This window comes from Saimiri boliviensis, chromosome 17, assembly GCF_048565385.1.
Source record: "Saimiri boliviensis isolate mSaiBol1 chromosome 17, mSaiBol1.pri, whole genome shotgun sequence".
Taxonomy (NCBI): Eukaryota; Metazoa; Chordata; class Mammalia; order Primates; family Cebidae; genus Saimiri; species Saimiri boliviensis.
The window spans coordinates 48,681,767-48,752,286 of record NC_133465.1 but is presented as its reverse complement, the minus strand read 5'-3'; the positions used below and the strand labels follow the sequence as shown (position 1 = coordinate 48,752,286).

The window sequence follows — 70,520 nt, the reverse complement described above, 5'->3', positions numbered from 1 at the left end:
AGGAGGCTGAGCAGAAGAATGCCTTGAACCCAGGAGGCAGAGGTTGCCGTGAGCCGAGATCGTGCCACTGCACTCCAGCCTGGGCAACAAGAGAGAAACTGCATCTCAAAAAAAAAAAAAAGAAAAAAGAAAAGAGGAAGAGAGAATGAGTGTTGAATTGGCAACCAACAGCATCTGCCACTCTTGGAGGGAGCAAAGAGAATAGGAAAAGAACTGAAACAGAACTGGGAACATGTCAACATTTTCAGGGTGGGGGAGGAAGTTGGAGATGGAGAAGAAAAGATCAGAAAAGTGAGAGGAAGGACTCCCACGTGACAAGGAAAGAGATTCCAGAAGGAAAAAGTGGCCAACTGCTTCAAACATTACAGAGAGGTCAAATAGATGAGGACCAACCTGGTAAACATAATTCTTGATGAGTAGGAGGTCACTCTTGTCCTTGGTAAGGGTTGCCAAGAACAAAAAAAACATATTGAAAAGGATGTGTGGGAGGTGAAGAAGTGAAGTATGCAGGAAAAGGGGGGAAACAAAATATGCAGCCAGAGGGAGAAGACTTGGAGGGAAGAGCCGTATTGAACACAGAGCCTGCCAGAATCAGAAGTTATTGCTGGACCTGGCTGAGGCTAAGCAGGAAGACAAACCAGCTTCCTCTACTGCATATTTATCAGGGAACCTTCTCGCCAGCTTGAGGGAGCGCATTAGACAGAAGAGCCCCTCCCACCGGACGCCTCGATTAATTCTCATCTCCCTCGGGGCTTGGCATAAAATAAGGACTAATCATGCTCTCTCACCGTCTGGGCAATTAGTCTCTCATCAGCTGGCACAAAATGAGGGGTTTGTGACACTTTGTGACAGCCCAGCTCCCATCACATCTGGACCTTAATCTCTTGAATTAGCCAAATCAAGAATAAGTTTGGAGATGTATTGTGATTCAAGCAATAGAATAAACAACCCATTGGCCGGGCTTCACTCCAAGTCTCCCTGCCTTCGTGAGTGATGTCTAATTGGAGAAGGCTAAAATGGCAGGCTGGTGCTACAGATGCCTTGCAGGGAGGCAGCAAGGTCAGGGCAGTAAGGTTACAGTAAGAACGTGCCCCCCCCCTAGGACCTTCCTAGAGCTTCTCTATCTGCTCTCTACCCTGGACATATGAGAGCAACGAATATAACTCAGGTTGGGCTGGGAAATTCCATGCTTAGCAGATGACCCTCCTACTTCAGAAGGACCAATATGAGAACTCTGCAATCCTACAGTCCCCCTGTGTGTCCCTATCCTGACACCAATCACACAGCACTGGAATCCTCCAGGACTCTCTCTGTCCCATAGACTGTTTATTGCTTGAGAGCAAGAATCCTTAGAGAGAGATCCAAGATGGCTGATCACTAGCAGCTCGGGATTGTAGCTCCCAGTGAAAGTGCAAAGAACGAGAGGACGCCATACCTTCACATGAATTCTTGTTGCTCACGCACCAGGAGATTCCCAGCGGAGGAGCCCCACGGGTCGCCAGCGCGACTCTTGTGACCGGGGAGGCGGTTTTGCTGGCGCCTCGGAGCGTCGGTTCTTGGAGCAGAGTCAGAAAAGCACCATCAATCTTAATGCCGCTGATTTAGTCGGCGCAGTGGGTTGCTCAGATTTCCGCGCTGAGAATCAATAAGTCCGACGTCCACTCAGAAAACCAATTACAGGAGAGAGATCCAAGATGGCTGATCACTAGCAGCTCGGGATTGTAGCTCCCACTGAAAGCGCAAAGAAGGAGAGGACGCCACACCTTCACATGAATTCTTGTTGCTCACGCACCAGGAGATTCCCAGCGGAGGAGCCCCACGGGTCGCCAGCGCGACTCTTGTGACCGGCGAGGCGGTTTTGCCGGCGCCTCGGAGCGTGGGTTCTCGGTGCAGAGTCGGAAAAGCACCATCAATCTTAACGCCGCTGATTGAGTCGGTGCAGTGGGTTGCTCAGATTTCGGCGCTGAGAATCAGTAAGTCGGACGTCCACTCAGAAACCCAATTACAAAGACGGTAATTATAAAGACCACAGATGGATAAATCTACAACGAAGGGAAGAAAACGGTCAAAAAAGGCTGAGAATACCCAAGATCAGAGCGCCTCTCCCTCAGCAGGGGATCCCAGTTCCTCATCAGCAACGAAACAAGGCTTGATGGAGAACGAGTGTGTTCCAATTACAGAAGTAGGCTTCAAAACGTGGATAATAAGAAACTTCTGTGAATTAAAAGAACTTGTTATAACACAATCTAAAGAAACTAAGAACTTTGAAAAAAGGTTTGACGAAATGTCAACAAGAATACAAAATTTAGAGAGGAAAATAAGTGAATTGATGGAGCTGAAAAACACAATACGAGAACTACGTGAAGTATGCACAAGTTTTAACAGCCGAATTGATCAAGCAGAAGAAAGGATATCAGAGGTCGAAGATCAACTCAATGAAATAAAACAAGAAGACAAGACGAGAGAAAAAAGGATAAAAAGGAACGAGCAAAGTCTCCAAGAAATATGGGACTATGTAAAAAGACCTAATCTACGCTTGATAGGTGTACCTGAATGTGACGAAGAGAATGAATCCAAGCTGGAAAATACGCTTCAGGACATTATTCAGGAAAATTTTCCCAGCCTAGTAAGGCAGGATAATATTCAACTCCAGGTAATACAGAGAACACCACAGAGATATTCCTCAAGAAGAGCAACTCCAAGGCACATAATCGTCAGATTCACCAGGGTTGAAATGAAGGAGAAAATACTAAGGGCAGCCAGAGAGAAAGGTCAGGTTACCCACAAAGGGAAGCCTATCAGACTTACAGCAGATCTCTCAGCAGAAACCCTACAAGCCAGAAGAGAGTGGGGGCCAATATTCAACATCCTTAAAGAAAAGAACTTTCAACCCAGAATTTCACATCCAGCCAAGCTAAGCTTCACATGTGAAGGAAAAATAAAGTTTTTTGTGAATAAGCAAGCACTCAGAGATTTCATCACCACCAGGCCTGCTTTGCAAGAGCTTCTGAAAGAACCACTACACATATGAAAGGAACAAACAGTATCAGCCTTTCTAAAAAAATTATCAAAAAGAGCATCAATATAATGAAGAATTTACATCAACTAATGGACAAAATAGCCAGCTAATGACAGTATTAAACTCACATATATTATTATTAATTCTAAATTTAAACTGACTAAATCCCCCAATCCAAAGACAGGCAATTTGAATAAAAAACTAAAACCCATCAGTATGCTGCATCCAGATCCATCTCACATTCAAGGATACACAAAGACTCTAAACAAGGGATGGAGAAAGATTTACCAACCAGAGAGCTAAAATAAATAAATAAAAAGCAGAAGTTACAATTAAGCAACAAAGATCAAAAGAAGCAAAGAAGGACATTATATAATGATAAAAGGATCAATGCAACAACAAGAAGAGTTAAAGATCCTAAATATATACGCACCCAATACAGGAATACCTAGACATACAGGACTTATAAAGAGACTTAGACTCCCACATAATAATAGTGGGAGACTTCAACATTAATATTAGACAGATCAATGAGACAAAATTAACAACGATATTCAGGTCTTGAACTCAGATCTGGAACAAGTAAATGTAATTAACATTTATAGAACTCTCCACTTTAAATATACAAAATATACACTCTTATCAGTACCACATCATATCAATTTAGAAGTTTAAATGAAATCTTGGTTGGCTCCTTGTTTGTTATTCTCTTCCCTCATTTTCTTTCATGTCTCCATTATTAAGGACAATTATAGGCATACCCATATTTAGACTGCATTCTAGCCTGGGCAATAAAGCAATACCCCCATCCTCTCTCCCTCTTCTTCTTTCTCTTTCTTCCTCTTCTTTAAAAAAAAAAAAAAGAAAAAAAAGAAAAAAAAAGAAAACCAATTACAAAGACGGTAAATACAAAGACCACAGATGGATAAATTCATAACGAAGGGAAGAAAACAGCCAAAAAAGGCTGAGAATACCCAAGATCAGAACGCCTCTCCCTCAGCGAGGGATCACAGTTCCTCATCAGCAACGGAACAAGGTTTGATGGAGAACGAGTGTGTTCCAATTACAGAAGCAGGCTTCAAAATGTGGATAATGAGAAACTTCTGTGAATTAAAAGAACTTGTTTTAAACCAATCCAAAGAAACTAAGAACTTTGAAAAGAGATTTGAAGAAATGTTAACAAGAATACACAATTTAGAGAGGAATATAACTGAATTGACAGAGCTGAAAAACACAATACGAGAACTTCGTGAAGTATGCACAAGTTTTTGTTTGTTTGTTTGTTTTTTGAGACGGAGTTTCGCTCTTGTTACCCAGGCTGGAGTGCAATGGCACGATTTCGGCTCACCGCAACCTCCACCTCCTGGGTTCAGGCAATTCTCCTGCCTCAGCCTCCTGAGTAGCTGGGATTACAGGCACGCGCCACCATGCCCAGCTAATTTTTTGTATTTTTAGTAGAGACAGGGTTTCACCATGTTGACCAGGATGGTCTCGATCTCTTGACCTCGTGATCCGCCCGCCTCAGCCTCCCAAAGTGCTGGGATTACAGGCTTGAGCCACTGCGCCCGGCTAGTATGCACAAGTTTTAACAGCTGAATTGATCAAGCAGAAGAAAGGATATCAGAAGTCGAAGACCAACTCAATGAAATAAAACAAGAAGACAAGATTAGAGAAAAAAGGATAAAAAGGAACGAGCAAAGTCTCCAAGAAATATGGGACTATGTAAAAAGACCTAATCTACGCTTGATAGGTGTACCTGAAAGTGAGGAAGAGAATGAATCCAAGCTGGAAAATACACTTCAGGACATTATTCAGGAAAATTTTCCCAACCTAGTAAGGCAGGATAATATTCAACTCCAGGTAATACAGAGAACACCACAGAGATATTCCTCAAGAAGAGCAACTCCAAGGCACATAATCATCAGATTCACCAGGGTTGAAATGAAGGAGAAAATACTAAGGGCAGCCAGAGAGAAAGGTCAGGTTACCCACAAAGGGAAGCCTATCAGACTTACAGCAGATGTCTCATCAGAAACCCTACAAGCCAGAAGAGAGTGGGGACCAATATTCAACATCCTTAAAGAAAAGAACTTTCAACCAAGAATTTCACATCCAGCCAAACTAAGCTTCACAAGTGAAGGAAAAATAAAGTTTTTCTGAATAAACAAGCACTCAGAGATTTCATCACCACCAGGCCTGCTTTACAAGAGCTTCTGAAAGAACCACTACACATAGAAAGGAACAGACAGTATCAGCCTTTCTAAAAAAAATACCAAAAAGAGCATCAATATAATGAAGAATTTACATCAACTAATGGGCAAAATAGCCAGCTAATATTAAATGACAGTATTAAACTCACATATATTATTATTGATTCTAAATTTAAATTGACTAAATCCCCCAATCCAAAGACAGACAGGCAATTTGAATAAAAAACTAAAACCCATCAGTATGCTGCATCCAGACCCATCTCACATTCAAGGATACACAAAGACTCAAAACAAGGGATGGAGAAGGATTTACCAACCAAACAGAGAGCTAAAATAAATAAATAAAAAGCAGAAGTTACAATTAAGCAACAAAGATCAAAAGAAGCAAAGAAGGACATTATATAATGATAAAAGGATCAATGCAACAACAAGAAGAGCTAAAGATCCTAAATATATATGCACCCAATACAGAAATACGTAGATCAGTACCACATCATATCAACTTAGAAGTTTAAACGAAATGTTTGTTGGCTCCTTGTTTGTTATTCTCTTCCCTCATTTTCTTTTATTTCTCCATTATTAAGGACAATTTTAGGCATACCCGTATTTAGATTGCATTCTAGCCCGGGCAATAAAGCAATACCCCCATTCTCTCTCCCTCTTCCTCTTTCTCTTTCTTCCTCTTCTTTATTCTTTCTCTTATTAAAAAAAATAAAAATAATAAAAGAAAAATGACATAGTGAACATGAATGTGCAGATATCTGTTCAAGATCCTGCTTTCGATTCTTTTGGATACATATCCAAAAAGGGAATGTCTGGATCACATAGTAATTCTACTTTAAAAAAAAAAAAAAAAGAATCCTTTTTCACTCCACTCTATGCCCAATACCCAGACAATACTGAGAGAGGGCAGTACTCAAGGAATGTTGGCCATGTGAACAAATGAGCGAATGGATAAAAGAATGACAGAAAGAAGGGTGAAGAGAACACATTCAGGCCACAGAACACTCCTCAGAGGACATTTCGTCAGCAACCACCACGTGTTAATGGCTGGACACTGTGTCAGTGGAACCATGCCTTCCAGTGGGAAGGTAACTGGTTGGGCTCCTTCTCCTGGTCCCCTTTGGATGATGAAGCATCTTCACATCTGGTATCTCATGGGTATTCACAGTCACCTTGATAGGCTGGGTAAGAAGAGGAAATAAACCAAGTAAAATATCTTTAAACAGATTCATTAGGGACCTTCTTGCCTCTGTCAGGGAAGCTACTAGGGCAGAGAGCCCCTTCCCACTTGGTGCCAATAAAGACCCATAACAAGGATTATAGTTCCCACTTTGCAGACTAAAAACAAAACAAAAAAACTAGCTCAGAGAAACAAAGTACCTGCTCATGTCTACACAGCAAGAAACAGAAAAGCTAGGATTGCAACCCAAGCCAAGGCCGACCCTCTTTCCACTCTACTCCCTCACTCCTCTGCTCACCCTGCATCCACCCCTTGAATGGTATTTTCAATTAGCATCTTCTTCTCTGCAAAGATGGTACATCCCAAGGAGGAGCAAAGCTGCTGGGTAGAGAGTTTGAACTCATCCCCAAATGCTTTGCCTGGGTTTCTTCACTTTTAGCCCAAACCTGCTGGGCATTCATAATAGAGCTTGTATCCAGCCTTAGGCTTCCAGGTGCCATGTTGGTCCAGCCTCCCAGGAGACACTCTATCTAGGGTCAGTGAAGTCTTCTTAAGCAGCACTGAGCAGCAAAGCTGCTGTTCTGTGACCCAAACCTCTTATGGAAGTTATAGCTGCAGGAGCAGCAGACCACCCTGGAGAATGCTTGGCACTTGCCAGTGTATTCCATTTTTCTTTTCCGTTCCACAGACAGCCTGGTACCACCCTGTAGTGTGCCCAGGGTTCAGGCTCAAGACAGGAGCTTGCCTAACATTCAACAAGTATTTATTGAGCCTCTACTATGTGCTGGCACTGGAGATAAAGTGAGGAACAAGACAGAGTGGTTCCTTTTCTCATGGCACCTATTGCCTAATAGGAAGACAGATATTAAATAAATAAGTCCTTCAGTATATAAATATGCATTTATTGTTATTGGTTGGGCTCACACCTGTAAATTGGTGATGGCTCACACCTGTAACCCCAGTACTTTGGGAGGCTCAGGTGAGAGGATCGCTTGAGGCCAGGAGTTAAGAGACCAGCCTAGGCAACATAATGAGATGCTGTCTCTACAAAAAAAAAAAAAAAAAAAAAAAGTAAATAAAAAGTTATCTGTGCAAGGTGCCTTGCGCCTGTGGTCCCAGCTACTTGGTAGGCTGAGGTGGGAGGACTGCTTGAGCCCAGGAGGTAGAGGGTGCAGTGAGCCGTGATGGCACCACTGCACTGTAGACTGGGCACCAGAGTCAGAATCTGTCTCAAAAAGAAAAAAAGAAAAGAAAAAAGAGAAGGGAAAGGAAAGGAAAAAAGAAAAGACTTCTTTTTAAAGATGACATTTAATAGAGTTGAAGGATGAAAAGGAGCCAGCAAGGTGCAACAGCGAGAAGCATTCAGGTAGACAGAAGATCATGCACAAAGTCCCAGAGCACGAAGACATTGAGGATATTCAGGTAAGAGAAATGAGTCCCATTGAGCTAGACGACTTCAATTCAGAAGGAAGGAGTTTTTTTTTCATTTTTTTTTTTGGTTTTTTAAAGCAACAAAGTGCCACTCTATCGCCTAGGCTAGAGTGCAGTCACGTCATCACGGCTCACTGCAGCCTTGACCTCCTGAGCTCAAGTAATGACAGCCTCCCAAGTAGCTGAGACTACAGGTACATGCCACCATTCCTGGCTAATTTTTTTTTTTTTTTTTTTGTATTTTTTGTAGAGACAGGTTTTCACCATGTTGCCCAAGCTGGTCTGAAACTCCTAGGCTCAAGCGCTCTGTCTGCCTTGGCATCCCAAAGTGCTGGGATTACAGGCATGATCTGGGATTACAGAAACCGGCAAACGGCAATTCTAAATGAGGCTGGCAAAATAGGCAGGAGCCAGGAGAACCCCTAGGCCAGAATAAGGAGGTTGAAGTTCATACTGAAAGTGATCAGAAGCCAATAGAGGGTTTTCAGCAGGGGGAATACCAGATCTGGTTTATATATATTTAGTCACTGTTGCTATGTGAAGAAATAAATTATAGGGTGGTAAGAGTGAAAGCTATAAAAAATAGCGGCTCAGATCGGGGAAAGAGGTAGATACAGCAGAAAGTTAAGACATGTAATTGTTAGGATTTCATCTTGAATGAGAGGTTTCTGGCTTGGACAACTAGGTGGATGACAGTGTCAGAATTGTAGAACCCCAGGTCCCTGCTCTCCTGGGATTGAGGGTGTACATAGAAGACTGAGGTCTAGGGAACGAAATGTCACTTTATTTATTTATTTATGAGACAGAGTCTCACTCTGTTGCCCCAGCTGGAGTGCAGTGGTGCAATCTTGGCTCACTGCAAACTCCATCGCCAGGTTCAAGCAATCCTCCTACCTCAGCCTCCCAAGTAGCTGGGACTACATATGTGTGCCACCACAGCCAGCCAATTTTGGTATTTTTAGTAGAGACAGGGTTTCACTGTGTTGGCCAGGCTGGTCTCCAATTCCTGGCCTCGAGTGGTCCGCCTGCCTTAGCCTCCCAAAGTGCTGAGATTACAGATGTGAGCCACAGTGCCTGGCCATAATGTCACTTTAATAGCTAATGATAACTACCAAGAATGCCTCAAAGTTCAGCTTCGATCTCAATATATGACCAGATTTGCTATTCTGCTGCAGCCTCATCCTTGGCCTTTGGAAGATTAAACTGCAATATATCGATTTCAGTGGCATTTCAGAACTTGTATGCAATGAGTAATTGTGTGGCTGTGTATTTGGCCACCATGTTTTGCAACTCTAAGAATGTAGTTAATCCAAACAGGGCATGTAATTTCTATTTATTGATATATGTGAACATTCCATTTCAATTCAATGTAGGTAAGCATTCCCAATGTAAATAAAAGTAAAAAATCTCCTTGTGTTCTCTATGTATTGAAATGATTGTCTCAAGATTTAAAATGTTGTAATATTTAATGATGATCTATGTACAAAAACAATTTGGAACTTTCAAATGGTGATATAAAAAATAGGTAGACAAGCCAAGAGCGTTGGCTCACACCTGTAATTCCAGGACTTTGGGAGACCAAGGCAGGAGGATCACAAGGTCAGGAAATCAAGACCATCCTGGCCAACATGGTGAAACCCCGTCTCTACTAAAAATACAAAAATTAGCTGGGCGTGGTGGCACACGCCTTTAGTCCCAGCTACTCAGGAGGCTGAGGCAGGAGAATCACTTGAACCCAGGAGGTGGAGATCACAGTGAGCTGAGATCGAGCCACTGCATTCCAGCCTGACAACAGAGCAATATTCTCTCAAAAAAATAATAATAATAATAGATGGACAACTACGTGATTGTCTTGAGTGTGTGTTGGCTAGATCAGTGCTTCTTGAACTTAGGGACAATCAGAATCATTGGAGAGCTGATTGAAATACAGATTCCAAGAACTTGTCTTTCAAATGTTCTCATTCAGTGGGTCTCTGGACTGCCCCAAGAATTTGCCTTTCTAACAAACGTCAATGTTTTGGTGATGCTGCTAGTCTGAGGACCTACACGGAATGACTCTGAGCCAGAAACCTGAGGGAAAATATGACAGCCTTTTTAGGCCATGAAACATTTATGAAAATTTAAATGATAATATAAGACAAACTTATAGTTACCATATCATAATTCTAGTCTTAGTCAAACTGGTCAACTAGCATTTATAACCTTAAGCAAAATAAACTTTGAGTGTTGTAATCCTTACTTATTTAGTCCATGAGTCTTTTAAAAAAGACTATTTGAGAATTTCCATATCTTGTAAAGTTTTGCACCAAAAGCAAATGTCAACTTTGTCTCTTCAGCATTTCAGGAAGAGACAATATACACCACATCCATAACATGTTTCATTCAATCCAACAGAAATAAAGGAAATAAAGAAGAAAATGTCAGAGATAAATGAGATATCCAAAAAATGTTTTGACCCCCCATTAACCCCAGATGAAAGTGAACTTCTACTTATCAGCCAGGCAAGCGGGCCAATGCCTGTAATCCCAGCACTTTGGGTGGTCAAGGCAGGCAGATCACTTGAGGTCAGAAGTTCAAGACCAGCCTGGCCAACATGGCAAAACCCTGTCTATACCAAAAAATACAAAAATTAGCCAGGCGTGGAGGCTGAGGCAGGAGAATCACTTAAACCCAGAAGGTGAAGGTTGCAGTGAGCTGAGATTGTGCCACTGCACTCCAGCCTGGGTGGCAGAGTGAGACCCCATCTCAAAAACTAATAAACTAATAATAATAATAGAAAGTGAGAAGCCTGGTGCGGTGGCTCAAGCCTGTAATCCCAGCACTTTGGGAGGCCAAGGCGGGTGGATCACGAGGTCAAGAGATCGAGACCATCCTGCCATCCTGGTCAATATGGTGAAACCCCGTCTCTACTAAAAATACAACAAATTAGCTGGGCATGGTGGCACGTGCCTGTAATCCCCTCTACTCGGGAGGCTGAGGCAGGAGAATTGCCTGAACCCAGGAGGTGGAGGTTGCGGTGAGCCGAGATCGCGCCATTGCACTCCAGCCTGGGTAACAAGAGTGAAACTCTGTCTCAAAATAAATAAATAAATAAATTAATTAATTAATTAATAATAATAATAATAGAAAGTGAGGGCCGGGGGTAGTGGCTCATGCCTGTAATCCAAGCACTTTGGAGGCCAAGGCAGGTGGATCAAGACCAGCCTGACCAACAGGGTGAAACCCTGTCTTAAAAAAAAGGTGAGCTTCTACTTGTAACCTGTGCCAAGTAGTGACCAAAGGAACAGCTCAGGTCCTGAATGTGCTGAGAAAGTATTATTTCTGCATTGGGCCAAACTTTAGAAATACGGCTAATAAGCCGGGCACGGTGGCTCAAGCCTGTAATCCCAGCACTTTGGGAGGCCGAGGCGGGTGGATCACGAGGTTGAGAGATTGAGACCATCCTGGTCAACATGGTGAAACCCCGTCTCTACTAAAAATACAAAAAAATTAGCTGGGCATGGTGGCGTGTGCCTGTAATCCAAGCTACTCAGGAGGCTGAGGCAGGAGAATTGCCTGAACCCAGGAGGCGGAGGTTGCGGTGAGCCGAGATCGCGCCATGGCACTCCAGCCTGGGTAACAAGATCGAAGACTCCGTCTAAAAAAAAAAAAAAAAAAAAGAAATACGGCTAATAAATTTTTTAAATAATAAACTTTCAGCAGTAACTAAATCTTTAACAAAATATAAGATTTATTCTTGACCCTGAGAATTTTATTTTATTTTATTTTATTGGAGACACAGTTTTACTCTGCCGCCCAGGCTGGAGTTCAGTGGTGAGAGCTTGGCTCACTGCAACCTCCGCCTCTCAGGTTCAAGTGATTTTCATGCCTCAACCTCCTCTGCAGCTGGGATTACAGGTATGCGCCACCACACCTGCCTAATTTTTGTATTATTAGTAGAGGAGGGTTTCTTTCTTTTTTTTTTTTTTTAAGACAGGGTTTCACCATGTTGGTCAGGCTGGTCTTGAACTCCTGACCTCAGGTGATCTGCCCGCCTTGGCCTCCAAAGTGCTTGGATTACAGGCGTGAGCCACCACGCCCACCCTATAGAGGTGGGGTTTCACCATGTTGACCAGGCTGGTCTCGAACTCCTGACCTCAAGTGATCCACCCACCTCGGCCTCCCAAAGTACTGGGGTTACAGGCATGAGCCACCGGGCCCAGCTGAGAATTTTATTATATGGTAATGATATTTTTCTTCCACCTTAGCCAAATTTAACATTTGTCCAAATTGATTTAACATTTGTCCGAAACATCCCTTAGGTGTGCCCCCAATCTACCAATTATTGGGCACTGATTGTCCACCAGCCCTGGTGTTGCGTGTTGGTTCTGTTCATTTTCAGGTTTTCTCTTTTTCCTTTTCTTTTCTTTTTTTTTTTTTTTTTTTTTTTTTTTTTTTTTTTTTTGAGACAGGGTCTCTGTTACCCAGGCTGGAGTGCAGTGGTGCAATCATGGCTCACTGCAGCCTCAACTTCCTGGCTCAAGTGATCCTCCTCCCATCTCAGCCTCCCAAATAGCTAAGAATACAGGCATACGCCACTACACTCTAGCTAATTTTTTATTTTTTGTAGAGACAGGGTCTCATTCATGTTGCCAGGGCGGGTCTCAAACTCCTGGACTCAAGCAATCTTCCAGCCAAGGTGATGAGATTACAAGCATGAGCCACCACACCTGGTGAGGTTGAGTTTTCTTATCTCCATTTTGTGAATTAGAAAACTAAGGCTCACAGTGATTAGTCCAAGTCCCCCCACCTGAGGTGGGGAGTTAGAATTCATATCCGGGCCTTGCTTTGTTGCTCAGGCTGAAGTGTAGTGGCTCCAACACAACTCACTGCAGCTTTGACCTTCTAGCTTAAGCAATCTTCCTGCCTCAGCCTCCTGAGTAGCTGGAACTACAGGCATGCACCACCATGTGTGACTAATTTTTTTTTTGAGACGAAGTTTCACTCTTTTTTTTTTTTTTTTTTTTTTTTTTTTTTGAGACAGAGTTTTGCTCTTGTGACCCAGGCTGGAGTGCAATGGCGCCATCTCCGCTCACCGCAACCTCCGCCTCCTGGGTTCAGGCAATTCTCCTGCCTCAGCCTCCTGAGTAGCTGGGATTACAGGCACACGCCACCATGCCCAGCTAATTTTTTTTTGTATTTTTAGTAGAGACGGGGTTTCACCATGTTGACCAGGATGGTCTCGATCTCTCGACCCCGTGATCCACCCGCCTCGGCCTCCCAAAGTGCTGGGATTACAGGCTTGAGCCACCGCGCCCGGCCGAAGTTTCACTCTTGTTGCCCAGGCTGGAGTACAATGGTGGGATCTCAACTCACTGCAACCTCCGCCTCCCGGGTTCGAGTGATTCTCCTGCCTCAGCCTCCAGAGTAGCGGGGATTACAGGCATGTACCACCGTGCCCAGCTAATTTTGTATTTTTAGTAGAGTTGGGGTTTCACCATGTTGGCCAGGCTGGTCTTGAACTCCTGATCTCAGGTGATCTGCCCGCCTCAGCCTCCCAAAGTACGGGGATTACAAGCATGAGCCACCACGCCTGGCCAGTTCTACAGCTTTCTATACTGCAGACAAGGAAGTGGATTAACTCTGTTGCTCAATTTTAATGAGTATCTGGGGAAGGTAAGGAAAGAGATTAAAGAAAGGAAAAAAGAAGAGGAACTGGGGTAGTCACAGTGTGGGAGGAGGGGCCCTTATTTTAGAGTAGCAGCTTTATTTAAAGCTCCAAATCTGTCGCGTCTTAGCTTTGTGACTTCAGGCAATTCACTTAAATTCTCTAAACTTCAGTTTCTACATTGCCCAAATGGAAAAACTCCTATAATAATAGCTAGCATACATAGTGTATACTATGTGCCTAGCATTGTTCTAGCCTCTTATTCATTCATTGCACAAATATTTATTGCAAACCTCCCTGAGTCAGGGAGTGTCCTAAAAAACAAAGATCCTTCTTTACTATGGCTTTTGCTCTAATATAGGGAGACAGACAATAAACAGATTTAAAAACTATTAACCTTATAAAAAACTGTACTATTAGTATCTCCATTTTATTTATTTTCTTCTTCTTATTATTTTTTTTTTGAGATGGAGTCTCACTCTGTCACCAAGGCTGGAGTACAGTGGCACGATCTCAGCTCACTGCAACCTCTGCCTCCCAGGTTCAATCAATTCTGCCGCAGCCTCCCCACGTAGCTGGGATTACAGGCACACATCACCACACCCAGCTAATTTTTTGTATTTTTAGTGGAGACGAGGTTTCACCATGTTGGCCAGGCTGGTCTTGAACTCCTAACTTCAGGTGATCCACCTGCCTTGGCCTCCCAAATTGTTGGGATTACAGGCATGCGCCACCGTGTTCGGCCAGTACCTCCATTTTGAAAATGAGAAAACTGGGCTGGACGAGGTGGCTCACGCCTGTAACCCCAGCATTTTGGGAGGCCGAGGCAGTGAGTCATCTGAAGTTAGGAGCTCAAGACCAGCCTGGCCAAGATGGTGAAACCCCATCTCTACTAAAACCACAAAAATTAGCCAGGTGCAGTGGTGGGTGCCTGTAATCCCAGCTACTAGGGAAGCTGAGGCAGGAAAATTGCTTGAACCCAGGAGGTGGAGGTTGCAGTGAGCCGATATCACACCACTGCACTGTAGCCTGGGTGCCAGAGTGAGACTGTCTCAAAAAAGAAGAAGAAGAAGAAGAAGAAGAAGAAGAAGAAGAAGAAGAAGAAACTGAGGCATAAAGAGGCTAAGGGAGCTGGGCATGGTAGGTCACACCTGTAATCCCTGCATTTTGGGAGGCTGAGGCAGCAGGATGTCTTGAAGCCAAAAGTTTAAGACCAGCCTGGGCAATGTAGTGAGACCCCCATCTCTACAAAAATTATTAATGCTTTTTTTTTTTTTTTTTTTTTTTTTTGAGATAGAGTCTTGTTCTGTTGCCCAGGCTGGACTGCAATGATGTGATCTCTGCTCACCACAACCTCCGCCTCCTGGGTTCAAGTGATTCTCCTGCCTTAGCATCCAGAGTAGCTGGGATTACAGGTGTGCACCACCACACCCAGCTAATCTTTTGTGTTTTTTAGTAGAGACTGGGTTTCACCATGTTGCCCAGGCTGGTCTTGAACCCTTGACCTCGTGATCCACCCACCTGAGCCCCCAAAGTGCTGGGATTACAGGTGTGAGCCACGGCGCCCAGTCTATGGATGAATTTTTTAAAAAGAAGCTAAGGGATTTGCCCAGACTCCCACAGCCAGTAGGCAACAAAAACAGATTCAAAGGCAGGCAGGTTTGGCTCCAGAAGCCATGCATTGGACCCCCAGGCTATTCTGACTCCCAGTTTTCATGAGCATCAAATGAGAGAAAGTGTATGGAAGCACTTTGTAAGTTACAAAGCACTGTGCACAAGTTGAAGCTGGTAATGTGGCTGGACAGGACCTGCTGAGACAGTGACTTCGAGGAAAGCCACCCTCAGTCTCCCACCCTCACCACCAAGCCAGGCATCCCTCTCTCTGCTGCCCCCCAGCTCTGAGGTTACCCAGGCTCCTAATGTGAGTGTTGGGGGCTGGGAGAAGTGCAAAATCGTGCATTCAGCTCCCTTCCTGGTGGCCCAGACACCTTTCAGAGACAGCCTGGAATGCTAACTCGCTCTGCAGCCGTAATTTTATTTTGGGTCCATCATCTGGTAGGGAAGAGAAGCCCCGTAGGCAGAGTGGTGACTCAGGCTGGTGATTCACAGGCCCTGCCAGCCTCCTCTGCGCAGCAGCGCCCCTCAGCAGGGAGACTGCAGAACGTGTCCCTGCTCGCCTGCACTGGGGACAAGGGCTGGGGGCTGGGGAAGCTAGGACTTCCCTTCAGACAGAGCAGATGGTTGCTGCTTAATGAAGGCGTGCTACGGTCACACACAACAACCCCCCCACACACACACACACATACACACACGCACATGCACGAAACAGGCTCCTGTCTGGAAAAGGGTTTTGTCAGGCTCTTAGAAGAGGGCCCTTGATAGTTACTTGTTGACTGAATCATTGGATAAATGGAAGGGTAATTAGCAGCTGGTATTTGCACAGCACTTTCCAGTTTACAAAGCATTGTCATTGTCACATATATCAGCTCATGTAATCCTCCCAACAGAATGGCGAGGTGAGTGTCACCACCATCCCAGTTATACAGATGACAAACCTGAGGCTCAGAGAACTGATGTCAGTTGTTCACAGTGGATCCAGGCATTTACTGAATGAATGAAAGAACGAATGAATGAAGTGGTAAGCCGGGATCTGAAATCACATTATCTTCTCCAAATTCCATACTCTCTACCATGGCGGCTGCTGCTGTCTGCACAAAGAGTTAAACAGAGGCCAGGCATGGTGGCTTAAATTTTATTTTTGGCCAGGCGCGGTGGCTCACTCCTGTAATCCCAGCACTTTGGGAGGCTGAGGCAGGCAGATCACCTGAGGTCAGGAGTTCGAGATCAGTCTGGCCAACGTGGTGAAACCTCGTCTTTGCTACAAAATACAAAAATTAGCCAAGCACAGTGGCAGGTGCCTGTAATCCCAGCTACTTGGGAGGCTGAGGCAGGAGAATTGCTCGAACCTGAGAAAACGAGGTTGCAGTGAGCCGAGATTGCACCATTGCCCTCCAGCCCGGGAGACAGAGCAAGACTCTGTCTCAAAAAAAAAAAAAAAAAAGAGTTAAATAGAGTCTCCTCTGAGGAACTGATGTTGGAGGCTGATGTTGGAGTACAAGGCTGTACAGAAATCACTCCCAGAGGCCCATCATCCCCTTCTTAGCTGGTGCCTTTCCATGGACGGAGTGTTCTCTTCTCCTCTAAGCCTGCCAAGCCCTTCCTCTCACAACCATCCCAGCCCACTTGTAACTTGTATCCTTATAAGCCCATACCCCTTACACTGTGAGCCCCAGGAGGAGCACTAGGCCTTGTTCATCTATGTCTCCAGTGTCTGCCGTCACCCAGATACTGAATGAATGAATGAATGAATGAATGAGGTACGTGGCAAATTCTCTTTTCCTATGTTCTCCAAAACAAGAAAACAGCAATGGCCTGACCCCCAAGATTCTGAGTGGTGTGGTATCAAGGGATGTACTGGGCCAGTTTTGAAAATCCATAATCGCCTCCTCTGTCATTGCCTCTCCCTCTCAGAAGACTTGCCAACACTCAGGAGGAAGCTAAATATCCATAGGGTGATCCCAGCCCCCAAAGCACAAAAGGGGTCAAGCACATCCCAGCTGCTCTGCCCCAAGCAGCCCCAAAGAGCTAAATTTTCTTTCTCCCTCTAAAGGGCCACAGAGTAATGCTTCCACGCCCATCTTGGCTCTCCCACACCCCGCTTTTCTGCCTCCCTGCAGACAGCCCGCTCTGTCACACTCCCACCCAGCCCTCTGCTAGCAGAGCTCTGAACACCCAAAAAGGAAAAACGATTTGTGCTGAGCGCGAAGACAGAGCCAGGGAGGAAGGGAAGGGCTGCTCACTGCCAGCTGACGTTCTGCAGACTGAGCTGCGTATGTCTGTGCCAAGGGTGTGGCCACCGTCGAATTCTGAGAGAGATGGGGGAAGGAGAGAGAAAAATATACTGATTTCCACATCACATCCTGAGTTCTATCTTAAATTGCACTGAATTGGCTTCCCCATTAGAGAGAATGAGATCAAAGGCCCATAGATGATAGAGAACTACCAGTCATACATTCACTCAACAAACATTTATGGGGCACACTATGTGCCAGGCAACACAGGCAGCACCAAGAATGCAGACGTTAGAGACAGCCTACCTGTCCTGGAGTATCTCACATTTGAGTGGGAGAGACAGACAAGGAAACAGGCAACTGTAATATGTGTAATCAGCAGTGAAGAAGAGAAAAGCACTGGACACAGTGAGAGGCCGGAGGATGGGGAGCTCACTCAGAATCAGGAGCAGAGGGGCAGTCAGAGAGTCTGCCTGGAGGAGGTGATACCCAACACACTGAATGGTGAAGAATGAGGAGAAGGCTGGGCGCGGTGGCTCACGCCTGTAATCCCAGCACTTTGGGAGGCCGAGGCGGGTGGATCACGAGGTCAAGAGATCGAAACCATCCTGGTCAACATGGTGAAACCACGCCTCTACTAAAAATACAAAAATTAGCTGGGCATGGTGGCGCACGCCTGTAGTCCCAGCTACCTGGGAGGCTGAGGCAGGAGAATTGCTTGAACCCAGGAGACGGAGGTTGTGGTGAGCCGAGATTGTGCCATTGCACTCCAGCCTGGGTAAAAAAAAAAAAAAAAAAAAGAACGACTAGAAATAATATTGGTACAAATGGGAAGAAAGGCATTCCTAGGCAGCAGGAATAGCTTGTGGGAAAGCATGGGAATGAAAGAGCATAGACCAGCAAGTACTGGGATCTGGTGCAGCACAGTGAGGGGTTAAGAGGAGGAGTGGTTAAGGCCGGGTGCGGTGGCTCACGCCTGTAATCCCAGCACTTTGGGAGGCCGAGGCGGGTGGATCACGAGGTCAAGAGATCGAGACCATCCTGGTCAACATGGTGAAACCCCGTCTCTACTAAAAATACAAAAAACTAGCTGGGCATGGTGGCACGTGCCTGTAATCCCAGCTACTCAGGAGGCTGAGGCAGGAGAATTGCCTGAACCCAGGAGGCAGAGGTTGCGGTGAGCCGAGATCGCGCCATTGCACTCCAGCCTGGGTAACAAGAGCAAAACTCTGTCTCAAAAAAAAAAAAAAAGAGGAGGAGTGGTTAGAGTATGAAGGCTCTTGTCGCAGAAGCTAAGGATTTTGGATGTTATTTTAAAAAAACAGCTAGAGAATCATCAAAAGACTTGGAGGGTGTGTGACTGATCAGATTTGCATTTTGGAAAGATGAGTCTGGCAACCAAGTGAAGAATGGATTCCCAGAACACGGGATGCGGGAAAAGAGGAGCACGAGGAAGCGAGGGGAGTAGCCCAGTGAGAATGGCGAGAAACTGAATTTAGGGCGGCTCCCAAGGAAAGGAAAAGGAAAACAGAAGAATTTAGGAAGCAGAACTACTAGACACGGTGACCCACATGGAGGAGCCTAGGCAGGGAGAAGGAGCTGATGCCCCTGCTCTGAGTTGGGTATTGAGTGGGTCAAGTGAGAGACCCCCAAATTAATCTAGAATGAATTCATATTCTGATTGTTGACTCTGTTAGGTTTTTTTTTTTTTTTTTTTTTGAGACGGAGTTTTGCTCTTGTTACCCAGGCTGGAGTGCAATGGTGCGATCTCGGCTCACCGCAACCTCCGCCTCCTGGGCTCAGGCAATTCTGCCTCAGCCTCCTAAGTAGCTGGGATTACAGGCACGCGCCACCATGCCCAGCTAGTTTTTTGTATTTTTAGTAGAGACGGGGTTTCACCATGTTGACCAGGATGGTCTCGATCTTTCGACCTCGTGATCCACCCGCCTCGGTCTCCCAAAGTGCTGGGATTACAGGCTTGAGCCACCGCGCCCAGCCTAGGTTTTTTTTTTTTTTAACCTTTTTTTTTTTTTTTTTTTTGAGACATGGTCTTGCTCTGTCGCCCAGGCTGCAGCAGCATGACCATGGTCACTGAAGACCCAACCTCCCAGGCTCAAGGATTCAGAGACTACAGGACTTCCCAAGCTCCTAGGACTACAGGAGTGCGCCACCACACCCAGCTAATTTTTAAATTTTTTGTAGAGATAGGGTCTCACTATATTGTCAGGGCTGGTCTCAAACTACTGGGCTCAAGCAATCCTCTTGCCTTGTGCCATGAGTAGAGATGGGGAATCTGGGCAGAGGAGGTTTGGTGGGGAAACAGATGAAACCTGTGTGGAGTCTCTTGAGTTGGAGGCACCTGCAGACATTTGGGGGGAGAGAGTCAGCAGTGGGGTGGAGTAAGCTGTGGGACTAGAGGAGACCTGGACCAGAGATGGAACACTTGACAGTCAAAGTAGCTACTGTGGTTAAAAGCATGGGTGTGGAGGAGATCGCCCAAGAAAAATATGCACATCAAGAGTGTGTGAATTCCATCTTCCTGTCCCTAGGCATGATGGGCTGAGATAATATAAGTGAAAGTGCTTAGCCCGATGTATGGGTCAGAATGGTTGCTCAATAAATGTTAGTTGAGGCCGGGCGCGGTGGCTCAAGCCTGTAATCCCAGCACTTTGGGAGGCCGAGGCGGGTGGATCACAAGGTCAAGAGATCGAGACCATCCTGGTCAACATAGTGAAACCCCGTCTCTACTAAAAATACAAAAAATTAGCTGGGCATGGTGGCACGTGCCTGTAATCCCAGCTACTCAGGAGGCTGAGGCAGGAGAATTGCCTGAACCCAGGAGGCGGAGGTTGCAGTGAGCCGAGATCGCGCCATTGCACTCCAGCCTGGGTAACAAGAGTGAAACTCCGTCTCAAAAAAAAAAAAAAAAAAGAGAGAGAGAAAAGAAAAAGAAAAATAACTCTACCTGATAAGTACTCTAAAAGAATAATTAGGAGAAAAAAAAAAAAGAATAAGTAGGAGAGAGAATACAACTCTTTCTAGAGAAACCAAGGAAGGCTAAAAGGGGGGTCTTTTTTTTTTTTTTTTTTGAGATGGAGTTTCACTCTTGTTGCCAGGCTGGAGTGCAATGGCGTGATCTTGGCTCACCACAACCTCTGCCTACCGGGTTCAAGCAATTCTCCTGCCTCAGCCTACCAAGTAGCTGGGATTACAGGCATGCACCACCACGCCTGGCTAATTTTGTATTTTTAGTAGGGATAGGGTTTCTCCATTGCTTTATTTCTCTCTCTCTTTTTCATCATTCTGATTTTTTTTTCCCCTTTAACTGGTAAGAGGGTGAAAGGACTATAAGATAGAAATTAAGATTTTTAGCTCAAAAGTCTTCTTTCCTATAGAATTTTCAGAAGCTCTAAAACAAATAAGAAAATACTAAACACAAAATGTGGTCAAGTTTTTAAATCCACAGCATCCAGAGCACCCTGCAGGAAGATCTTTCTCACTCTCCACGTGTTCTAAAATTATATCACAGTCTGTAAGTGGGGGGACAATTAACTGGCCTCAAGAACCTCTTCTTGTTTTGGGATGCAGCAGAGTGCTGAGAGCCGACCGGGAGAAGGAGTTGGAAACAACGTCCCAGCTCCCCTCCCACACTCGATCCCTCTGGCGACTCTAATTGAGGCCTGTCACAGGGAGAGCAGGCAGTAGCAAATTGCATTCATCAACAAATTACAGCCAATTACAGCCCAGCCCCAGCCTACTGGGGGTGACATGAGGCCAGTCGGGTAATCCCTTCTGATTCAGCAATGCCAAAGGTTTTGGGCTGCCAGGGTCACTTTCTGCAATCCAGAACTCGACCTTTATCCTGGGCCTGCACCCTGCCCTCTGACAATCCCTCAGGGAAGAAGACAGGGCTTCCCCCAACCCTCGAGTAGTCTCTAGGGGGCTTCTCTCAGCCATCACTGAAGTTCACCCAGTGATCTAGGCCCAATCTCTGTTTTTTTGTTAAGTTATAGACATGTTGGTTTTATTCGAAAGAATAAAACGCTTGACAAACTGAAAAATACGGAAGGCTTCATCAATTTGTGTTATCATCCTTAAGCAGGGGCCCTGCTAATCCTCTCTTTATCATTCCAATTTTAGTACATGTGTGGCTGGAGCCAGTATGCTACTGCTGTGCTTTAAGCTGCGTTTTCTCCAGATTTGGCCCTTGGGTGGACTGATTTGGTGGGACTTCAAGGGCCTACAGAGAACTCTTTGCTTGTTGGCTTTGGGCCAGCTTAACTCTGCCATCTTTGTGCCCCTCCTTACAACATTGGGCCAAAGCTAGGGTGAGGTTAACATGAAACCTGTGGAGGTGTAATGGAAGTGTCACCTCCCAGAAGGACAGGTATGTGGCCACCCACACCTGTCCACAGCTCCTTCTTCACTCCCCTCCCTGGAGCCAGCAGCTCTGGTTTCAACAGTGCAAGTGTGTGTGTGTGTGTGTGTGTGTGTGTGTGTATGTGTGTTTGCATGGACGTGCATTTATGAGACATACCACAGGACATCCACATGCTAGGGATAGAAGGATGGGAAGGGCATGATGCTGACCTGTCTCTGTTTGATCTTGACTATAAAATTACAGCCAAATGCTCTCAAATAATGTTCTTTCTTTCCCTCTCTTGCTTTTCCCCTCAGGACTCTGGCACTTCTACAAATAGGGCTGTGCCAGAAGAAAAGGAAGTTTCAGTGGTCAGTCCATCCACGCCCGCCACCCCCGAAACAATAATCTCTTCCTCTCTCCCAGCCCCTGTTTGAATTAGGGAGAGGGTAGGGAAAGGAGGCGTCTTTCTGTCCTGATGTTTCTGAGGAAGCCAGTCCGTATGTACCCTTCCTCTTCTGGGGAATGTATCCTGTGATGTTTAAGTAGGAATCAAGCCTTAAGAATGAATTTCTCTTGAACTATCCTTTCTCCAACACAGGAGGTAGGATGAGTATACCCAGTAAAGGGGAAAGAGCAAGAGAAGGGGTTAGGTTGCATGTCCCCAAAGATACCAAAGCTTTCTGCCTAGGGGAGCAGTGGGGCTCAGATGACCCATAGGCAAGGAAAGAGGTCAACAGGAATGACTCAGTAGCCCCAGCCTCCTGGAGACTCTTGAAGAAACTCAAGGTTTCAACCTGATAAACCTTCTCAAGACAGACAAGGCAAGATCAGAGGTAGGAATCCTGGGCAACATAGTGAGACCCCGTCTCTACAAAAAATGGTCGGGCACGGTGGTGTGCTCCTGTGGTCCCAGCTGAGGTGGGAGGATCGCTTGAGCCCAAGAGTTCGAGGCTGCAGTGAGCCATGATCATGCTACTGCCCTCCAGTCTGGGTGACAGAGTGAGACGCTGTCTCAAAAAAAAAAAGAAAAGAAAAAAGAAAGAAAGAAAAGTAAAAGAAACAGAGGGAGAAACAAGGCGGGACAAGGGCAGATAAGGGTTGAGGCCAGGCCGAGAGTGAGAGTAGAGGAAGACTGGGTTGCCAAACGTCGATAACAATCAGGGCCGTGCTTGCCCGGGTCAGCTCGCTCTTCTCATCTCAGGCTACACCCTGAGTGGATGCCTTGGTGCTCCACCCAGATTCCCGGTACTGACTGTGAGTTTTGGCTGCCGATGGCTCGCCATCTCTGGACTTGCCCTTGGCCTAGAGGGCAGCCAATTAGCTGACTGACAGGGACATAAAAGACCAGACTCCCTGCTTCAGGTGGGATTCTTTCTGTCATGCAATTGTCCACCCAGAGCTTCCCACAAGATCAAGCCAAAATCAGACTCAGCTGTGAAGCACGTTCTTGCTTCCCCACTCCCTGCCCCGTCCTGCTTCCCTTCCTCCTTTCTCCTAAGAGTTTGCTCCGCTATAAACCACGTGCCCCCCAAATCCCCATCTCAGTCTCCACATCAAGGGAACCAGATCTAAGACACTTCTCTAAGTACAAATTGCACCTTAGCTCCAGTGCCTAGGATGCTGTGTCAGCCCCTAACCAGCCTTCAGTACACAATAATGAGTTTTTAAAAACGTTTCAGCCTGGCATGGTGGCTCATTTCTGTAATCCCAGCACTTTGGGAGGCCGAGACGGGCAGATCACCTGAGGTCAGAAGTTTGAGACCAGCCTGGCCAACATGAAGAAACCCTGTCTCTACTAAAAATACAAAAAATTAGCTGGGCATGGTGGCGCGTGCCTGTAATCCCAGCTACTCAGGAGGCTGAGGCAGAATTGCCTGAACCCAGGAGGTGGAGGTTGCGGTGAGCCGAGATCGCACCATTGCACTCCAGGCTGGGTAACGAGAGCGAAACTCCGTCTCAAAAATAAATAAATAAATAAATAAATAAATAAATAAATAAATAAATAAATAATTCTAGTCTCTTACTATGATACTGCAGTAAATAATGCTAAATATTCATAGTATATGTGCTTAATTGAAAGAAAGAGTGATTGGTTGACTTAATCTCTAGATGGGTGATAAGTAGGTGGGAGAATTTATTGTAGGATCGCCCCCACCACACACACACACACACACACACACACACACACAGACACACACACACACGCACACTAACCAGATTTCCATGGCTCATCCCAGTACCTCCTGTCTACATATAAGCCACCTGCTTATGTCTACGCAAAGTCAAAGACAGATAATCCAGTGTGTGGATTATCCAGACTCCCAGCTGGCATGTTCCTCCTCAATATAGCCGACCTGAACCCTCCCTCTGCTCCAGCACCTTCCCGGGAGCAGGGGGTGTGCAGAGGCAGGCAGCAGGGGACAGCAGGATGATGAAACCTCAGTCTGTCAACACTGTTGCTGCTGCCTCAGCAGTCTGATGAAAGATCAGAAACTATTGGGTAAAATCATGTTGGGAATTTTCTGTGGATTCCAGGTATCTGGGCTTATCATCAAGTAGGACAAGGACAGATAAGGGTTGAAGGTTGCGGTTAACAAGTAGAAAATTAAGAGCTTTTGTATGGTGAAAACACCTTGAACAAGGCCAAGAAAATCACCTGCTAAGTAAATCAGGTTTGGATCACTGAGAATCATAGTATGATAAGATGATACTTAAAATGACTTAAGATATGCAAAGTCCTCTCCTATTCTGAAAGCTTTCCAGGAAAAGAAGTATGTAGATTTTTCAGGTTTTTCAGTCATTCCTATCAAGGACTTCTTACAGTTTATCCTCCTTCCAGACTGTTGTAGTTCTGGTCTGTTTAATCTCCCTTTTTTTTTTTTTTTTTTTTTTAAACAGGGTCTCACTCTGTCACTGAGGCTGGAGTGCAGTGATTTGAACACAACGACCGCAGCCTCAACCTCCTGGGCTCAAGCAATCTTCCCTCAGCCTCCGGAGTAGCTGGGACCACAGGTGCCACCACGTCTGGCTAATTTTTCTTTTTTTAACAACACAGGGTCTTCTTTAGTGGCCCAGGCTGGTCTTGAACTCTGAGCTCAAGCAACCCTCCCGCCTCAGCCCCCAAAGCACTGAGATTACAAATGTGAACCACTGCACCCAGCCCTATTTTTCTTCTGATTTCAGACAAAAAGTAGAACAGCAAGGCTGGGCGTGGTGGCTCATGCCTGTAATCCAAGCACTTTGGAGGCCAAGGCGGGCGGATCACCTGAAGTTGGGAGTTCAAGACCAGCCTGACCAACATGGTGAAACCCTGTCTTTAAAAAAAAAAAAAAGGAGAACAGCAAATCTTTCTTTTTTTATGCATAGTATGCCTTCCCCCAAATCTGTGGACCTGCACTACCCATAGAAACAGAATGTGAGCCACATATGTAATTTTAATATCTCTGATAGCCACATTTTAAGGTTAAAAAGAAACAACCAAAACTAATTGTAACCATTTTATTTAATTCATTATATTAAAAAAATCAACATGTGTATAACCAATATAAAAAGTACCAATAAGAAATTTTATATTCTTTTTTCATATTAAGGCTCTGAATCTGTTGTGCATTTTACACTTACAGCACATCTCAGCCACACTGCCCATGTTCAGTCACCAAGTGTGGCTCATGGCTGTCATATTAGACACCCCAGGTCTAGCACTTGGGAGTCCCTTCCCTGACACCTGCCCTACAACCTACTCCTCTGGGGTAGGAGGCAGAGAATGTGGATCTAGATACAGCATATCCTCAGATGACAGTGGGAGGAGTTTGGGGAGAGGAGTGGTGGACAGAGTCTGGGAGTGTCCCAGGCCAGGTAATTACAGGGAAGGGAGGAAGGAAATTGTCTATGAAACCTCAAACTGGGGCCTTCCCGCCTGAGCAGTAGGTGGAGCCAGGAAAGTGCTCCGAAGCCCACAATGCTCCAAGTCCCTCATTAATCAGAATACTTAATTCTGGCTCCTTTGAGTTATTTTCCTTACCTCCTCCAGGAAGCCTTCCCAGATAAACTCTCCAATCTTAACTGATAGAGACCTTGTCTCTAAAAAAATGAAATAATTAGCTGGGCATGATGGCACATGCTGGTAGTTCCAGCTACTTGGGAGGCTGAGATGGGAGAATCTCTTGAAACTGGGAGGTCAAGGCTGCAGTGAGTCAGGATTGCTTTACTGTGCTCCAGCCTGGATGACAGAGCAAAACCCTGTCTCAAAAAAAAAAAAAAAAGAGAGAGATGAAGGCCAGGCGCGGTGGCTCAAGCCTGTAATCCCAGCACTTTGGGAGGCTGAAGCGGGTGGATCACGAGGTCGAGAGATCGAGACCATCCTGGTCAACATGGTGAAACCCCGTCTCTACTAAAAATACAAAAAACTAGCTGGGCATGGTGGCGCGTGCCTGTAATCCCAGCTACTCAGGAGGCTGAGGCAGGAGAATTGCCTGAGCCCAGGAGGCGGAGGTTTCGGTGAGCCGAGATCGCGCCATTGCACTCCAGTCTGGGTAACAAGAGCGAAACTCCGTCTCAAAAAAAAAAAGAGCCGGGCGCGGTGGCTCAAGCCTGTAATCCCAGCACTTTGGGAGGCCGAGGCGGGTGGATCACGAGGTCGAGAGATCGAGACCATCCTGGTCAACATGGTGAAACCCCGTCTCTACTAAAAATACAAAACATTAGCTGGGCATGGTGGCGCGTGCCTGTAATCCCAGCTACTCAGGAGGCTGAGGCAGGAGAATTGCCTGAACCCAGGAGGCGGAGGTTGCGGTGAGCTGAGATCGCGCCATTGCACTCCAGCCTGGGTAACAAGAGCGAGACTCCATCTCAAAAAAAAAAAAAAGAGAGATGAAGAGAGAAAGACTATGAAAGAGCTTCCCATGCCCACCTTGTACTGAGAACCACAGTAAGTTAACTAGGAAAGATCTGATATTGCCTACTCAGTCCCCTCACTTTACAGATGACTAAACTGAGGCCAGGAGACTAGGAATGACTTGGTCAAGGTCACAGAAGTTGGTGGCAGAGCCAAGTCTTTTTTTTTTTTTTTTTTTTTTTTTTGAGACGGAGTTTCACTCTTGTTACCCAGGCTGGAGTGCAATGGCGCGATCTCGGCTCACCGCAACCTCCGCCTCCTGGGTTCAGGCAATTCTCCTGCCTCAGCCTCCTGAGTAGCTGGGATTACAGGCATGCGCCACCATGCCCAGCTAATTTTTTGTATTTTTAGTACAGACGGGGTTTCACCATGTTGACCAGGATGGTCTCGATCTCCTGACCTCATGATCCACCCGCATCAGCCTCCCAAAGTGCTGGGATTACAGGCTGAGCCACCGCGCCCCGGCGCAGAGCCAAGTCTTAACCCGTATGTTGCCTTGTGGGCTACTGTTTGGGGTGCTGCATAGTCAGACTGGTGGCTCTGTTCCTCCCCCATCAGGCTGGGAGAGTTCCAGAGAGTGAGTAAGCAATTTTGACTTCTCTCCCCTTAAGGATAAGAGAGGCATCTGGAATGGAAAGCACGGTAATCTTATAAAAACAAACACAATCAAAAGCGCAGAACCACATTCAACAACAAGCTTTTGAAGCCCAGCTGTCCCCCCACCCTCCTCCAAGGCATTTCTCATGAGATTTAACAAATTTAATAGGAGGAAGTGGGGAATGCTAAAGAGATGAGCCCTCCAGCCTCCCCACCTCCCTCTACCCAACTCCACTGAGGTGGGGCATAGACCCAGGATTATCCCAGGAGCCTGAGTGGCCCAAGCAGAAGTCAAGCCCTAAACACTCCAGAGTGACCAAGATATCTGCTACTTCAGGCTTCTGCTTCCTTTTCCAAGAGTCCTTGAGCTATAGCAGTTGGTGGGAGTCCCTACACGGCAGTGGGGTGTCTGTCTGGGGGAGGTCCAGGGCTCTGCTGCTGCCCAATTCTTTTGGGCTAAAGTTCCCTCCTCTGTGTTCCCTTCAGAACATACACTCTTGGTCGCAGCCTTACTTCTTCCCTAAGCCAAGTCCCAGGAATCTATTTCAGGACTTGTTTCGCCCACTCTGCCTGACGTCTGTGACAAGCTGGGTGCTAGGGAGTCCTCACCATCTGCCTACCTCCGCCACCAGCCAGGCAGTCCCAGGTGGCGCTCAATCCTTAGCCCCAGAAAGTGAGCCCAAGCTCACTCATTGTCTCTGCAAATCCTCTGCTGAGTTGTTGGTGATTTTATTCCTTGCCACCCAAAAAGCAAGGGCACCTTTACTGGCAGTTCTGGTGGGGAAAAAAAATGGCCAGATGTGGTGGCTCACGCCTGTAATCCCAGCACTTCAGGAGGCTGAGGTGGGCAGATTACAAGGTCAGGAGTTCGAGACCAGCGTGGCCAACATGGTCAAACCCTGTCTCTACTAAAAAATGCAAAAATTAGCTGGGTGTGGTGGCGTGTGCCTGTAGACCCAGCTACTCGGGAGGCGGAGGCAGGAGAATCACTGTAACCTGGGAGGCAGAGGTTGCAGTAAACCAAGATCATGCCACTGCACTCCAGCCTGGATGAGAGAGCAAGACTGTCTCAATCAATAAATCAATGAAGAACAAGAAGAAAGAAGAACAAGAACAAGAAAAAGAACAAGAACAAGAAGAAGCAGAAAAGCAACAGCACTGTAATGTCTCTCCTACCATATACACACTTCTCAACTCGAAGAAGCCTGGAAATCTGGGGATGGAGGAAGAGGAAGATGGATTAGATTTCCCTCCCACCCAAACCTCTGCACAAACACATAAACTTTGGCAGTATCTATGACAACTTTAAATACACATACCCGGCCGGGCGCGGTTGCTCACACCTGTAATCCCAGCACTTTGGGAGGCCAAGGTGGGCGGATTATCTGAGGTCAGGAGTCCGAGACCAGCCTGACCAGCATGGAGGAAACCCTGTCTCTATTAAAAATACAAAAAATTAGCCGAGCATGGTGGTGCATGCCTGTAATCCCAGCTACTTGTGAGGCTAAGGCAGGAGAATGGTTTGAACCTGGGAGGCAGAGGTGCGGTGAGCTGAGATTGCATCATTACACTCCAGACTGGGCAACAAAACAGAAACTCTGTCTCGAAAAATAACACATATACCCTTCGACACAACAATTGAACCTCTAGGAATATATCTTATAGGAAATCTTCCCCAAGTGTACCAAAAAATATATATGCAAGGAGGACCATGGCTGTGGGCAGACATGAGATTTAATTAATTAATGACGGTACATTCATACAATGGAATATCATGTGGTCATCAAAAAGAATGAGAAAAATCCAGATAGAAGCCTTCCCTTCTGAAGCCCCTCCTCCTGAGGGCAAACATGGCAGTGGTGTCACGGAATAATGGAACGCATGGAATAATGTCCAAGATATAAATGAGAAAAGCAAAACTATTTGCTTCATATAATCCCATGTAGGTTCTATAGACATACCTCTTTTGTACATACAGAGAAAAAAATATCCAGAAGAATACATAAAAACCTGTTCACACCAGGCCAGGTGGCTCACGCTTGTAATCCCGGCACTTTGGGAGGCTGAGGCAGGCGATCACCTGAGGTCAGGAGTTCAAGAACAGCCTGACCAACATGGAGAAACCCTGTTTTATGTATTTTTAAAAAATAAATAAATAAACCTATTCACAACGGTTAGCTCTAAAGTTGAGATTATAAAGTGTCTTTTCTTTTCTTTTTTTTTTTTGAGACAGGATCTCACTTTGTCCCCCAGGCTAGAGTGCAATGGCACAATTTCGGCTCACTGCAGCCTTGACTTTCCAGGTTCGAGAGATGCTTCTGCCTCAGCCTCCCAAGTAGCAGGAACTACAGGCATGTGCCACCATGTATGGCTAATTTTTGTATTTTTTGTAGAGACAGGGTTTTGATATGTGGCACAGGCTGGTCTTGAACTCTTTTTTTTTTTCTCTTTTCTTTTTGTGTCTTCTGGTCTTGAACTCTTGAGCTCAAGGAATTCACCCGCCTCAGTCTCCTAAAGTGCTAGGATTACAGGCATGAGCCACTGTGCAGAGCCAGTTTCATTTTCTTTTTTTTGAAATTTTCATTAAACAAGTTTGCGAGTTTAGATTTCTTCATTTTCTAAATATAGATTTCTTCCACATAGAGATCTATAAGATCTATTACTTTTGCAACGAAGGGGAGAAATTTTCTCTTTTTAAAAAGAAGGAATGGCTGGGCATGGTGGCTCACGCCTGCAATCCCAACACTCTGGGAGGCTGATGAGGGTGGATCACCTGAGGTCAGGAGTTAGAGACCAGCCTGACCAACATGGTGAAACACCATCTCTACTAAAAATACCAAAAAAAAAAAAAAAAGTTAGCTGGGCATGGTAGCAGGTGCCTGTAATCTCAGCTACTTGGGAGGCTAAGGCAGGAGCATCACTTGAACCTGGGAGGCAGAGGTTGCAGTGAGCCAAGAACACACCGTTGCACTCCAGCCTGGGCAGCAAGACAAGAGCAAAACTCCATCTCAAAAGAAGGAGGCAGAGGGGGAATGGAGCAGGAAGGGGAGGGGAAGGGGGAGGAACTGGCTGGGTACAGTGGCTCACGCCTGTAATTCCAGCACATTGGGAGGCCAAGGAGAGTGGATCACATGAGGTCAGGAGTTCAAGACCAGCCTGGTCAACATGGAGAAACCTCATCTCTACTAAAAGTTCAAAAATTAGCTGGACATGGTGGTGCATGCCTGTAATCCCAGCTACTCAGGGGGCTGAGGCAGGAGAATTGCTTTAACCCAGGAGGCAAAGGTTTCCGAGAGCCAAGATCATACCAGCATACGCCAGCCTGGCTGACAGAGTGAGAGCTGGTCTCAAAAAAAAAAAAAAAAAAAAAAAAAAAAGGAAAAGGAAAAATTTAAAGAAAAAAAAGTCGGGCGTGGTGGCTCACGCCTGTAATCCCAACACTTTGGGAAGCCGAGGCCGGTCAAGAGATTGAGACCATCCTGGCCAACATGATGAAACCCCATCTCTACTAAAATACAAAAATTAGTTGGGTGTGGTGGCACACACCTGTAGTCCCAGATCCTCGGGAAGGCTGAGGCAGGAGAATTTGCTTGAACCTGGGAGGTGGAGGTTGCAGTGAGCCAAGATAGTGCTACTGCACTCCAGCCTGGCGCCCGGCAGCAGAGCAAGACTCTGTCTCAAGAAAAAAAAAGGAACATACAACATGACCGGGTGTGGTGATTGGTGGCTCATATTGGTAATCCCAGTGCTTTAGGAGGCCAAGCTGGGAGGATCGCTTGAGGTCAGGGGTTCAAGACCACCCTAGGCAAGAGGGTAGACCCCATCCCTACAAAAATAAAAAAAATAAAAAGAATAGGAACATCTAACATGTTCAATTTTTTTTTTGTTTTAAGGGAACAGCGAATACCCTTTTCTGGCTCCTCCAGGGGAGGAGGTCCCATGCATCCACGCACAAACTCCCCAACAGATGGCCTTGGAAATGAAATGCAGCCACACTGCCCACCCCTTCCAGCCGAATGCTGGCCTGGGCCTCCCTTGCATCCCTTACTCCCTCCCTTTCCTCTACCCATTGGCTCCATTCAAAACAAGCTTGTGTTAGAGAACATGCTGTCCTGTGTGCTCCTAGCACTTGGGCAGAACTCAGCACTTCCCAGGCCGTGGTGGAGGCGTCCATCTCAAGAAAGACTTGCAATGACACGTGGTCAGGATGAAAGGGGGATGGGAACTTCTGGCCAGATTGGAGACCAGACCTCTGCTGGGCTTAGGAGATAACGCTCTCACTCCCCAGGAAGGGGAGTGGGAAAGCGGAAAGCTGGTCCTTAATCTAATCAAGGAGAGGGAGGATGGAGGGGGAATCAGTGCTCTGAGATGCTGTCCTGGCTCCCTGTCTCCTACCTCCTGTCCCCTGCCCTGGCAATAAAAAGAGCTGGCCTGGGAGGAAGGAGTTGGATGCACTGCTAAGTAGCTGTGTATCTGTGGGCAAGTCATTGCCCACTCTGGGCCTTAGGGACTTCTTTCCTTCCTCTTTCCTTTGTCTTCCTCGAGCCCTTGCAGCATGGAGAGGACTGGAAAGGGCATGGGAAAGTGGGGGACCCCTGGCGTCTTTGCCCTCATGATGAGGAGCTCCAGGAAGGGAAGGCTTCCATCTGGATTTTACATTCCAACCTATGCAAGAAGGGGTCACTGGAGGGGGAAGGGCAGCTCAGAAGAAAACCCAAACTCTGGGACTGGGCGCAGCGGCTCACACCTATAATCCCAGCACTTTGGGAGGCCGAGACAGGCAGATCACTTGAGGTCAGGAGTTCAGGACCAGCCTGACCAATGTGGCAAAATCCCATCTCTACTAAAAATACAGAAATTACCCATGCATGGTGGTACATGCCTGTAATTCCAGCTATTCGGGACGCTGAAGCATGAGAATCACTTGAACCTGGGAGGTGGAGGTTGCAGTGAGCCGAGATCGCACCATTGCACTCCAAGCCTGGGTGACAGAGCAAGACTCTGTCTGAAAAAAAAAAAAAAAAAAAAAAAAAAAAGCCTTAACTCTAGAACTCTGGGTCTACAGGTTTCCTTCAACTTCACAGGCATCCAGCCTCAGCCACCACTCTGGGCCCCCAGGGAAGCTCTCCTTGGCACCCATGCCAGGGTCTCAAGGAAATCCTACTTAACAGAGAAGCCAGTCCAGGGGAAGTACCACCTCACCCTCCACCCTGACCACACCCTCATTCCTTGACCTTGCCCTGAGTTCAAAATGCAGAATCCCAGGGCAGGACTGTCCAGTGGGAGGTTCTCTCTCCCTCTTTCATCCCCCTGCAGACAGGGAGGGTTCTAACCAGCTAGGGAAGGAGTGTGGTTGGAAGAGCCAAAATCAGGAGCTTACACCTTGGAGGCCCCTCTGCTAGGGATGGGGGACACCTCTGCACCTCTTCCCCCAAATCTGGAGACCTAAGTCCACCAAGTGACAAGAAATCAAAATATATCCCTTAAGATTTGAAGACAGTAGAGCAGAATTTGGGTGAGGTGGGGCGGAGTGGGGTGGGGTGGGGAGGAGAGCGCTCCTGGAGGGACAGAGGGTCAGTTCTGGCCAGTTCCTTTCCAGCCTGGCCTCCTCAATCTGTCCCTGGGCTATAGGACTGCCCAAAAGGCTGGGCAAGAAGAGTCACAGGTGTGCCTGGGGGAGGGGCCCGTAGCACGTGTTCCCAGCAGAACCAGCCCAGCAGTTCTGTCAAGTAGGCCCCAGCACTGACGCACACTTGGGCACCCTTCCGCATCACTACACACCCACCCCCATCCCGCCAGCCACAGGGATGGGGAGGGGAACAAATCTGAGTTTTTGGCAGCGCCTGGTAGGAAGAAATAAGTTCCTTAGGAAATCTTCTGCAGAAGTGGGGGTTGCCTGCACCTTCTTTTTCTCCCCAGGTCCTTTCATCTGATTCCAGAGAAGAGGAGGCAGAGTGGGGGGAAGCGGGGTGTGGAGAATGATGAACCTGCTCTGGGGAGTCTGCCTTTGCACAAAGGGTGGCAGGGGGTAACTGGAAGGCTGGGCAACTGGAAAGAATTGTGCTTGTTTTTTTTCTTTTTTAAAGACGTGGTCTCCCTATGTTGCCTAGGCTGGCCTTGAACTCCTGGGCCCAAGCCATCCTCCTGCCTCAGCCTCCCAAAGTGCTGGGATTACAGGTGTGAGCCACCACGCCCAGCCCGGTGCTTGGTTTTTACTCACTGCTCCCACCAGAAGACTAAGAGGATCTAACTGCTCTGCATTATCAGACATAGCTGGCCCTGGTGCTGCTGAGTAGGGGCACTCAAGCCCTTGAGATGTTGGCATTTTATTCTTAGAATCACCACAAACATTGGGGGCTTATGTCTTCCCCCTTCTATCTTGGAGCGTGTATGTTCGGCAGTCCTCACCGACACCAACGACAGACAGCTACTACTTCTCCCTCTCCCATGGGAAGAGCTACTGTTCAAAAGCTGGAAAACTCATGGCTTAGTCACCGGGGCCAAGCTGGCTCAATCCAGCCCAGGCCTCCCCAGCACTGCCATCATGCCACCGAGCCAGTCAGCAGGACTGAGTACACAGAGGTGACTTAAGGCCAGGGAGGAATTACTTTCCATTCTCACCACATCCTGTAAGGAGGGGAAAAAAATCAACCAGAGACTGGAGAAGTGGGCAGGATAGGAACAGGATGGCTCCTTCAGGACTTACTTCTACAGACTTAGATGCCCCCAAGGTCAAGAACCTAGGAGCAGCTCAGACCAGCAAAATCTGAGGTTAAATCTGCAAGGAACAGTTGATATAAGGGACAAGTAAGACCCAGAGGATGACGGGAAGGGTGTTAAATCAGAGAAAAAGGAAGTGACCCCACCCAAAAGGCTACAAGGATCAGGCAATAGCTTGAGGGGTTTTCAGCTCCACCCTATCACTTTCACTAGCCATCCATAACACACAAGCTGATTTTTGTAAGTGCTTGCTTTGCAAATTCAGCTTCAAGAGAAATCTCCCTCCCCCGCTCCCCCCAATGCCACATAGAAATCTCGGACTATCTCTGAGGCAAGATAAGGAGAGGAAAATGCCAGACCAAAGTAAGAGCTACAGAGTTATCAGTCTTTAATAACTTACAGGCAAGTGCTAAAAAACAGTTAATACAGAGGACGCACGCGGCTTATAAAAAGGGTCATGGATCTACAAATGTGGGGGAGGGGTTCTTGGCACTTTCACAGACACAAAAATAAAAACTATGTGACTGGTATCCCTAGAAAAGCAGCCTGGGGAGACTCCCCAGTTGGGGGGACAGAGGATGGGGAGACCATTCTTTCATCCCAAACACATTCTCCAAGCCACTTTCTATCCCCCCCAAAACACATCCAATTAAAAAGCCAGAGAAGAAAAACGAGGAACAGGGTCGAGGTAGAGTCACAGTTTACATTTACGCCTCCACGTTCCTGCAGCCCCCACTTCTCCAGAGAGAATGAGGGAGAGATGTGCAAAGCCATCCCATCTCCCATCCCCACCCCAATGTGGCACCAAACAGGAACCCCCCACTCCATGCTCCTCTATCCTTCATAGAGGTGGACGGGTCCTGCACCCAGGCTGACTGAGAGGTCACAGGCTGGCCACACACACCCTGTCCAAGTGTGCAGATCCCTACTAGGTGGGGGGCAAGGGAGGTGGAGGGCTCGGGTCACCGTCTCTTCTTGCTGCCCCGAGCCGCCTTCTTCCTCTTGAGGATCATCTCGTAGAGGCGCTCCAGGCCCTGCTGCAGGCCCAGACCGTCCACAGCGCTGCAGCCTTGCACATGGGTGAGAGTGGCGGCTGCTAGCTCTCGGACTGCCAGCCTCTTCTCCACCTCAGCAGCGCTCAGTGCCCCGGGCTGGTCCTGCTTGTTGGCCAGCACCAGCACCGGCACCCCCTGGTTGTCCGAGGCCCGGCTGATTCGGTGCAACTCCACCTTGGCCTCCTCCAGCCGCTCGGCCTCCGCAGCGTCCACCACAAACACCAGCCCATCGGTCCGGCGGGTGTAAGAGCGCCAGAGCGGTCTCAGCTTCTCCTGCCCCCCGACGTCCCACACTTGGAAGGTGATGCCACGCGACCCCCCGAGGGGCACCCGGATCTTCTCGGTGTTGAAGCCTTTGGTGGGGACACTCTGGACAAACTCCTTGAACTTGAGGCGGTAAAGCAGGGAGGTCTTTCCAGCAGAGTCCAGCCCAATGACCACGACATGCAGGGCTTGGAAGTGGGGCAAGAAGGAGGAGGCGGCGGGTGCCATCTCAGTCAAGTGGTTCCCCATAGTGAACTAAGGCGCCTAGTAGAGGCAGGGAGGAGGCCTTGAAATTGCAGGTTCCAGGGAGCACTCCTGGGTTATCCGAACCAAGAAAAAGTCATGGGAGAGAAAAAGGAGACGTTTAATAACACACACAAGATTGGCAATTTCTTGATCCCTTTCTGAATCAGCGGCCTTTTAAAAATTCCTTGCCTTTTATATTTAAGCTGCAGGTGTAACAGAGGTGCTGCCCAACTCTCTGGGGGGTCGTGGCGGGGCGATGGGACCTAGAGAGACCCCCAGGTCCTGGGCCACTCAAGCTGGGGGTGAGGGCTCGATCCGTGGACGGTGGGCTTCTAGAGCCTCTTCTCAGAGCTTATGGCGCCATCCTCCAGGCAAGATCCCCGCGGCAAGTGCGAAGTCGACAGTGTCCCCAAACTAAGAGTTGGGGTGCAGACGCTGAGGCCGGAGATTGAGTCTGGCTCCCACCGGCCCTCCGCACCCCAAGCCGTTGAAACGGTGCCCTTCCTTACTCCGCGACCTCCGCCCCACCGCCCCGCGGCACTCCCCTGCCCGCCCGCCGTCCTCCGATCGCCAATACTAGCTCCAGCGGCCCCCACCGGGACCGCCTCAGCACGGTCTGGAGTGCCCGCTTACCTCTTGTGAGCCGCGCTCTCCTCGCTCCTTTCCCGGCCAAACACCGCATCCGCCCGCGAGACCCCCGCAGGCACCCAGCGCGCCTCCACCGCCGCCTCTGTGGAGCCTGCCTGGGGCTCGGCCTTAAAAACCCGCGTGTGACGTCACGAGGCGCGGTCCAATCATCGGGGCGGGGCGGGGCGTGGAGCCCCGGGCGCTGCAGCCCCAGCCACAAGCGAAGAGATGCTTGCCCAGTTTGTGGCCGCTCTATTTGATTTTTTTCAATCGCATTCTAATATTTGGAATTAAACCTGGAATTAATCCGGAAGAAAGGATGGGGTGGGGGGGCAAAAGGAACGTGCCTGGCAGCGTTTGACTCGGGAGGAAATACATGAATACCCTAATATTTGCACTACCACTGCATCCCCTCCCCCAGGCAGAAATACCACCCCATATAGAGGCCGACAAGTCTTTCTCCTTTAACCTTCATAATTCAATTGTCAAACCTGTGTGAACCTGGAACCCCACAAAGCAGCTGCTTCACAGCGCTAAGCCCATTACCCACAAGAGCCTGTTAGGGACTGTCTGCCTTTTACAGATAAACAAAGCCATGAAGGGTTAAATGACTTATCAAAGGTTACACATAGCTAGTAAGTGGCTGAGCGAGGATGTCTGAGTCCAGAGCCTGAGCCCCTCACCACTTGGCTTTCCCTCCTCTCTTATCGGGGAAGTTGTAGGGCTAAGCATCCTCAATAGAAATCCTTCAATTGCTAGCTGAGTTTAGTCCAGCAGCAGACCCCTCAAAGGCCTTCCTTGTTAAAATAGATTGACAAAGACAGAATTATTTATCACTCGACAGTGTGTTTGGGTGCAGTAGCTCACATCTGTAATCCCAGTACTTTGGGAGGCCGAGGCAGGCAGATCACTTGAGCTCAGGAGTTCGAGACCAGCCTGGACAACAGGGTGAAACCTCGTCTCTACTAAAAAGACAAAAATTAGCCGGTCTTGGTGGTACATGCCTGTAATCCCAGCTACTCAGGAGGCTGAGGCGGGAGAATCACTTCAACCCAGAGGTGGAGGTTGCGGAAATCTGAGATCGCACCACTGTACTCTAGCCTGGGCGACAGAGTGAGACTCTGTCTCAAAAAAGACAAAACAGCCGGGCGCGGTGGCTCAAGCCTGTAATCCCAGCACTTTGGGAGGCCGAGGCGGGTGGATCATGAGGTCAAGAGATCGAGACCATCCTGGTCAACATGGTGAAACCCCGTCTCTGCTAAAAATACAAAAAATTAGCTGGGCATGGTGGTGCGTGCCTGTAATCCCAGCTGCTCAGGAGGCTGAGGCAGGAGAATTGCCTGAACCCAGGAGGCGGAGGTTGCGGTGAGCCGAGATCGCGCCATTGCACTCCAGCCTGGGTAACAAGAGTGAAACTCCGTCTCAAAAAAACAAAACAAAACAAAACAAAACAAACAAACAAAAAACCAATATTTTTACTGATCTCATTCATACTGTGTGCTCTGAATAAGACAGAGAGACCGTGGATAAACAGAGGATGTCTCGGCTGTGGAACCAGGCCTCAGAGGGCTTAAGACTGATCACTGGCAGTGACAGAATGAGACAGCACATGTATTGGGTCTTTGTAAATCATGAGATAGCATTTGTAGGATTTCAGAGGAGAGAGAGAATATGTCAACTGGAAGCTTCTGGAAAGGTTTATAGACGTTCTTTAGCCCTGTGTAGGACTGCTTAGAGGGGCACAGGAACAAGTGGAGTCTCCCCAGCCACTGCAGCCTGCTACAGTCTCAGCAGCCCTGAAAGGAAGGAGATGTCACACAAAGGGGCACTGTGACCAAAAGGACAACAGTAATTAGGTGGAATTGCTCGGGGAAGGGAGGGAAGGGCAAGTCAGAGAAGAATGAAGTTGTACATTGTAACTTTAATATTTGCATTTTTGCCTGGAGGTTGGATTCATTTATTTATTGTATAATTCAATATTAACCTTTTTAAAGGCTATGTGTGAGAGGGATTGCAAAAAGGAGAGGGGAAGTCACTGCCAGACAGCAGGGCCCAGCCTTTTCCTGCCCACCCGCCTCAATCAAGTGCTGATAAATAAGCTTCCCATCTGTTTGTCACCAGCATGCCTTGCCACCTCCTTCTTCCCCCCTGCCCTACAAAACCAGCCACCTGGTTTCCCCAGCAATGCAGGGAGCCTCCCCAAATCCCTAAAGACCTTAGGAAATTAGTCTAAGATTAAGACCTTAGGAAATTAGTTTGTTACACCCCAAGTTGGAGTGTGACAGATTGCAGCAGCAGCTAATGTACCAAAGATAGAGCTGAGCATGGTGAAGTTAGGAGAGGGGAAGACGGAGCAGGCCCAGGGCTGAGCAGCCACTGGGTGCTAGGCTCTGCTCTAGGAACTTTGTTTACTTTTCCTTTTTTAATACACGAGTCCGCCAGGCGCGGTGGCTCACGCCTGTAATCCCAGCACTTTCGGGGGCCAAGGCAGGCAGATCACCTGAGGTCGGGAGTTCGAGACAAGCCTGACTAACATGGAGAAACCCCATCTCTACTAAAAATACAAAAAAATAGCCGAGCATGATGGTGCATGCCTGTAATCCCAGCTGTTTGGGAGACTGAGGCAGGAGAATCACTTGAACCTGGGAAGTGGAAGTTGTGGTGAGCCAAGATCGCGCCATTGCACTCCAGCCTGGGCAACAAGAGCAAAACTCCCTCTTAAAAAAAAATACACAAGTCAACCCCATGAAGTAAGTATGGTTAGTCTAAAAAGAAGAAACTGAAGCACAGAAAGATTAGGTAATCTGTTGAAGGTCATCCAGCTAGAAACTGATGTTATAATGTCTATGAGACTGAAAACACACAGAAACTGAAAACACACAAGTTGCCTTGTTTCTGCCACAATCTTTGAAGCTTCTTTAACATGGCTCCTATAATATATCTTGGGACTCACACCCAAGATAGAAATTGTCACTTATCCGATAAAGGAAATGAAACTGACAATCCCACCCCACCCTTCTGTCTTTCATGTTTGCCAGAGAAGGTGTTAATGAACAAATGGGAAGCAGAAGGTGGGGCTGGGGAGGGGTAATGAAAGGTACCCGGCTTGTCCAGGTAGCACTAAGCTATAAGCCTATACTGCTGAGACCATCTGAATATTTGTACATTAAGCAATTTTTCTTTTTTTGGAATGATACAGAGATTAGCATGGCCCCTGCACAAGGATGACATGCAAATTTATGAAACATTCCAAATTTTTAAAAATTAAAATAAAAATTATTATTATGATTTTTTTTTTTTTTTTTTTTTTTTTTTTGAGACGGAGTTTCGCTCTTGTTACCCAGGCTGGAGTGCAATGGCGCGATCTCGGCTCACCGCAACCTCCGCCTCCTGGGTTCAAGCAATTCTCCTGCCTCAGCCTCCTGAGTGGCTGGGATTACAGGCACGTGCCACCATGCCCAGCTAATTTTTTGTATTTTTAGTAGAGACAGGGTTTCACCATGTTGACCAGGATGGTCTCGATCTCTCGACCTCGTGATCCACCTGCCTCGGCCTCCCAAAGTGCTGGGATTACAGGCTTGAGCCACCGTGCCCGGCTATTATTATTATTTTTTACAGACAAGATCTCGCTCTGTTGCCCAGGCTGGAGTGCAGTGGCAAGATCATAGATGATGGCAGCCTTGAGCTCCTGGGTTTAAGAGATCCTCCACCTCAGACTCCTGAGGAGCTGGGACTGCAAGCACGTGCCACCACATGTGGCTAGAGAACTACTTTAGATTGAAGTAAGAGTGTACTGGAGAACCTTTCAAAGAGGGGACACTGAGCCAAGGTTTAAGTGACACTGAGTCAGATAAGCATCATTCTTCCTCAGAACTGTCTCCTCCACCAGACTAAGCCATCAAGGGCAGCCGCTGGTTCTGATCTGTAGCTCCACCATGCCCAGCACCATGCCTGGCACACACAGGCAGTCAGAAAATCTTGTGCCGGGCGCGGTGGCTCAAGCCTGTAATCCCAGCACTTTGGGAGGCCGAGGCGGGTGGATCACGAGGTCAAGAGATCGAGACCATCCTGGTCAACATGGTGAAACTCCATCTCTACTAAAAATACAAAAAATTAGCTGGGCATGGTGGTGCGTACCTGTAATCCCAGCTACTCAGGAGGCTGAGGCAGGAGAACTGCCTGAACCCAGGAGGCGGAGGTTGTGGTGAGCTGAGATCGTGCCATTGCACTCCAGCCTGCGTAACAAGAGCGAAACTCCGTCTCAAAAAAAAAAAAAAGAAAAAGAAAAAAAAAAAAAAGATTTAACAGAGTCAAAGATGGGGATGACACTGGACAGAGAGGTTGCCCTCAGGGCATGCTGGAACCCAGGCTGAGAGCCCGTGAGTCCCATCATTCCATCCCTCACTAGCAGAGTGGCTTGAAAAAGTAAAAAGCAACTTCCGGCTGGGCATGGTGGCTCATGCCTGTAATTCCAGCACTTTGGGAGGCCAAGGCAGACAGATCACCTGAGGTCAGGAGTTCAAGACCAGCCTGGCTAACAGGATGAAACCCCCATCTCTACTAAAAATAAAAATTTAAAAAAAAAAAAAATAGCAGGGCAGACTGGGCTCGGTGGCTCATGCCTGTAATCCCAGCATTTTGGGAGGCCGAGATGGGTGGATCACCTAAGGTCAGGAGTTTGAGACCAGCCTGGCTAACATAGTGAAACCTTGTTTCTTTTTTTTTTTTTTTTTGAGACGGAATTTCACTCTTGTTACCCAGGCTGGAGTGCAATGGCGTGAGCTCGGCTCACCGCAACCTCCGCCTCCTGGGTTCAGGCAATTCTCCTGCCTCAGCCTCCCGAGTAGCCGGGATTATAGGCACACGCCACCATGCCCAGTTAATTGTAGTTTTAGTAGAGATGGGGTTTCACCATGTTGACCAGGATGGTCTTGATTTGTTGATCCACCCGCCTCGGCCTCCCAAAGTGCTGGGATTACAGGCGTGAGCCGCCGCGCCCAGTGGTGAAACCTTGTTTCTACTAAAAATATTAAAAATTAGCCAGGCGTGGTGGCACTTGCCTATAATCCCAGCTACTCAGGAGCCTGAGGCAGGAGAATCACTTAAACCAGGGAGGCAGAGGTTGCAGTGAGCCGAGATCACGCCATTGCACTCCAGCTTGGGCAACCAGAGCAAAACTACGTCTCAAAAAAAAAAAAAAAAAAAAGGCTGGGCGCTGTAGGCTGTAGCCCACACCTGTAATGCTAGTACCTTGGGAGGCCAAGGTGGGTGGATCACCTGAGGTCAGGAGTCCAAGACCAGCCTGGCCATTATGGTGAAACCCCATCTTTATTTAAAAATAAAAAATAAAAAAATAAAAAAGCAGGACATGAAGGCACATGCTTGCAGTCCCAGCTACTTGGGAGGCTGAAACAGGAGAATAGCTGGAACCAGGGAGGCAGAGGCTGCAGTAAGCCGAGATCATGCCACTGCACTCCAGCCTGGGTGACAGAGGGAGATTTCATCTCAAAAAAAAAAAAAAAAAAAAAAAAAAAAAAAAGGCTGGGCGCGGTGGCTCAAACCTGTAATCCCAGCACTTTGGGAGGCCGAGGCGGGTGGACCACGAGGTCAAGAGATCGAGACCATCCTGGTCAACACGGTGAAACCCCGTCTCTACTAAAAATACAAAAAATTAGCTGGGCATGGTGGCGCGTGCCTATAATCCTAGCTACTCAGGAGGCTGAGGCAGGAGAATTGCCTGAACCCAGGAGGCGGAGGTTGCGGTGAGCCGAGATCGCGCCATTGCACTCCAGCCTGGGTAACAAGAGCGAAACTCCGTCTCAAAAAAAAAAAAAAAAAGTCACTTCCCCTCCTGGAAGCCTCGGTTTCCTCAGCATGTAATGATGTAATGAGGCACTTAGATGTTTCCACGTCCTTTCCCCTTAACAGTCCATGCTCTGGAGCAGGCGTCCCCAAACTTTTTACACAGGGGGCCAGTTCACTGTCCCTCAGACCGTTGGAGGGCCGCCACATACTGTGTTCCTCTCACTGACCACCAATGAAAGAGGTGCCCCTTCCTGAAGTGCGGTGGGGGGCCGGATAAATGACCTCAGGGGGCCGCATGCGGCCCTCGGGGCCGTAGTTTGGGGACACCTACTCTGGAGCAAGGGAGGGTAGGAGGATGAGTGGAGCTCGCCTAGGAAGTGGCTGCTTGTCTCTGCAGCATCTTAAGTACCTGTCTTCGTGAACAAACGAGGGAAAGAGGAGTCTGCAAGAGTAGGGGGTGGGGTGGGGGAAGGACACCAAGGAACGGTTATCAGCTCGGGAATAATGAAGACCAATTTTTCAAATCCCAGTTCTGTTCCCTCATGAAAAAAATGGAGAAAACCCAACCTATCTCTGAGTGTCGGGGAGAAATGTGTGAAAGGGCCCCAAAGGCACGCTTCTCCCAACCAAGAGCTCTTTCCCTGGCAACCATCCCAAAATCAAGTCCCAGCGTGGAGCCAAGGGCTAGAAATAAGTAGATGCTGCCCCCTGGTGGATATATTTGTCACTGCCTGATTGGTGAAGAACAGCTGAGTCGCCGAGCGTGAAGTTAATTCAGGTTCCTTTCCCGGCTTCCGAAGTCTTCCTTTCAGACAGGGCCTTTCCTGCAGTTTCAGGTTGGATATTAAAAAATACACCAGCTGAGCGCTGTGGCTCACGCCTGTAATCCCAGCACTTTGGGAGGCTGAGGTGGGGGAATCACGAGGTCAGGTGTTCAAGACCAGCCTGGCCACGCTAATGAAACCCTGTCTCTACTAAAAATACAAAAATTAGCCGAGCATGGTGCCCTGTGCCTGTAGTCCCAGCTACTCTGGAGGCTGAGGCAGAGAATTGCTTGAACCTGGGAGGTGGAGGTTGCAGTGAGCCATGATCGTGCCACACTGCACTCCAGCTTGGGCAACAGAGTGGGACTCCGTCTCAAAAAAAAAAGAATAAAGAAAAAGAAAATACATCCTCTTTGGGCCGGGCTCGGTGGCTTATGCCTGTAATCCCAGCACTTTGGGATACTGAGGCAGGCAGATCACGAGGTCAGGAGTTTGAGACCAGCCTGGCCAACATGGTGAAACCCTGTCTCTACTAAAAATACAAAAATTATCTGGGCGTGGTGGCGGTGCCTGTAATCCCAGCTACTTGGGAGGCTGAGGCACAAGAATGGTTTGAACCTGAGAGGCTGAGGTTGCAGTGAGCGGAGATCACCATTGCAGTCCAGCCTGGGCAACAGGGCAAAGCTTGGTCTCAAAAAACAAAACAAAACAAAACAAAAACACCCTCTTCAAGTTTTTAGTGTGTGAGTGATACCAAATTAAAATGAACATTATTTGAGCAGAAACTCTAAATTTGACGACATTTTCCATGAATTTACATAGAGTTTAATAATAGGTCCAGGGAACACTGACTGAGGCAGGCAGGAGATGGCTGCAACGTGGGGAAGTTTTTTTTGTTCTTTTTCTTTGAGACAGGGTCTCACTCTATGGCCCAGGCTGGAGAGCAATGATGTGATCTCAGCTCACTGTAACCTCCACACCCTGGGCTTCAGTGATCCTCCCACCTCAGCCCTCGAGTAACTGGGACTACAGGCATGCATCACCATGCCTGGCTAATGGTTTTTTTTTTTAATTTTCTTTTTTTTAGATGGAGTCTCACCCAGCCTGAGTGCAGTGGCATGATCTCAGCTCAATACAACTTCCGCCTCCCAGGTTCACAGGCATGTGCCACAACGCCTGGCTAATTTTTGTATGTTTAGTAGAGGCAGGTTTTCGCCATGTTCCTCAGGCTGGTCTTGAACTTCTGGGCTCAAGTGATCTACTCGCCTCAGCCTCTCAAAGTTCTGGGATTACAGGCGAGAGCCACCATGCCAGCCTCGGGAAGGTTTTCAAGAGCTCGGTTGCAGCCATGGTGTGATGTCTGCAGGCTATCCACGTGGTGACAGATGTCCAGAGTGCATTGGCTCAGGAGCCTGGAGCTCAGGGGAGGCCTTTGTTGGAGGGGTGGACTTGGGTGGTCAGTAAGAAACAGACCCATGAGCCCTGAGATGGGTGGGATTCCCCAGGGAGCAATGGGGTGAGAGGAGGAAAGTGGCCCATAACACTGTCACGAGCATCTCTACATTCAAGGCAGGGAAATCAAGTGAAGGATGGAGAAGCAGCATCTGGAGAGGCAGGAGGAAAACCATGGGACTTTAAAAGGCCACAAAACTGCAAGTGCCTGAAGCCAAAGAAAGTAAGGACTTGAGGAAGGAAAAGGGAGTGGCCCTCAGCATCCAGAGACTGAGAGGCCAGAAGGAATTCAGACAGCCTGGAGATGGGGATCCCCAGGAGGTATTTCTAGGGGTGGCTAGAGAAGGGGACTGGAGATTTGGAGGACAGTTATCTCAACAGAGGTGACAGTGCCAAGAAGGGTTCTCTCCAGGAAATGTAGACTTGAACAAGGACTGAGATGGCCTTGGAGAACTTGCAGGAGACCAAGGGAGCCATCAGGAAAGCAACAAGAGGTGGCGGGCAGGTCCTTCTGTGACCTTGCAGACAGGCAGGCATAGACCACCCAGAATTAGCAAGTATATCTGTCTCAGAACCAGATTTCATGGCCTGGGTGCCAGGACTTCCTGAGGAGCAGAATGAGGGTCTTGATGGTAGCAAGAGGTGTTATGGGCTGCTGGGACTTGGTGTGTGAAAGGCAAGAAGCGCGCAGTTGGGGGAAGGGGGAGTCCTCTGCCTCCCTGTAGGTTCTTGAGGCCACCGAAAACCAGCTGCATCCCCCTGACCACATCCTTTCAGCAGGTGCCACCCTTGGGGAAAGCCCCTGTGAACTATCAGGACGGTTGTTCTCATTTACCCGAAATTTGGAGCCCACTCTGAGGTCTAGTACAGCTCAGAGGTCTAGGGTAACCAACTCCCCCTGATTGCCTGGAATTTTGCCCGTTTTAGTTCTGAAAGTCCCATATTCCAGGAAATCCCTAATCCCCTAGCAAACTGGGATGACTGGTTAGCCCACTGGGAGCTCAGACCTCCTCCTTCACTAGTGAGTTTTGAGGTCACAGGGACCATCCTAAGTTGTGAGACAGAGGGCCTCTGGGCTCCTGCAAGCATCTGCACTCTCCTACCTAAGTCCTGTGCCTGACGAGGGCAACATAAAATAGAAAGTGAAAAACACTGTCTTGGCTATTGTAAGTAATGATTTTATGAAAAAAAGAAAGAAAGAAAGTGAAGACACTGTGACTAGTGGACAGAGAGGGAGGAAGAAAGAAAAAAGCTTCATATTTTACTGCGATTTTTTCCTTTTAATAGTGATGGTATCTCACTCTGTTGCTCAGGCTGGTCTCAACCTCCCAGGCCCAAGTGATGCTCCCGCCTCAGCCTGCCTGAGTAGCTAGAATCACAGGTACACACCACCGTGCCTGGCTAATTTTTAATTTATTATTATTATATTATTATTTTTGTATAGTGTCCTTATATTGTTCAGGCTGGTCTTGAATTGCTGGGCTCAAGTGATCTTCCCAGCTTGCCCTCCCAAAGTGTTGGGATTCCAGGCATGAGCCACCATCCCCAGTCCTCTATTCGTCTTTTTGGTCCACGTTTTTACTTTTTTTTTTTTTTTTTTTTTTTTTGAGATGGAATTTAGCTCTTGTTACCCAGGCTGGAGTGCAATGGCATGATCTCAGCTCACTGCAACCTCTGCCTCCTGGGTTCAAGCAATTATCTTATCTCAGCCTTTGGAGTAGCTGGGACTACAGGCCCACACCACCACGCCTGACTAATTTTTGTATTTTTAGTAGAGACAGGGTTTCACCATGTTGGCCAGGATAGTCTCAATCTTTTGACCTCATGATCTGCCTGCCTCAGCCTCCCAAAGTGCTGCGATTACAGGCGTGAGCCACCGTGCCCAGCTGCACATTTACATTTTAAATTAAAGCCTGGGCCCGGTGTATTAGTTCCTGCCTGTAATCCCAGCACTTTGGGAAACCGAGGCGGGCGGATTGCCTGAGTTTAGTAGTTCAAAACCAGCCTGGGCAACAAGGTGAAACTGAAGAGGGAGACCCAGGCATCTCAGATCAACTTCCCTTTTCCTAAGACTGTAAACTTCCCCTTTTCATTCCTAAGACTGTAAACCGAAGCCCTTTTCCTGTGTAATTCCTAAGACTGTAAACTGAAACCCTTTTCATATGTAATTCCTAAGACGGTAAACTGAGACCCTTTTCATATGTTAAGCTATAAACCTAAGATTCTTCCTTGTGTAACATCTAAAGTATAAGCCTATATAAAGAAGGAACCTTCCTTTGTTAAGGGAGTTTAAATATATATATATATATATATTTTTTTTTTTTTTGAGACGGAGTTTCGCTCTTGTTGCCCAGGCTGGAGTGCAATGGCGCGATCTCGGCTCACCGCAACCTCCGCCTCCTGGGTTCCGGCAATTCTCCTGCCTCAGCCTCCTGAGTAGCTGGGATTACAGGCACGCGCCACCATGCCCAGCTAATTTTTCGTATTTTTGGTAGAGACGGGGTTTCATCATGTTGACCAGGATGGTCTCGATCTCTTGACCTCGTGATCCACCTGCCTCAGCCTCCCAAAGTCCTGGGATTACAGGCTTGAGCCACCGCGCCCGGCCTTAGGGAGTTTAAATATTAAGCAAATATGCCACTTTGCTCCAGGCCGAATAGACTCCTTCCTCCAATATTCGGTGTCCGAGAGATCTGTTTCCCGTGGCCGGTCCTGCAACAAAACCTGTCTCTACTAAAAATGCAAAAAAAATTAGCTGAGCATGGTGGTGGGCCCCTGTCATCAGCTACTCAGGAGGCTGAAGTAGGAGAAACTGTTGAACCCAGGAGGTGAAGGTTGCAGGGAGCTGAGATCACACCACTGCCCTTCAGCCTAGGTGACAGAGCGACACTCTGTCTCATAAATAAATAAAGCCTGTAGGCTGATGTGTTGGCTAGTAATCCCAGTATTTTTGGAGGCAAAGGTGGGAAGATCATTTGAGCTTAGGAGTTCCAGACTAGCCTGGGCAACATAGCCAAGACACATCAGCTGGCGCCCCCACCCTACCATTTCCCAACCCCCATCTCTAAAAAAATAATAAAATAAAATAAAGCAAGTTTGTTGTTATTCAAGACCCAGAATCTTCTGTTTTGGAAGAAGCAAAGTGTGGTTAGAAGCACAAGCAGGTAAGTCTTGTGAAATAGCAGCTGCAAGGCTGGGTGCGACAGCTCACACCTGTAATCTCAGCACTTTGGGAGACCAATGCAGGCAGATCACTTGAAGTCAGGAGTTCGGAATCAGCCTGGCCAACATGATGAACTGTTTCTACTAATAACAGAAAAATGAGCAGGGCATGGTGGTGGTCGCTTGTAATCCCAGCTACTCAGGAGGCTGAGGCAGGAGAATGGCTTGAACCCAAGAGGCAGAGGTTGCAGTGAGCAGAGATCATGCCGCTGCACTCCAGCCTGGGTGATGAGTGAGACTCTGTCTTACAAAAAACAAACAAACAAACAAACAAGAAGTCACAGATTGTGAGAAGCACCATTTTATGTATCCCTCATAAAGAAAGGAAGAAAGAGAAAAAAAAGATGCTGCCATATAAACAGCTGTAGTGCTTTCTCCTGGCATTGGAAGTAAGATGCATCATGGTTTCTGAGATATAAAAATATGAAAAAAAAAGTGCCCTCTGAATGAATGAATGAAATCAAGGAGTGGTATCTCACACTGTAATCTCAGCACTTTGGAAGACCAAGGTGGTAGATCACTTGAGGCAGGAGTTCGAGACCAGCCAGGGCAACAGAGGGAAATCCTCGTCTCTACAAAAAATTTAAAAATTGGCCAGGCATGGTGGCTCACGCCTGTAATCCCAGCACTTTGGGAGGCTGAGGCAGGTGGATCACCTGAGGTCAAGAGTTTGAGACCAGCCTGGCCAACATGGTGAGACCCCATCTCTACTAAAAATACAAAAATTAGCTGTGCGTGGTGGTGCGTGCCTGTGTTCCCACCTACACAGGAGGCTGAGGCAGGAGAATCGCTTGAATCCAGGAGATGAGGTGGCAGTGAGCTGAGATCATGCCATTGCACTTCAGCCTGGGCAACAGAGGAAGAATCCATCTAAAAAAAAAAATTAGCCAGGTGTGGTGGTGCATACCTGTAGTCCCACTTCTCGCTTCCCAGGAGGCTGAGGTAGGAGGATTGCTTGATCCCTGGGGACACAGCAGGACCCTGTCTGAAAAAAAAAAAAAAAAGAAAAAAAAGAAATCAAGTATCCTCACGGAGTGTGGTCATTTGATGTAGTGGCTCTTACCATGAAGTCTGGGCCTTGAGCCTTGGTGTCTCCATCACCTGGATTACCCCAAACTTTCCCTCTCTGGGCCTGAATTTTCTCATGAACCAAATAAGCACAGAATGGATGCATTTCCTCTGGCCTGCTGGGAGGCCATAACAGAGAGGCAAGGGCTGCTTTGCTGCTCTCTGCTGCCCCCTGCTGCTACAGGGAGAGAATCGGATCTTGGGGATGACCCAGCACTCCTACACTCCTACCGGTGGTCAAGTGCAGCAGGCTGATCCCTAATAGGCAATAAACTTGTGATTTTTTTGTTTTTTGTTTTTTGTTTTTGTTTTGAGACAGGGTCTTGCTCTGTTGTCCAGGATGGAGAGCAGTAGTGTGATCACAGCTCACTGTAACCTCGAATGCCTGGACTCAAGCGATTCTCCCATCTCAGCCTCCTGAGTAGCTGGAACTACAGGTGTATGCCACTACCCCTGGCTAATATTTTTGTTTTTTGCCAAGATAGGGTCTCAGTATGTTGCCCAGGCTGGTTTCAAACTCCTGGGCTCAAGTGATCCTCCCACCTGGACCTCCCAAAATGCTGCTGGGATAACAGGCATGAGCCACTCCTCATGGGACCCTTTGTGATCTTAAACATTGTGCTAGGCTCTTCACATTCCATCCTCAGCATCCAGGTTTCCAATGTGTACCACATAGCTAAGTCCATCTCTTGGAAAATTTAGTTAGCTCGAGTTTCCTTTCTCAAGCTCAGCATTCTCATCTGTTCAGTGGAGATGATAAACCCTGACCCACTTTCCTATAGGGTGGATGGGAATAAAGATCCACTGATAATAAAGATATAAAATTGCCACCCAAGAGTGGGGAGTCCCCTTTATACTCTGGGAGGGGAAGAGGAAGAAGGCTGAGGATGTTGGGAAGTCAGTCTTGGCAGCCTCAATTTCATCAAGTATAAAATAGGATATGTAACATGTTGCCTTTGGGATTTTTTTTTTCTCGGTCACCCAGCCTGGAGTGCTCTGGTCCAATCACAGCTCACGGCAACCTTGACCTCCTGGGCTCAGGTAATGCTCTTGCCTCAGCTTCCCAAGCTGCTGGCACCACAGGCGTGCACTACTATGCCCAGCTAATTTTTATTTTTATTTTTTATAAAAGACAGGGTTTCACCATGTTGGCCAGGCTGGTCTAGAACTCCTGACCTCAGGTGTACCGCCTGCCTTGGCCTCCAAAGTGCTTGGATTACAGGCGTATGAGCCACCACGCCCAGCCTCAGGTGATCTGCCTGCCTCAGCCTCCCAAAGTGTTGAGATTACAGGCGTGAGCCACCATGCCCGGCAATTTTTATTTTATTTATTGTTTTATTATTATTATTATTATTTTTTTTTTTTTTTTTTTTTTTGAGACGGAGTTTCGCTCTTGTTACCAAGGCTGGAGTGCAATGGCGCGATCTCGGCTCACCGCAACCTCCGCCTCCTGGGTTCAGGCAATTCTCCTGCCTCAGCCTCCTGAGTAGCTGGGATTACAGGCACGCACCACCATGCCCAGCTAATTTTTTGTATTTTTAGTAGAGACGGGGTTTCACCATGTTGACCAGGATGGTCTCGATCCCTTGACCTCATGATCCACCCGCCTCAGCCTCCCAAAGTGCTGGGATTACAGGCTTGAGCCACCGCGCCTGGCTTTTTTTAAGACATGGTTTCACCATGTTGGTCAGGCTGGTCTTGAACTCCCGACCTCAGGTGATCTGCCCGCCTTGGCCTCCAAAGTGCTTGGATTACAGGCGTGAGCCACCATGCCCTGCCTATTGTTATTATTTTTAATGGAGATGAGGTCTCACTTGCCCAGGCTGGTCTTGAACTCCTGAGCTTAAGTGATCCTCCTGACTTGGCCTCCCAAAGTGCTAGGATTACAGGTGTGAGTCACTGTACCTGGCATTCTCATTATTATTATTTGTAGATATGAGGTCTCACTACATTCAGCCCAACCTGGTCTCAAACTCCTAGACTCAAGTGATCCTCCCACTTTGGCCTCCCAAAGTGCTGGGATTACAAGTGTAAGCCACTGCACCTGGCTGCATTTCAGATTGTTGAAAGACAGAAAAGAAAATGTAGATACTCAGTGGCACACAGTGGGCTCAGAAAACAATACCCTAAAATGAAGGTCTTGGCTGAGCGTGGTGGCTCACATCTGAAATCCCAGCACTTTGGGAGGCCAAGGCGGGCAAATCACCTGAGGTCAAGAGTTCGAGACCAGCCTGGCCAACATGGTGAGACCCTGTCTCTACTAAAAATGCAAAAATTAGCCAGGTGTGGTGGCAGGCGCCTGTAATACCAGCTCCTCAGGAGGCTGAAGCAGGAGAATGGCTTGAATCTGGAGGCAGAGGTTGCAGTGAGCTGAGATCACACCATTGCACTCCAGCCTCCTGGGGAACAAGAGCGAGACTTTATGTCAAAAAAAAAAAAAAAAAAAGTTCTCAGCAGCAGCCTCAGCAGAGTAAAAAGTTTTCTGTGACTCTCTCCTCCTGTCTCTCAGTCCCATTCTCCCTTGAGGCTGGCCATAGACACTAGAATCCCTCTGCCCCGAGACAGGTCATAGAAACCGGAAGCCCTTTTCCCCAAAGCCAGCCTAAAAGCCTAAAAATATTAGTCTAATTTTCCCTCTGTCCTATCTGTAAAAACTGGCCATAAAGAAATTACCTGACCTACTTTGTTTGACTGTTGGTCATAAGATCCCCATTCAGGCCAGGTGTGGTGGCTCACGCCTGTAATCCCAGTACTTTGGGAGCATGAGGCGGGTGGCTCATGAGGTCAAGAGATCAAGACCATCCTGGCCAACATGGTGAAACTCTGTCTCTACTAAAAATACAAAATTCTTGAGTTAATTTTTGTATTGAAAAAAAAAAAAAGAAAGAAATACAAAAATTAGCTGGGCATGGTGGCAAACACCTACAGTCCCAGCTACTTGGGAGGCTGAGGCAGGAGAATCGCTTGAACCCAGGAGTCAGAGGTTGCAGTGAGCAGAGATTGAGCCACTGCCCTCCAGCCTGGCGACAAATCGAGACTCCACCTCAAAAAAAAGAAGGTGGGGGTTTCACGGAACAACTTCAACATGGTCCATGAAAATAAAAAGAAGAAAAAAAAAAGAGGGGGGAGGGGTTCACTAAGTGTTAATTTATATGACCACAAGGTTCCACGATAAGCTGTCTGCAAGCTGAGGAGCAAGGAGAGCCAGTTCATGTCCCAGAAAGGAAGAACTTGGAGTGTAACGTTTCAGGGCAGGACGCATCCAGCGCGGGAGAAAGATGTAGGCTGGGAAGCTAGGCCCATCTCTCCTTTTCGCATTTTTCTGCCTGCTTTATATTCCCTGGAAGCTGATTTGATTTTGCTCACCAGATTAAGGGTGGATCTGCCTTCCCCAGCCCACTGACTCAAATATTAATCTCTTTTGGCAACACCCACACAGACACACCCAGAATTAATACTTTGTATCCCTCAATCCAATCAAGTTGACATTCAGTATTAACCATCACAAGTCCACCTCTTGTTAACTTGAACCCATACACATCTTCTGAGATCATACATAATCTTCAAATAAAGACAGTAATGAGGTCATAATGATGCCTAACACTGCAAGTATCCTTCATACGACTGGAAATGCACCAATCCCAGCCCAAATACTATTACATAAAGTTAGCAACACTTAACTGCTGATATGAAGTCAATAAATCTTATGTCACATGATAAAGGAAATAAAATGAGGATATTTTCTTAGTACAAGTGTATACACATACAAATATGTTTTTAACAAAAGGAGGAAATACTCATGACAATTACATTCCTCATTTCTGCAGCTGGTCACATGGTTGTAGCTAGTACTGACGACTACCTTCTTCTTCTACCCATTCTGTATTCCCTTTGCCTTCAGCAAGCACCTGAGCAGGTTGTGGGTTTTTTTTTTTTTCCTGGTGGAGTGACACAAACCTTCATTCCTGAAAGGTCTGGACCATTTGTGGTCCTGCCTGGATGGGGCTGTTGTAGTTTCCCATTGACCTTAACCACAGGGCGTGGTAATTCTGAGAGATGCCCTGATGGTTCTCCTGTATTCCATGCATACGCTTCCTTACCTCCATTATGGAGTAGTAGGTTGATTTTATCTTGATACTCCGGGCCAACGACCCCAGCCAACACTGTGACTCCCTTCTTAGACTGTTGACTTAAAAGTAGGAGGAGCCCAAAGTGTCCAGGTGGCATCTTGACTTCTAGTTTAATGGAATCGTTATTGTGTCTGTTGGTGGCAGCATTCCTTCCTCTGGAACTAAGACCTCTAGGACAGCAGAACATATTTTTTTTGGGAAAAGGAAGCAAAAATTTTGCTAGTAGATCACTAGGGGTGATGGCGAGTGGTGCCACTCCCACTTCCACCCTTTATTCCTGGACTAATGAATCCTGGCTATGGGAGAAAGTGTACCATATGTTGGGTGCTGATTCAGAGCATACACAGCCTGCTGGAGAACTTTGCTCCAGCCCTGCAGAGTATTGTCCCATAGCTGGTATTGTGATTGTTCCTTTAAAAGGCCATTCCACCATTCTGTTCCTCTATCTGCTTCAGGATGATGAGGAATGTGGTAAGACCAGTGAATTCCGCGAGCAGGAGCCCACTGTCGCACTTCTTTAGCCGTAAAGTGGGTGCCCACTCTGAGGTCTAGTACAGCTCAGAGGTCTAGGGTAACCAACTCCCCCTGATTGCCTGGAATTTTGCCCGTTTTAGTTCTGAAAGTCCCATATTCCAGGAAATCCCTAATCCCCTAGCAAACTGGGATGACTGGTTAGCGCACCAGGAGCTCAGACCTCCTCCTTCACTAGTGAGTTTTGAGGTCACGGGGACCGTCCTAAGTTGTGAGACAGAGGGCCTCTGGGCTCCTGCAAGCGTCTGCACTCTCCTACCTACGTCCTGTGCCTGACGAGGGCAACATAAAATAGAAAGTGAAAAACACCGTCTTGGCTACTGTAAGTAATGACTTTATGAAAAAAAGAAAGAAAGAAAGAAAGTGAAGACACTGTGACTAGTGGACAGAGAGAGAGGAAGAAAGAAAAAAAGCTTCATATTTTACTGCGATTTTTTCCTTTTAATAGTGATGGTATCTCGCTCTGTTGCTCAGGCTGGTCTCAACCTCCCGGGCCCAAGTGATGCTCCCGCCTCAGCCTGCCTGAGTAGCTAGAACCACAGGTACACACCACCGTGCCTGGCTAATTTTTAATTTATTATTATTATTACTATTATTATTTTTGTATAGTGTCCTTATATTGTTCAGGCTGGTCTTGAATTGCCGGGCTCAAGTGATCTTCCCAGCTTGCCCTCCCAAAGTGTTGGGATTCCAGGCATGAGCCACCATCCCCAGTCCTCTATTCATCTTTTTGGTCCACGTTTTTACAATTTTTATATATTTTTAAAACTTGTTTGCAGAGACGAGGTCGTGCTATATTGCCTAAGCTGGTCTCAAACTCCTGGACTCAAGCAATCCGCCCACTTTGCCTCCAAAAGTGCTGGAATTACAGGCATGAACCACCGTGCCTGGCCCTTGTATACTTTTATAGTTCCATTTGTTTCACTTTGAAATCTTTGACCCACTTGGCATTTATCTTGATGTATGGTGAATGAGCCGTGATTGTAACACTGCACTCGAGCCTGGACAACAGAGGGAAACCTTACCTCAGAAGATAGATAGATAGATAGATAGATACATACATACATACATACATACATACATAGGCCAGGCACAGTGGCTCACGCCTAGAATCCCAGCACTTTGGGAGGCTGAGACGGGTGGCTGCCATATTGTACTTCACAGGATAATAGAATGGAGATGACAGTGACGGGGTGGAGATTGGGGTAAAGTGAAATGAGGGAAACCCTTGCTGAGATTGGGGAAAAAAAAAAAAAGCAAGGGGGCACCAAAGACTCAGCAATGCAGATAAATGTCTTGATTATCTAATAACTGAGATAAGATATATTGCATTGAACTATTATTTACTTTGATTACTGAAGGGTTCGGGAGAAACAGCTTCTGAAATTCAGCCCTGGAGGACTTGCGTCACCCTAATCCTGGCTGTGGCTAATAATAATGCCCACCTCTTAAGGCTGTTGAGTGAATTAGAGCCCTCAGCCCGAGGCTGGCATTGGGACGGGCACGGTCTGCATTTTTTGAGCCGGTTGTTTGTTCAGCAGGCATCCTGCAGGGGGAGCATGACTAGCTGAGTGTCACCATCGGATCTGTGATACCTTCTTGCTTTGCTGAAATCAAATAAGAGACAGAAACTCCCAACTCCACTGTCGTGTTAGGAAGGAGGCCGGGAAAGGTAAATGCAGAAGCTACAGGCGGCAGTCTGTGTCTCAGAGAGACTCCCCCAACGTTGCTGGGGGCCTTGACGCCCATCTTCCCCCAGAGCACCCGGCAGACACCCCAGCCCTCTGGTGTCCTCCCACCCCGAGCCCGATCTTCCCCCTTCCCGCCTGCCCCGGGCCAGTAGCCTCCTGACTGCGTCCTCTCTGAGTCTGTCGTGCTTATCACGGCCTGGCCAGTCGTTTCTTCTCTCCGCAAAGGTTTATTGAGCGTCTTCGAATCTCCAGGCACCAGAGCAGCGCGGGGAAACGGGGATAAGCGTGGATGAGGGTCTCAGCCCTCCGTGATGGGATTTCAGAGGGGAGGTAAAGGACTGCCCGGAAGGGTGGCGAGTGGGGTAGTTGATAGAAATAACGGGGTGCGATGAACTACGTAGGAGGGCCGCCAGTCACATATGGGGCGGGTGCGGAGGGCCCTCAATCAAGGGAGGCTTCCCGGACGGCTGACACCCAAGCGGAGTCCTGACAACCTGCGTCAGGAATAGCCAGGCGAGGAGGAGGAGGTGAGAGGAATCCGCGTCCCAAGCGGAGAGGCAGCTTTCCCTACGCGGCACGGGACACGGCCCGCGCACAGGTGCCACGAGAGACGCGGGCGCGGGCGCAGGCGCTCGGGAGAACCCTTGCCGGGCCCTCGCGGTCCACGCGCCGCCTCCCTGCGACCGTATCTGGTGGTCAGCCTCCTGCCCGGCAGAGGGGAATGAGCCCCTCGTCCTGCAGGTACGAGGCTGGTCTCCCCGCCCGACGGTAACGAACTCAAGACCCAGCGCAGCCTGGTCTCCTCTTGTGATGAGGCCTTGCGACCTCGTCTTTCTCCAGGAAAACGTGGACCGCTCTCCGCCGACAGGTCCCTTCCACAGACTCACCTTGCCTTCGCCCCCAGTCTCTTTCGGTTCTGTCTTTTGGCTGGATTGACACAAACAGGGAAGTCGCCCCCAGCGGAGGCCCGGCCCTTGACGGCGGAGGCGGCCAGGGGGCGGAGTCAAACGAGGTGGTCCCGCCTCCCGGGGGAAAGGGCGGGGCATGCAAATTTGAAATGAAAGCCCGGCCACGCGGGAAGAGCAAGGGTAAAAGATTTCTCTTTTAAAACGTGGAGAATAAAAAAATCAGCCCGAGTGTGTAATGGCGTGAATAGCGGTGTGGACGAGACAAAGAGAATGAGGCAAGGAGCGAGGCTGGGGCTCTCACCGCGACTGTAATGTGGATGACGGTGGGACGGTGACGGCGGGGACGCAGGCGACAGCATCGCTTCTCGGCCTTTTGGCTAAGATCAAGTGTAGTATCTGTTCTTATCAGTTTAATATCTGATACGTCCTCTATCCGAGGACAATATATTAAATGGATTTTTGGAGCAGGGAGTTGGAATAGGAGCTTGCTCCGTCCACTCCACGCATCGACCTGGTATTGCAGTACTTCCAGGAACGGTGCACCCCCGCCTCGGGGGATACAACGAGTTTATAAAGTCAGAAGAAAGCTGCGTGCATCTCTTTACATCTCACATACGGGGTTTTAGAAAACGACTATTATCAAGCCCAAAAGATGGTGTGCTAGTTGCAACGTGGTGGGAACTTGAGATGTTTTTCTTTTTTTTTTTTTTTTTTCTTTTCTTTTTGCGGTGGAGTTTTCTCGCTGCCCGGGCTGGACTGCAAAGCTGTAATCCAATCTCTGGTTCTCCGTTTCAACCAGATTCTTCTGTCTCAGCCTCCCCACCAGCAGCGGGGATTACAGGCATGCCCGGCCGAATGCACGTGTTCTTTGACAAGACAGGGTTTCTCCACGTCTTCTCACCTCAGGAGATACGCCCACCCTGGGTTTCCTAAAGTGCTGGGATTACAAGCGTTAGCCTGGTCGGACCCCCTTCCAAACTTCAGCCCCTTTAAGGCAGGCAATGTAGTGAAACCCCGTTCATGGTAACAAATGTCTGTACTGTACACCGGTTACTTCAGAGGCTGAGGCAGGAGGATCAACTGAGCCTGGGAGGTGGATGCTGCAGTAAGCGGTGAACTGCACTTGCACTCCAGCCTTGGTGACAGAACCAGACCCCATCTCAAATAAATAAAAATAAAGGAAACAAAGGGTCGAAGCACTAGTGGGTCCCGCTGAACTTCAAGCCTTCAAGCTACGGCCATAACTGGACAGGTTGGACCAGCAGGCGTGAGCAGTTGTCATCTTGGCAGGGATTAATGACCCTGATCCATCCTCAGGAGGGAGTGGTGCTCCTATGCAGGGAGGGCAGGTGGAATATGCATGGAATCTGGAGATCTGTTTGGGTGACACGTGTTACTCCCAGGTCTGCCTGTGAAATGCATGGACAAGTGCAGGAACCCTGACTTGAGAAGGGTGTGGCCTCGAGGGGTATAGGCCCCTCGGGAATGAGAGTTTCGTTCGCAGTACCAGGGAAACCACCAGGATCAGCAGAGGTGATGGCTGAGGATCGGGGGGGATTTGGAGGGGAGAGGACAGGAGACACAGGATGAGTGTCGTGTGACCAACCGCAAAAGAGGGGCTGTCATTAGACTCACTCACTTTCTGTAGCTCTGTGCGGTACAAAAGAGCAGGAGAAAGAAGAATTGGCAAGTAAAAGGAAGATAACTGGAACAAACCCACGCTTTCCTGATTGACACTGACAGTAATATACAGGTACAGGCAGGCAGAGGCATCTTCTCTTCACCTGGTTTTGAAAGCAGTCTCTCTGTTAGAGTACAAGGCTATCTGAAGGTACACAGTGACCGTCAACATTTACCAAGCTTTGGGCAAATGTTTTTTTGTTTTGTTTTGTTTTTTGTTTTTTTGAGGTTTTTTTGAGACGGAGTTTCGCTCTTGTTACCCAGGCTGGAGTGCAATGGCGCGATCTCGGCTCACCGCAACCTCCTCCTCCTCCTGGGTTCAAGCAATTCTCCTGCCTCAGCCTCCCGAGTAGCTGGGACTACAGGCGTGCGCCACCATGCCCAGCTAATTTTTGTATTTTTAGTAGAGACGGGGTTTCACCATGTTCACCAGAATGGTCTCGATCTCTTGACCTCGTGATCCACCCGCCTCGGCCTCCCAAAGTGCTGGGATTACAGGCGTGAGCCGCCGCGCCCGGCCTAAGCTTTGGGCAAATGTTAAGTGTCACTGTTGTTGCTTTAATCTGATATTGTTCTCTATTACATAGTGTGCACAACAGATTTCTGGATTTTTTTTTTTTTTTTTTGAGACGGAGTTTCGCTCTTGTTACCCAGGCTGGGGTGCAATGGCACGATCTCGGCTCACCGCAACCTCCGCCTCCTGGGTTCAGGCAATTCTCCTGCCTCAGCCTCCCGAGTAGCTGGGATTACAGGCACGAGCCACCATGCCCAGCTAATTTTTGTATTTTTAGTAGAGACGGGGTTTCACCATGTTGACCAGGATGGTCTCCATCTCTCGACCTCGTGATCCACCCGCCTCGGCCTCCCAACGTGCTGGGATTACAGGCTTGAGCCACCGCGCCCGGCTGGATTTTTATTAAAAGAGCATCTTCTGTGCTACATGCAAATATACGATTTGAGAAATTCTGACCCCTGGCTGTTAAAGTATAAAAAAGTTTTCTTGTCTCAGAACAGCGTTAGAGCAGACGTCAACTCACTGCTCCTAGAATGGCAGCCCCTCCTCGATTTCACAAACTCAATAAACAGTCTCGGTTGTTGTTTAGTACCATTAGGTAAGACCACTATTTTGACAGAGGTTTCTAGAGCATGTAACAATGACATCGGTCTTGCAGTTAAAACAAAGCCTAAAGCAGAGTTAAAAAGAAAAAGAAAAAGAAAACAAACAAACAAACAAACAAACAACGATATCGGATACCAAGAAATCAGTAACAGGCTTGATTATGTGCAATGCCTACTCTCAACCCCCCAACTTCCTGTCGAGTCAAGGTCCCTCTGACCTGCTTTCTGCATCTGCCTCTCCAGAAACAGGGCAGACACAGGACTGTCATATGTGCTTGCTTCTACCCTCTGCCCCTAATGGTGCCAAGGACTCTGTTCTCAATAAGCCCCCCTCCCATAGGTCCCTACTACCTCTCCCTGGCACTGGCTCCACTTCTCTGCAGCTTGGACATGAGCAAAACCTGTTGTCCATGAGGCACAGGATGAGTAGCAGAGGCAGCCCCGTGACCAACTGCAGCAAGAAAGGCTGTCGTTTGACTCACTACCCTCTATGCAGCTCTATGCATTACGAAAGAGCAGGAGAGAAGAATGGCAAGTGGAAGGAGAGGCAGAAAATTACCAGAACAAATACACATATATGACCATGGCCTTGGGTTTTCATTCCCTTATTTATGAGCGCTCCTGTGTCATATAAAACTTACACTGGGTGGCCAGGCGTGGTGGGTCACGCCTATAATCCCAGCACTTTGGGAGGCTGAGGCAGGCAGATCACCTTAGGTCAGGAGTTTGAGACCAGCCTGACCAACACGGAGAAACCCCATCTCTACTAAAAATACAAAAAGTTAGCCGGAGGTGGTGGCGCGTGCCTGTAATTCCAGTTACTCCGGAGGCTGAGGCAGGAGAATCGCTTGAACCCGGGAGGCGGAGGGTGCAGTGAGCTGAGACCGTGCCATGACACTCCAGCCTGGGCAACAAGAGTGAAACTCCATCTCAAAAAACAAAAACGCCTTACATTGAGTGTCTATGCTTTCTTCCTGCGAATCCATCTGACGTCAGTTGGGTTCTCGGGCCCAGCAGGGACGCTAAGAGGACAGAGGTAAGGTTTTGCCTCCCTACACAGTCATTGCCCACTCCCACCCTCCCCTTCCGTCAACCACTGATCTAGATGTCTACAGAGTTCCCTTTCCTGGCATTTCACATAAAGGGAATCAGTCACACAGTCTGTGGTCTTTTGCATCTGACTGATGTCTTTCTCTGAGCATAATGTTTCCTGAGGTTCATCCGTTGTGGCATGTGCCATCATGTTTTCATTCCTGAATGTCACATTCCGTTTATCCGTTTACCCACTGATGGACGTTTGAGTAGTTTTCAGTTCAGAGCTTTTCGAATAATGCTGCTCTAACCATTTGCCTCTAAGTCTTTATAAAAACATACATATGTTGTCACTTCTCTCGGCCTGCCTGCTCGTTACACACTGGCGTTCCAGGGATTCTGAAATATGAACTCCTCTTCTCTGACACAAAATATTAACCCTGCATCATCTCTCCCAGTCTGTGGGGACCACCTGTATACCTCACCCCTGATCACAGAAACAGAAGGCCTCAAGACTTTTTTTTTTTTTTTTTTTTTTAGACAGGGTCTCCTCCCTCTGTGGCCCATGGTGGAGTGCAGTGGCTTGACCATGGCTCACTGCAACCTCAACCTCCCGGGCTCAAGCGACCCTTCACCTCAGCCTTCTGAGGTGCTGAGACTACAGGTGTATGCCACCATCCCCGGTCTCAACTCCTTAGAGTCAGCCTTGCTCACATACATTGGCCATCTCGCTTCAGGCCTTTCTGCCTCAACTTGCTGATTCTGCATTGTACAACCCCAGAAAGTGTTCTAAAAGCCACTCCGCCACCAGCGTAGACATCTGGAGTTATAACTATATCACTCGTTATCCGAATCCATGTGGTCCCCAAGTTTCAGATACCGGTAGTGAGACTTGAGATCTCAAAAAATATTTGCTTCTTCTCTCTCCCTTATTCCCCCTCCTTCTGTCATCAAGTCCCAGAGCAGAACGGCTTGTCAAACTCTAATCTGCATGTGCATTCTGGGGAACCTTGTTGACATGCAGATTCTGATGCAATAGGCCTGGAGCCCGTGATTCTACACTTCTAACCCACTCCCAGATGATGTCAATGATGCTGGTCTGGGGACCACACTGTGAGCAGCAAGACTGTAGCAAGATGTTCCATCTCTACCAAATGCCTTTTTAAGAAAGAGGCATGCTGGGCACAGTGGATCCTGCCTGTAATCCCAACGCTTTGGGAGGCCAAGGTGGATGGATCAGCTGAGGTCAAGAGTTCAAGACCACCTTGACCAATATGGTGAAACCCCTGTCTCTCCTAAAAATACAAATATTAGCCAAGTGTGGTGGCAGGCGCCTGTAGTCACAGCTACTCAGGAGGCTGAGACAGGAGAATTGCTTGATTCCAGGAGGTGGAGGTTGCAGTGAGCCAAAATCGCGACAGAGGAAGACTCCATCTTTTCAAAAGAGAAAGAAAGGAAGGAAGGGGCCGGGCGCGGTGGCTCACGCCTGTAATCCCAGCACTTTGGGACGCCGAGACGGGTGGATCACGAGGTCAAGAGATCGAGACCATCCTGGTGAACATGGTGAAACCCCGTCTCTACTAAAAATACAAAAATTTAGCTGGGCATGGTGGCGCACGCCTGTAGTCCCAGCTACTCGGGAGGCTGAGGCAAGAGAATTGCTTGAACCCAGGAGGCGAGGCGGAGGTTGCGGTGAGCCGAGGTCGCGCCATCGCACTCCAGCCTGGGTAACAGGAGCGAAACTCCGTCTCAAAAAAAAAAAAAAAGAAGGAAGGAAGGAAGGGGCAGCATATGGGCCTGGCGCAGTGGCTCACGCCTGCTGCAATCTCAGCAGTTTCGAAGACTGAGGCGGGCGGATCACTTGAGGTCAGGAGTTCAAGACTAGCCTGGCCGACATGGTGAAGCCCGTCTCTACTAAAAACACAAAAATTAGCCGAACGTGGTAGCATATGCCTGTGGTCCCAGCTACTCAGGAGGTTGAGGCAGAACTGCTTGAAACCGAGAGGCGCAGGTTGCAGTGGGCCAAGATCGCGCCACTGGACTCTAGCCAAGATGACGGAGCAAAACTTCGTGTCCAAAAAAAAAAAAAAAAAAATTGGCCAGTCATGGTGATGCGCGCCTGTAGTCTCAGCCACTAGGGAGGCTGAGGCAGAAGGATCGCCTCCTTGACTTTGGAGCGCCCCGGGTCCTATTCCTGGGCCTCCTGCCTGCGGGCTAACACTCTTTCTCCTTCGAAGGCGCTCGTCCAGACTCACGGTCTCCAAAGAGTCCCAGCCTGGAGTCCAGAACGGCGCATGCAGCGGCCTGGCCGACACCTCCGCTGGGCCGTCTGGCTTGCCGCCTCTCTAGCTCGTCCTCTCCAAAACCGATCAGGACGGCCCGCGCCCTCCCCCACTCCATGCCCCCAACCCCGAACCGACAAACCCAGTCCTCGCCCCGCTCTGAATGCGGCAGTCGCTCTGGCCCACACCCTCGGAGTCACTCGCCTCTCCTTCCTCTCACCCCCATCCCAGCCCTCCGCAAAGGCCGTCGGCTCCGCCTTCAAAGTACGGCCGGACCCCGACCGCCTCTCAGCCGCCGCACCGCCCCACCCGGCCCGGGCCCTCGCTGCCTTCCCGTTTCTCTGCCCAGGCCCCAGTAGCCGGTCCGAGCTCTCGCGTTCCCAGGGAAGCGGTGGGCGCCACCGCCCACCCTCAGCGCGCCCCCTCCGAGGGAGGGGAGCCCACGAGGCCCCGCCAGATCCGACGCCCTCCGGGGTCACCTCCCGGGCCCCGGCCCCTCCCGCCCAGCGCGCCGCCCCGCGCCGCCCCAGCCACTCGGCCCCCCGGGCGCACCCCGGGGCGTCGGAACCGGCGGTTCCCTCTGCGTTCCAGGCCCCTCGTCTCCTTCCCGGGCAGAAGCGGCTTCGCGGCGCCACACACGAAGCGGAGGGTCCCGTTTCCCGAGGCTCGGCCCAGGCCTCGAACCTGTGGGGAGGGAGAGCTTCTCCCCCCGGGGCTGCGCCCTCGCCTCCTCGAAAACTCGCCGGGCCAGACGGTCGAGAAATGGCGAGAGGGACGGAGGCGTAAGTACCCGTCTCCCTGTGCTCAGCGACACAGAAGATGTCATCGCACGTCTACAACACATATAACGAAGCACGTCCAGCACGGTGACGCCGGGCGTGGGGGGTGGCGACACGGGTGCTCACCCAACAATTCTTTCAACGTTGTGTGTGGGGAAAAAAAAAAAAAAATGTGTGAAGAAATGTTGGAAGCCAGCTAGAGGTAGGTCAGGACTGAAAAAGAGGAGGGAGGGAGGGAGGGAGGGAGGGAGAGGGAGAGGGAGAGAGAAAGAGAGGAGAGGAGAGAGAGGAGAGAGAGAGAGAGAGAGAGACAGAGAGAGAGAGAGAGAGAGAGAGAGAGAGAGAGAGAGAAACAAGAGGAGGAGGGGAGGAGAGGAGAGAAAGAAGACAGAAAGAGAGAGAGAGATGTTGGAAAGAAACGCCTCCTAAAACTCTTCTTGCGGTTTTCGTTTTGGGCTTTTCCTATTGAAGGGCCTAGAAGCGGAAGGAGCTTTCCCGCGATCCCGGGGATTAAGAAGCGCTTTCCGGTGCCGCGGTAGGCGGGCTGGCGGGGAGAAAGGAGCTCGGCGCCTGTGGGGCGGGGCATGCAAATTTAAAATGGCTGTTTCTCCCGGGAGCTATGGGAGCAAAAAGAGAAAGTAAATATCCCCCCAAACTTGCAACAGCATTACTTATACCATGTTGCAAATTGTAACACGGAATACCGTGTGAAGGTAGGGAAGAGAGGACTTCTTTACTTGAAGATGACTTTTCTTACCGTGAGCTCAGGGTGAGTGGGCGAATGTGTACCGTGGCCTGCGCGGAGAAGGTCGTTATCGCTTCTCGGCCTTTTGGCTAAGATCAAGTGTAGTATCTGTTCTTATCAGTTTAATATCTGATACGTCCTCTATCCGAGGACAATATATTAAATGGATTTTTGGAGCAGGGAGATGGAATAGGAGCTTGCTCCGTCCACTCCACGCATCGACCTGGTATTGCAGTACTTCCAGGAACGGTGCACCCCCTCTGGGGGACAAATGTGGCGTGACAAAGAGAGACGAGAACTTCGGCTTGCGGAGGTGAGCGGTTTTTACCTGTGTTTTCGACACCGCTCTTCTTTCGCGGGTGGTTTCGGCGAGGTTCTTCCGGCTGTTGGGTTGCAGTGGTGGTGTCATGTTTGAAACTGCAACGACGTATTGTTTGCGGGTCACCTGACACACCCACAAGCGATTATTATCGGTAAGTTTCAGACTCCCGCAGTTAGAGGGTGAAGGAGGTGAAATAGCAACTTTCTTTGGTCTTCCCGTTTATGCGATGCTCTGGTTACTTCTTTGGGGTTTTTCCTTTTCTCTTTTTCTGTCTTGGAGACAAGTGTCGCTTTGTTTACCGGGCTGGAGCGTAGGGGGCGCGGTCTCTCGTCCTTCAAACTTCCCGTTCCGCGCTCAGGCCGTCCTCCCGCCTCAGCCTCCCCAATACTTGGGACAACAGGCGTCCACCACCGCGCCTGGCTCCGGCTAACTTTTCTATTTTTCGTTGTTTATTTTTTTGAAGGGAGAATCGCGTGCGCTCTCTCCCCGAAGCTGGAGTCCAGTGGTGTCATCTTGGATCACTGCAACCTCCACCTCCCGGGTTCAAGCTATTCTCCTGTCCCAATCTCCCCACCACGCCTGGCTAATTATGTATTTTTAGTAGAGGCGGGGTTTCACCGTGTTGGCCAACATAGTCTCAAATCCTGACCTCAAGTGATCCGCTGGCCTTGACCTTCTAAAGTGCCAGGATTACAGGCCTGAGCCACCCCACCTGACCTTTGACTTTTTCATTCCATCCCGGCAGGGAATTACCAGGTACCTTGCCTGGTCCCTGTGAAGAAGAAAGGTGGTTTGGCTAGGAAACCTCATCGGTGGCATCTTTCAAAAGTTAGCCAAGAGTGGGGAGAACTTTTTTCTCGTGGTTTGCGTGGGAGCTTAACTGCGGTAGAATAAAACATCAGTTACATTTCTAAGGTCTTGACTCCAGACCTTGGCTCCCAAACAGCATCCGAGCACCCACCCAGGGCTTGAGGGAGCTCACTGCCCCGAAGGGAGGGACATAAACCTGGCTGGCTCTAGGGTTTAACACTGGTACAGCTCTAGGGCCTTGAGAGAACATAGGTGGTACCAGGCAGTGGATATAGCAGGACTTAGTGAGACCGGTGCTGTGCTGGGTTGGAGTCTGAACCCGCACAGCACCGGTGGTGATAGCCACAGGGTTGCTTGTCTCCTCACCCCCAGTTCCAGGCATCACAGCACAGAGAGAGACTCCGTTTGGTTGGGAGAAAGTAAGGGAAAAGAACAAGAGTCTCTGCCTGATAATCCAGAGAATTCTTCCGGATCTCATCCAAGACCACCAGGGCAGTACTTCTACAAGTCTCTGAGAATCACAGCATTATTGGGCTTGGGGCACACATACCCTGGAATTGCAGAAAGCCTTCCGAAGAAGGACACACAGAAACTAAGCCCAGACTGGGAAAGATACAATAAATGCCAAACTCTTCCATTCGAAGACAAAACAAACATCCATGGGCATCAAGACCATCCTAGAAAACGTGGTCTCACCAAACCAACTAAATAAGGCACCAGGGACCAATTCCAGAGAAACGGAGACGTGATGTTTCAGAAAGAGAACTCAAAATAGCCATTTTGAGGAAACTTAAAAGAAATTGGAAGGGCCGGGCGTGGTGGCTCACGCCTGTAATCCCAGCACTTTGGGAGGCTGAGGCGTGAGGATCACGAGGTCGGGAGATCGAGACCATCCTAGCCAACATGGTGAAACCCCGTCAGGAAAGAAAGGAAGGGGGAGAGAGAGAGAGAGAGAGAGAGAGAGAGAGAGAGAGAGAGAGAGAGAAAGAGAAAGGAAGAAAGAAAAAGAAAAGAAAGAGAGAGATTGGAGGCCGGGCACAGTGGCTCATTTCTGTTGTCCCAGCACTTTGGGAGGCCGAGGAGGCAGATCACCCTGGCTAACACAGTGAAACCCTGTCTCTACTAAAAATACAAAAATTAGCTGGGCATGGTGATTTGCGCCTGTAGTCCCAGCTGCTCAGGAAGCTGAGGCAGGAGAATCGCTTGAACCTGGGAGGTGGAGGTTGCGGTGAGCTGAGATCACTGCACTCCCACTGCACTCCAGCCTGGGTGACAGAGTATGACATTATCTCAATAAAAGAACAGAACAGAAAAGAAAAATGGCGGGACGCGGTGGCTCTCACCTGTAATCCCAGCACTTTGGGAGGCCAAGGTGGATGGATCGCCTGAGGTACGGTGTTTGAGAGCAGGCTGGCCAACATGGTGAAACCCCATCTCTACTATAAATACAAAACAAAACAAAAAACCCTGGGTGTGGTGGCATGCACCTGTAATCCCAGCTACTGGGGAGGCTGAGGCAGGAGAATTGTTTGAACCTGGGAGGCAGAGGTTGTACTGAGCTGAGATCTCAGTATTGATTGCACTCCGACCTGGGCAACAGAGTGAGACTCTGTCTCAAAAAAACAAACCAAAAAAAGCCAGGCGCGGTGGCTCACGCCTGTAATCCCAGCACGTTGGGAGGCCCAGGCGGGCAGATCACGAGTTTGATACCAGCCTGACTAACATGATGGAACTCCATCTCTACTAAAAACACAAAAATTAGCCGGGCATGGTGGTGCACACCTGTAATCCCAGCTACTCAGGAGGCTGAAGCAAGAGAATCACTGCAACCGGGGAGGCAAACGTTGCAGTGAACCGAGATTGCACCACTGTACTCCGGCCTGGGCAACAAGAGTGAAACTCCATCTCAAAAATAAATAAATAAATGAAACAAACTTGCTTTTATTTTGCACCGTGGACTCACCCTGAATTATTTCTTGCGTGAGATCCAAGAACCCTCTCTTGTGGTCTGGATCTGGGGCCCCTTTCCTGGGACATAGTTCTAGCGACCACAGACGGGGCTGTAGGGCAGAAACCGTGACCCAACTGCTACCTTGGGTAAGTGTTGGGGTCCTGTAACATAATTCTGGCAAACGACGGAAGGGGTGATACCCAAGAAACTCCCCCAACCCAAAGAAAATAGACTGCAGCACTGATTGGACGACTTAGGGTAGGTAAGTGGTGGGGACCCGGGGAAAGAGTGGGATTGGCTTCGAGGGCCAACTTAGGGGTATTAGACTCTTTCCTAAAAGAGAGTGGGTTGGGCCGGGTGTGGTGGATCACACCTGTAATCCCAACACCTTGGGAGGCCGAGGAGGGCAGATCACCTGAGGTCTCTGTCTGTGGAGTAGCTGTTCTTTTACCACTTTACTTTCTTAGAAACCTTGCTTTTACTTTGCACTGCGGACTCGCCTTGAATTCTTTCTTGCTGGAAATTGAAGAACCCTCTCTTGGGGTCTGGATTGGAGCCCCCTTCCTGTAACATGATCGCTGCATTCAAGTTTTCTGTGTGTACGTTACTATCCAGATCCTGGCTTCTTTGTGATTCACTTGGCTGACTCACATGCAGTATGAAGACGGCTGCCTTCGACGTCATGGTGTGTACATCACTGTTAGGAGTCTTTTTTTGGAGACGGAGTCTCAGCCTCCTGAGCAGTTGGGACTACAGGCATGTACCACCACGCCCAGCTAATTTTTTTTTATTTTTTTATTTATTTTTTTTTTTTTGGTATTTTTAGTGGAGATGAGGTTTCACCACGTTGGCCAGGATGGTCTCGATCTCTTGACCTCATGATCCCCCAGCCTCAGCCTCCCAAAGTGCCGGGATTACAGGTGTGAGCCACCACGCCCGGCCTGTCTAACTACTTTTCAATTCATCTGGCTCAGTCAGGGGGGTACGAAGATCCTGTCATTTAAGTTTATGGCACGCACTTTGCTCTCCAGAGTCTGACTAGTCTTTTATTCACTTGGTTCAGTTAGATGTGTTATGAAGATTGTTGAATTCCAGTTACTGCGTGAACATCACTCTGCTACTGAGTCTCTTTTTTTGATTCACCTGGCTCAGTAGATACGGTATGGAGATCACTGCGTTCACATTGACCACACGTACATCACCAGAGTCTGACTCGCTTCCCATTCACTTGGCTCAGATGCGCTATGAAGCTGGCTGCACGCAGGTTTGCCGTGTGTAGCTCACTATACAAGGGCTGATGACTTTTCCATTCGCTTGGCTCAGTCAGATGTGATACGGAGGCCGCTGCACTGCACTCAAGGCGACCTCGTGTGCATCACCGTGCAGAGTCTCACTACTTTTTCAATCACTTGGTTTAGTCCGAGGCCATCTGAAGATCACTACATTCAAGTTCGCCGCATGTACGTCACTATCCAGTGCCCACCTACCGTTCCATTCACGTGGCTCAGTCAGAGGCAATATGAAGATTGCTGCATTGAAGTTGACCATAAATTGGCCAGGCAGGCCCGGTGGCTCACACCCATAATCCTAGCACTCTGAGAGGCCGAGGCGAGCGGATTGCCTGAGCTCAGGAGTTCAAGCAAAGGTCGTGCCACTGCACTCCAGCCTGGGCAACAGAGTGAGACTCTGTCTCAAAAGTAAAGTAAAATGAAATAAAAAATAAATGAAAGGAAATGGTAAAAAGTTGGCATCTCAAGTAGGTGGGAAAAGGCAAATTATCCCGTGAGTGATACTGAGACAACAGTGCAGCCATCTTCTGGGGAAACAGTGATAAAGTTCAGTCACACTTTCATCTGAGTATCAGGAAAAAATTTAAATGGATAAAATACTTAAATGCAAAACAATACATTAAGAAAAGCAGAGGAAAACTTGCAAGACTAATTGTGTAACTTTGGAGTTGGAGCGGTCCTTCTAACCCTGACTGAAAATCCAGAAGCCACATTTTTAGAAAAGATTGATATATCGGAGTACTGTATATAGGAAACAAATAATTCTCTGCAGGACACAAAACATCGTAAGCAGAGCAAAAGACAAATGACAAACTGAGAAAAAAAAATGTGCAAATGCACTTAAAAAGCAGTTAAAATTAAACGGACAAATGTACCATGTGTAAAGAATTCTTGGGGTTTTAATTTTTTTTACTGAGTTATTTCAGTTAATATTCTTTTTCTTGTTTTGAGACAAAGTCTTGCTCTTTCAATGCAGGCTGGAGTGCAATGGTGCAATTTTGGCTCATTGCAACCTCCACCTCCCCGGTTTAAGCAATTCTCTTGTCTCAGTATCCCAGGTAGCTGGGGTTAAAGCCACCTGCCACCATGCCTGGCTAATTTTTTTTTTTTTTTTTTTTTTTTCCTGGTGTCAGCCTCCTGCCTGGCAGAGAAACTCCAGTCCCTGCTCCGGGAAGCCTCTCCAGGCCTTCCGCCGCCCTGACTGGGAAAGAGCCCGTCGTCCAGCAGGTACCAGGCTTGTCTCCCCCCGCCCGATGGTGACGAACGGAAGACCCAGCGCAGCCTGGGCTCCTCTAGTGATGGTGCCCTGGGACCTCGTCGTTCTCCAGGAAAACGTGGACGGCTCTCCGCCGACGGACACTTCCACAGACCCATCTTGCCTTCGCGCCCAGGCTCTCGGTTCTGTCTTTTGGCTGTGTTGACACCAACAAGGGACTCCACCGCGGAGGCCACGCCCCCTGTGAGAGGGCGGGGCGTGCATACTCGAAATGAAAGGCCGGGAACGCGGGAACAAGCACGGGTGTAAGATTTCTTCTTTCAAACGTGGAGAAAAATAAATCCGCCACAGTGTGTAATGACGTGAATAGCGGTGTGGATGAGACAAAGGGAATGGGGCAAGGAGCGAGGCTGGGGCTCTCACCGCGACTGTAATGTGGATGACGGTGGGGCGGTGACGGCGGGGACGCAGGCGACAGCATCGCTTCTCGGCCTTTTGGCTAAGATCAAGTGTAGTATCTGTTCTTATCAGTTTAATATCTGATACGTCCTCTATCCGAGGACAATATATTAAATGGATTTTTGGAGCAGGGAGTTGGAATAGGAGCTTGCTCCGTCCACTCCACGCATCGACCTGGTATTGCAGTACTTCCAGGAACGGTGCACCCCCGCCTCGGGGGACACAACGTGTTTGCAAAGTCAGACGGCAAGTTTGCGTTTTTTGTGTGTCAGTTTGGCTTGGGTTTCTTACTGCTTCAGGTGTTCAAGTGCTTCTGACTCTTCCGCTTAAGCATTCTCAGGCATGGCAGACGGCGGGCTCCTTAGCTTCCGCTTCCGCTCTGACGCCACCGCTTTCGAAAAGCTATACTTCTTTCGTGTTTGCGAGTACAGTACAGAGAGCCTATTGAATTGTTTCTTGAAAGTCCTGAGATCTCAGCTTGGCAGTAGAGTGCTGGTGACCTCTTAAACTTGAAACTTCTGGGATGGCAAACCATGATGACAGTCTTTTTAAACTCGCATTACAATTTTTCTATTGGGATGCAATTTATAGATTCAGGGATGAGACCGGAAGAGAGCCAGGAGAGATTTGCCATCATGGTTGCAAGGCAGCTGCTGGTGGCTGACCCTGGAAACGATATACCCGCCCAAAAGGGAGGCGGAAGATGCATTGAGCATGAAGGGTGGAGCCACGATGCTTGGAGTCAGGTTCTCCTCCTGTTCGTTCTCTGATAAATAACTTATACCCCTGTACCCCAGCTTTCCCTGGGCAAAAAAGGAAGTTTGTTGCTGGGTGGGTTGGCGCCTGCCTTAAAGTGCCAACGCCTCCGGGGGCTCGAGAGGAAGAAGTTCTTACTAGAAAGACAACGTGGACACGTATGTTTATTGCAGCAGTATTGACAGGAGCAAAGACTTGGAACCAACTCTTTCTTTGTAGGAACACGGATGAAGCTGGAGGCAGTTATTCTCAGCAAACTGACACAGGACCAGAAGACCAAACTCCGCATGTTCTCACTCATAAGTGGAAATGAGAACACGTGGACACAAGGGAGGGGAACATCACACACTGGGGCCCGAAGGGGGTTGGGAGCCAAGGGGAGAGACAGCAAATACGTCGTAA

General features: G+C 48.4%; 1 protein-coding gene, 1 long non-coding RNA gene, 4 other non-coding genes and 1 pseudogene across 7 annotated transcripts; 5 read left to right on the top strand and 2 right to left on the bottom strand.

Moving 5' to 3' along the window:
• Positions 1-21,397: 21,397 nt before the first annotated feature.
• Positions 21,398-21,502, bottom strand: LOC120366984 (U6 spliceosomal RNA). Its single transcript, XR_005581492.1, has one exon. It is a non-coding gene; the product is annotated as a U6 spliceosomal RNA (small nuclear RNA).
• Positions 21,503-34,279: 12,777 nt separating this feature from the next.
• Positions 34,280-36,227, bottom strand: ARL4D (ARF like GTPase 4D). Of its 2 annotated transcripts, XM_074389131.1 has the most exons (3): positions 36,114-36,227; positions 35,670-35,894; positions 34,280-35,549 (listed from the first exon to the last, which is right to left on the bottom strand). In XM_074389131.1, the coding sequence occupies exon 3, from the start codon at positions 35,481-35,483 to the stop codon at positions 34,878-34,880; it is 606 nt and encodes a 201-aa protein (XP_074245232.1). In that variant the 5' UTR covers positions 35,484-35,549; positions 35,670-35,894; positions 36,114-36,227; the 3' UTR covers positions 34,280-34,877. The 2 variants fall into 2 exon arrangements, with proteins under 2 accessions (XP_074245232.1, XP_003943707.1); XM_003943658.4 differs by lacking the exon at positions 35,670-35,894.
• Positions 36,228-39,266: 3,039 nt separating this feature from the next.
• On the top strand, positions 39,267-39,366 carry LOC120366975 (U6 spliceosomal RNA; annotated as a pseudogene).
• Positions 39,367-54,690: 15,324 nt separating this feature from the next.
• LOC120366847 (uncharacterized) lies at positions 54,691-56,184 on the top strand. Its single transcript, XR_012514756.1, has 2 exons — positions 54,691-54,751; positions 54,996-56,184. It is a non-coding gene; the product is annotated as an uncharacterized LOC120366847 (long non-coding RNA).
• LOC120367088 (U2 spliceosomal RNA) lies at positions 56,036-56,226 on the top strand. The gene has a single exon (XR_005581577.2). It is a non-coding gene; the product is annotated as a U2 spliceosomal RNA (small nuclear RNA).
• Positions 56,227-63,384: 7,158 nt separating this feature from the next.
• Positions 63,385-63,575, top strand: LOC120367086 (U2 spliceosomal RNA). Its single transcript, XR_005581575.1, has one exon. It is a non-coding gene; the product is annotated as a U2 spliceosomal RNA (small nuclear RNA).
• A 5,807-nt stretch (positions 63,576-69,382) lies between these two features.
• On the top strand, positions 69,383-69,573 carry LOC120367085 (U2 spliceosomal RNA). Its single transcript, XR_005581574.1, has one exon. It is a non-coding gene; the product is annotated as a U2 spliceosomal RNA (small nuclear RNA).
• Positions 69,574-70,520: the final 947 nt, after the last annotated feature.

Bases quoted from the DNA above. Each gene is read 5' to 3' on its own strand.
- ARL4D (XM_074389131.1), bottom strand. From the start codon at position 35,483: ATGGGGAACCACTTGACTGAGATGGCACCCGCCGCCTCCTCCTTCTTG.